Consider the following 72,089-nt stretch of genomic DNA (forward strand, 5'->3'; position numbering starts at 1 on the left):
TGCGATGTTGTAAGCATAGGTGCGCACAGAATAATTTATTTGGGGGTCCCTTAAGAGAAGTTTCAGTTACCTACCTGGACATGGCTAGCCTATAGTCGTAACTTCATGTTATTTTCACAGAAACTATTAAGTATATGAACATGAAATTTTAACAATATAGAATGAGCATTTTTTTATCACTTTAGCACAGGTTTTACTATCACCGTGTCGACATTTTAAGTAATGAAAGTAAACAATTGAAAATGATAAATACAAGGCTATATCTCTACGGGTACTATCAGCTGAATCACTCTCACGAAGTACATCTGTAAGTTCAGTTTTACCATGTTTTCTAATGCACATTAGCCTACTTCATAAAATATATTGCTGTACCTGGTCACTCGATAGTTAATGCCATGTGTTACATGTCATTTTAAACCGTAGAATTCAACTGTAAGCAAAAATCTGAAAATTGATACACTTGTCATTGAATGAGAAGTGAGAGAGCATTCATGAAAATCTTCGAACATGAAAGTCTTATTGGAAATATTGGAAGGTTGCATTAACAGACAAGTCGGTCCTCGGGAAAAGAATATTTACGGTCCGATATGTGAAGGGGCTCTGCGATTTATCAAGACAAAAATAATTTATTTACTGCGTGATTACTGATTACTATAGTAAAGGAATATCACATTGTTTTGTGGAGAGAGAGAGACTCAGAGAGAGAGAGAGAGAGAGAGAGAGAGAGAGAGCTGGTCTCAAATGAAACGAAATTCCTTATTTTTTACCACTGATATTATTTTCATAATTTTAGTGGTAGTTCAACATATTTTCTTTATTTTTTAGAAGACGTTTGGGGTAGCCAGGTATCTTTAGCACCTCCGTGTGCACACCTGCCTGTAAGAAGTATCTATAGCATTTACAAACTGGCCAAGACATAGAATTACCAACAGATACGGACTGAAATTCAAGACGCTTCATTCTAAAATGTCCCCATCGTGTTTCGAGTGTCGTGCAGTACCAATAATCGTGAATCGCGAGATACACTTACGACATGTTGATCAAATCGACGAACTGAGAAATGCAAACATAGTGTGTTCGCCACCTTGTTTTGTTTCACACGCAGACTGCAAACCCCTTACTAAAAATAATGAATGGTAAAATCTCTTGCAATAAAATGAAAAATATCGTTTAAACATTAATTAATTCGCAGATTAAAACTAATACATAATAACTGAAATGAATCCGATCTGTATAAGGGTGTCACTACTTGACGTGTGCATTCCGAGCGCCCAATACAGCTCAGCGTTTGACGTAAGTATGAACAATGTCTTATTAGCAAAATTTAAAAAAAGCAAGAACCCGGGTATAAATCAAATTATTAGTTCATTCTGCATAATATTTACATAAGCTAAAGAAGGACATTTTGGCAAAATATCACCGAAATGTAATATATAAATAAATAAAATTGTATGTATTATGTTATGAAGCACAAAGTTCTAAAATTGTGTCCCTATTCTATGTTAGTTAGCCACTAGAAAAATCACATGATTACGTAACTGATAGGGAAAATGTATCTGTAAGAAGATTTTTTGCCTCCCTGATGGCATAGTGGTAAAGTCGTCGCCTTGTGATCAAGCGGTCTCGGGTTCAATAACCGGTGGAGGCAGATAGTGATTCGGACACCACTTTAAACTGTAGGTCCAGTCCCGATTAGCCTATCTGTGCATAAAGTGGACTTAAAACAACAACTCATTTAAGAAGATTCCTAATACGGTTGCTAACTCATCAAGTCATTACTAATTCTGCAGCTACTTTTCAAACCTACAGAGCTGTTTTAGCAAAATCTATTTTTGTGATTGCTTCTTATTAGTAGAATGAATATAAAATTATTATTATTTGGATACGATATCGAAATTAGAAATTACAGGTATATAAAATCGTGGTGATGAAAGGGACGTATCAAATTACCTCTGTCTTAGTATTTCAATATAGACCTAACTAAACAACTTTGTGTGTTGCAGGAGGAAGCAATGCGAAGAAGAGGTTTTTATTTGTTTAACAGATCACCTTAATCATACCCAGGCCGGAAGCCCGGAGTTGACAACATCAAGCAACTCCACTCCACACCTTCTACACTCAGTTTCAGTTACAACTTTTTGGACAAGTTATGGCAGACAGTTAATAATATTTCTATATTTTTGCCACATTTCAAGTATCTTTTTATCTATTTCTTTTCATTATGTGGCACATTTTCAAAGCAATTTGATGCATCATCCCTGTGAAGGTCAGAAGCTGCAGCCCTCAGGCCCATAATCTTGTTCTAATATTGATCATATTCTGCACAATTTTGCTCCTCTCATAAAGCCTCCTAAGCCTACTGGCTGCTTAAGCATACAAGTAGGCATTAGATCACATTTTTTGTTTCAAAAGATTTGGAAATTCCTTTCGCTTTCCAAATGATAAAATTAAGGAAGTTGAAAGAAAAGCTTAAATTAATCCCATTCAACTTATTATTTACTCTGACTTTTGTAAACCTATTCACGAAATCAGTGTTTCGGCAAAGCTTTTTATTGAATGATAATATGTGAACTTGTCTGTAATATAGATAATATTCACAAGTAAAATATATACATGAAGTGAGTGACATATAATTTTTTTTTCTTCATAAATTTCGCACATAAACGTTTTGTTTTTCCTCGCAGCAAACAAAAGAAATATATTGTCGCAACACAGTCTGTAAGTTAATGATATGAATACACGTTTATTATTTTCAAGCCTCTAGCGAGGGATAGGAAAGGGGGACTAGGGAGCCATGTACAGAAGGCGCATCTTGAATTTTTTCCCCTCAAAGTAGGAGCAATAGGGCGTTTTAAATGATGTTCTACAGACATAACTGAAATCAGTGGCGCAACGATAGGGGGCAGGGTCATTGCCCCCAACCTTGGACAAAAATCCATTCTGGGGGGAAAGGGGGGTCAAACATTGAAGTAGAAGAAAAGCAAGACTGGCAGACTCTAAGAGTAACAGGACAATAGGAGGGAGAAAAAGGGCAACTACGACACTTTATTTCAAATTTTATACAAATAAAAATACATTTCGTATTTTTCTTGCTCGCAATACTTAATTTTCTTACAGTCTCATCAAGTTCAGAGCCGTATTTAGCTAGAGGGGCGGCGGGAGTCAGCCCTAGGAGCCGAACGATCCAAATGAAAGAAAAAACAAATGTAAAAGAGAATCTATATTATTTTCAGTTTTCACAATTTTGGTTCTAAAAATTTTCTTGCTCACTTCGCTCGCCATAATAATTATATTCGTTATGCATTCTCTGTCGTTCAAAAATTCAGTTTGTGTACTTGTTTTTCATTATTAGCTAATGAAAATGAAAGTGTTGAAAAAATATTTCAAATAGTTTGATCCAAAACTATTGCTTGGGCGCCGATTTCTAACCCCCCTTATTGCGTGAATAATAATGTTTGGTACTACTACTATTATTAATAATAAAAATAGTAATACTAATTACAATCGTGTTGTTATTATTATTGATTCGTTCATCCTAGTGGTTGCCCCCCAAATAAAAATTCGTGGTTGCGCCTCTGACTGAAATATTCTTAAATATGCTAAAACTTTTGTTAAAATCAGAAATGCAAAATACGAATCTTTAAATATAACCCATGTTATTTTTAAATTAGCTTTCATTTCTTTCCTTACTCCAAAATTTGTAGGATGTAAGCACTCGCGCTCATATTGGGAAAGGGGGGAGGGGCAGTGAAGCACTTGACCTACCTGAGATGTCTGGGAACACCTAATATCATTTGAATAGTGAAATTGTTGCGTGAAAACATGGGCAAGGTGTGTCTTGAAAGATATCAGACTTAGTGGTCTCTGATATTTGAGTTTTTGTTTTTAAGTCCACTTTATGCACAGATAGGCTAATCGGGACTTTAACGACAGTTTTAAGTGGGATCCGAAGTTTTGGTTGCCTCCGCCGACTACCGAACTCGGAACCCCTTCATTACAAGGCCACGCCAATATACTACGCCATCGGGTAGACCCTAGTCTCTGATATACACATCGTGAAAAAATACAAAAAGACACTGAACTGTCCTAAAATAAATGTTAAAGTTTATGGAAAGTAAGCAATTCGAATCCAGTTTCTAATATTTAAATAGAGGACTCAAGTCTGAACTTAGCAACAACGCCACGGTATTTTCAATTCAATTTAAATTTTATTATTTGTAAAACAACGACAACAATAATGATAATAATAATAAAATGTCACGGTAATTTTTTATGATATGAAATATTACCCTGCCCCCAAGTGCTCGAAGTGAAAATCCTTGCCCAGTTTGGGAAAAGATATGGGGATGCTTGTAGTTGTATGGATCAATTTTGAGAAAATGCGGTAGGTGAAGGAATGCCTATGCAAATTATCCTTGTCGTGGATGCTTTGTTAGAATTTTCTTAACTGGGGGATATCATTACTGTGGCATAAGAAGAAAATATCGAAGGACGTATGCGACTAAATTGCAATTTCCTCTACAGTTGTCATAAAACGAGAGCTCTCCTCCCTAACATCTTACATTTAGCCAACAGTACTCGTGGCGACGCTTCAGATGATTCTTTTTTCAGGTGACTGTTGCTAGTTACGGGGATCAACGTTTTGCGATTATAAACTTCCCTCTGCTACAGTTTTTCCATTTTCTGCGCCGCGTTTTTGTCAGGGATGGTCGGTTGACTAGTTAGCGACTGTACGAGACACTAAGCAAATTCAGGGCCTCCCCGGTGGTAACGTTGTCGTCTCGTAATCAAGTCCCGGGTTCGATATCCGGTGAAGGCACATGGCACAGTGGTTCGGATCCCACATAAAACTGTAGCTCCAGTCCCGATTAGCCTTTCTGTTCATAAAGTGGACTTAAAACAAATCAATCAATCAAACTAAGCAAATTCATCTACCAGTGACTTTCGGTATAGTGTAATGTGCAATGATAAATAGGAGAACTATAAAACTGCCGGAGAATGGGCCAGAGTGTACGAATGATCTCAACAGCTTGTCGAAGAACGCTAGTTGCTCACGAATAAACAGCGTGGACACATTTGTCCGACTGGGACATGCAAGGTGCTCTTTACTTAAATTTTTGGGGAAAGGGTCATGATTTATGCCAAGTTTTCCTGCACATTGATGAAGGGTGCCGTATAATGACATTTGTATAAATAAGACGTTGATGTTGTCTGCAAATGTTATCCTTCACCATAATTTCCCGACATGGTCAATTTAACAGCAATAACTCTCCGAAAGGGTTTTGCTTCATGTTCTTACACTCCGGGCTTAGCTCTTAGTGAATATCAGATTTATTTGAGCCACTTAAAGATAATATGAGAGAGAAGAAATTTTAGACAGATTAAGCACTGACAAAAAAAATCAAGATATCCTGCGGTGGCTATGACAGCAGTCTTTTTTCTTCAACGCCAAATAACTCACAGAACTGACACATTGATAGCAGCTATGCCTGTATGCTCAGGGAGATTCCTTTAAAAAACTCACGTAGTTTTGTCCTTGTAGGACTTGTAGTCTTGGTCGGTTAACCCTGAATGACCCTTGCAAATGTGGTGTTTGAGAAAATATCAAACTAATTCCATCTGTATTCTTACGTCGCTTTTCTGCCAATTTAGCTAATCGCGACGACAAGGATAAAATTGTGAAATAGATGGAAAGACAAAAACACATTATGCCTTGACAAAGATTCGAATTCATTCAGGAATTCTGGCGCTACACTTACTTCTCTGCCACAGAAGACGACCAAACTATTTACATTTTTCAAATTATTTAGAGAATATTTTCGTTCACTGAAAATTAATGGAAAGACCAAAAATCATCAAATGAAATAGGTCTACAAGTTAGATAAAACTAAATTAATGCTTACTGGAAGAAAGCAATGTTTCCTTTATTTTCCTAATGCCTCAGACCTCCCCGATGGCGCAGTGGTAGCGTCGTCGCCTTGTATTCAAGGGGTGCTGGGTTCGATACCCGGTGGAGGCACATAGTAGTTCGGATTCTACTTTAAACTTTAGGTCCAGTCCCGATTAGTCTTACTGTTCATAAAGTGGACTTAAAAAACTGTTTTTTTGACTTTATGGGTGTGAGTGATCGGAGTTTATGGGTCCGGGACGGGATCGATACGGTTTATAAAACTATTCCGATCTTCAGGACAGAAAATTTCACGTATTTCCCCAATAGTTTAGAAAATTTTATGGATGGGTCATGTTCAGAATTTCCGAACACTCCTGAAATTATTGAGTTCCACGCACATTTTGTCCCCAAAGAAATTATTTTCGGTATTTTGATGCCATTTCTAGAAGATTTCCCTTCCGATAATTAAGTATATCCAGAATTCTTATTTCGCGATCATTTTAAATTCCTGACCTATCGGAAATCCCGAAAGTAAGGAAATCATTTCCCGAAGTTTCCCGGGACAAGACTTCTGGATCCCGCAAACTGAAGTCTGCTTTCCGTTGCGACTGGTAGTATGTCAGAGGTCCCAGGTTCGAATCCTCGTCATTGTGTTTGTTCAATCACCATGTTCCTGACGTGAAATAACCAGAATACGTAAACTTTAATAAACAAATATCGTATCCGATGCAGAGGCGGGCTGATTAACATCTGTGCATAAATTGGACTTGAATCTAGGGATGTTCAATATCGGAATTTTGATATCGAGATATATCGTCAAGAAAATATCGTCGCAGACGATACGATATTATTTCCGTATCGTGATATGGGTGATATATCGTCTCCCTCTCTACAATATATTTCGCAAAAATAACGTGACGATATAACGTCTAGTTAATATCGCCTGGACGATAGTTCCTCAATATCGCGATATATCGTCTGGACGAAATATCGTCGATCAGTACTTGAATCAGTTGAAATGTCGGTTCTGTCAACCGAAGGCTTCGTGTTTTGATGACGTTACTTTAGGCTCAATATGTGTTCCTTGCACCCCTAGCACGCGTGGTTTTATCACAGAGAGCAATGTAATAAAACGACTCTTTTGAACGTTCGTACCGCCGAAAGGACCCACCGAAGAGAAAAATGACACTTGCATTAAAATAAAAAAATCATTATGACCTGCCTGCTTTACCCACTGGATCATTCACTGTGCCTGCACTTCCTTCTTCTTCCTCCATGAAATGTGGCGCCGTTCTTTCCCTTCAACATGTTTACAGTTAATGGGATATCATGAGTAAGCAGTTGCAGTGGAAGGAATCTTCCAAAGCGAGAAAAAAACATATTTGTTTCCCCGCCATAAAGAATTCACAGTTGCCTTCTACTTAGATATAACACTGACATAGTGTTGATTGATTGGTTGATTGAGTTGGTGTTTTAAGTCCACTTTATGCATAGTAAAGCAAATTTGGACTGGACCTACAGTTTAAAGTAGGATCCGAACCACTATGTGCCTCCACCGGGTATCGAACCCAGCACCCCAGCACGCTACCACTGCGCCATCGGGGAGGCCTGAGGCATAAGGAAAAGAAACGAAGCATTGCTTTCTTCCAGTAAGCATTAATTTAGTTTTATCTAACTTGTAGCTTCCTTGACTGAAATACTGATTTTACCCATGTGTTATGTCGCCCCTCCTTCCTTCGAAAATTTTTAAGCCCCCCCCCTGCACTTTTTGAGGACATCATACACTTCCTCAACATAAGATAACAACATTGTGAGGACGCTAATCACTTGTGCACCAGAAGTAATAAGCCTTGTGAGGACATCATACACTTCTTCAACAGAATATAGTAACCTTGTGGGGACACTACTCACTTGTCCACCAGAAGTAATAAGCCTTGTGGGGACAACACACACTTCTTCAACAGAATATGGTAACATTGTGGGGACACTACTCACTTTGCATCAGAAGTAATAAGCCTTGTGAGGACATCATACACTTTTTCATCAGAAGATAGTAACCTTGTGGGGACACTACTCACTTTGCATCAGAAGTAATAAGCCTTGTGAGGACATCATACACTTCATCAACAGAATATAGTAGCCTTGTGGGGACACTACTCACTTTGCATCAGAAGTAATAAACCTTGTGGGGACATCATACACTTCTTCAACAGAAGATAGTAACCTTGTGGGGACACTACTCACTTTGCATCGTAAGTAATAAACTTTGTGGGGACATCATACTCTTCTTCAACAAAAGATAGTAACCTTGTGGGGACACTACTCACTTTGCATCAAAAGTAATAAACCTTGTGAGGACATCATACATTTCTTCAACAGAAGATAGTAACCTTGTGGGGAAGCTACTCGCTTTTTATCGGAAGTAATAAGCCTTGTGAGGACATCATACACTTCTTCAACAGAGGATAACAACCTTGTGGGGACACTACCCACTTTGCATCAGAAGTAATAAACCTTGTGAGAACATCAAACACTTCTTCAACAGAAGATATCATCCTTGTGGGGACACTACTCGCTTTGGATCGGCAGTAATATACCTTGTGAGCACATAATACACTTCAACAACAAAAAGCGAAAAGTTTCTTAAACGTATATCGAATTTCTATCGCGAATTGAAGCCATGACTTCGTTATTTCAAAGCATCCCAGCACATAAAGTAAATTGATTGAATTTGTGAGATGTAAATAATGCATAAAATAATAATATATTATCATAAATTAGAAATGTACATAAATCAATAATAATAATAACAGTTACTGTTAGTATTTTCATGGCGTGTAAATTACATTTTAGCTTCCTTGAAAAATATATTGACTTTGCCCATGGTACACCCCTACCGCTTCCGCTTGGAAAATTTCTACCCTTGAGCGCACTATATATTTCTTCAATGGAAGATAACAACGTTGTAGGGACACTACTCGATTTTCCATCAGAAGTTATATCCCTTGTAAAAGCACTTTTTAAATTATTAACTAATTTAATTTAGTAACACTGTTGAGCCTTGTTTCATGCCTTGGTCAGCATTGTAATGTTTAATTGAATTTAGATACAAATTAACATTTAACTTAAAGCAAAGCATGATTCGAAATGTATATAAATTAAACACAAATAGTTTGTGAGAACAATGAAAGATACTTTGCATATATCACATTTTGCATCGTTTCTTTCTGGCTCTTTGGGTTAATCGTGACGATTAGATAAAATTGGTGAAGGGACACTGGAAGAAAATAATCGAACTCGGAACTTTATTGAATCAATTTCAAGTCCTATAACCCTCTGCAAAATTTCCACATCATATCACATGGTGGTGGTATTATTATTATTATTATTATTATTATCATCATCATCATTATTATTTGTAATACGCGTGCTATGTAGCTTTTTACTTTTTGTCTTCATGTTAAAACACAGAAGTTTGCATTTCTACCCAAAATAGCACAACACTCGTTAGTATAATTAATTTGCTAACTTTATTTGTCAGTCATTTAATTACATCCACCCTCAGATGTCTCCTATTTCATGTAACAACTGTTTCTCTTTTCCAGTGATTTATTCTCTGCAGGACAAGTATTTACGATTTTGTTTATGAAAAATATCATCAACGACAAAAACTGCAAAAATCGACAGAGACTAAAAGTATTTCCTCTCTTTTATTGTCAAGTACCAACAGGGTAGCATTTTCAAACTTATTTACACATCGGTCCCCACAGCGTCTGTACAGAATCAATCGTGTGTATGGAGTGTATGTGCAAATTTTCATGAAAGTAATGGACCTTGTGGGGACCCGAGGCCACCTGATTTCACAGGCCTTGTGGGGACTGGTGTCCCCACAAGGATAGGAAACGTTTTTCTTGTATAATTTGCTCACAATGTAGGTTACCTTTAATTTTCAGGAGTTTATAGTTTTACTGTGTTATTTGTCACATAATTTCAACAAACACATCAGACTACGACTGTGATTTCCCCCGGTCCCCACAGTGTATGTGCACTAACAGAGTCCCCACAAGGTAGCATATGCACGTATGTGTGTGTGTGTGTGTGTGAGAGAGAGAGAGAGAGAGAGAGAGAGAGGTGAGGGAAGGGGGAGGCGGGAGTGTGTACACAGGATATTGCCATAGACTGCCCATACTTTTTCATATGACTTAGAGAATTTTTACTCGACTCGGTCCCTCTTGAACTTTGAATGTAAAGTGTTTGTACATAGACTTGTAAAATTTAGGTTTTCAGCAGGAATATCTGTCGTAAAAAGTACGACACGCGCCTGCTGATGAAAAGCGTGGTGCGCTATAAATATGTAATAAGTTACGTACGGTTTTTTCTTTTTTTCAGCATTCTAACTTGTATTTCAATATGTTTCATTTATATTAACCTCAGATATGATATCAATTAATGTAGACCCAAAAACATTTACGTTTATATTATAAAAATCCTTGCTCATAATGAATGATACTAAATGACGTAAAAAATGCGTCACGCGCCCGCTGGTGACACGATTATGAACGCGCCCGCTGGAAGGTTAAGCCTTATGTATTTTCAAAATCAAATATGGCAAGGACATACTGAAAACAAATTAGCAATACAAATTATGGGGTGGGGTTAAATTTAAAACTGGTTAACATTTTTCCATCTCATTTCCGAAAAAATGGATGAAAGCCCTAAGCATCTCCATCACGTATCATTCTAAAGAATGATGGGATCAGAAGCAGTCACTTCGCAATTAGTTGCTGGGTGATGTAAGCTATTCATCATTCATCCTCTGATGAGAGCACTCGTCATTGCCATGATGAGTTAACGCTTGGCAATACGAAAGGTACAAATAAGATTTAGGAATTAATCAACTAGAAAAGACAATGGTCACTTGTTGGGTTTTCTGAACCTTTGAACCTGAATCATGGCTGGGTGTTAGGATAGTTACCTGTCTATCTGATGTATGAAGATAATTACCATGAATAGAAATATACTAAGTCCTGTGTTGGCTTCTCTATCGGTTGACCAGAGCCTCGTCTCACTTCTGCTCCACTGCTCTCCTAACCTCTACTCCCTTCTCAATTCCAATCCAAAGTCAGTCCCCCTCTCAGCTTGTCTCACCTCTATATCCCTAGGTCATGGAGCTCTACCTCCATGCCGAATCGTGTTTTTAATTGCCACTATGCAAACCGCTAACTCCAATAAGCAGAAGAAACTACCTGTTTCCTGAATAGCTCAAGAGGTTTGCATAGCACAATACTGTGCATTGTTTACATGCCTCAGAGACTGAGACAACTGAGAAAAACAAGTGAATGCCCTGGTCAACGTGAAGCATTCAGAGAGGCTTTTATAAAATAAACATATAATCTTAGGTATTGATACGCTATTTTTAAGACAGAGACAGTTAGTTAACACTAGAAGCGCCAAGCCGGTCATTTTGCCCGTTTTTCAAATTTCAATTTCTGCTTTGTACAGAAAAAATTTTCTTCGGGCGTTGAAATTTTGTGACTTTTCCTAAAATTTGCAGTACATTATTACTGTTATGCGTTATTTACAAAAAAACAATACTAATGGAAATATTTGTGTTTCTACCTAGAAGCGCCGTTGCCGGTCATTTTGACCGCTAATGTATTTCAATGGAAAACACTTCTCTGTTGGAACGTTGCACTTACAGATTCCACCCCTATTCTTCCTTTCTCTTTTGGACTTTCCCATATATGTTGGCGTATTGTCGAAGTTGATAAGAAGGAGAAAGTGAAGACTCAGTTTCGTTTGAACACTGCAGTTTGTAAGCATGTTTTCTAGACAATGTGTCCTCAGTTCAGAGGAATATTTGAAAGTATTACAGGAGATTAGTGAAAATGAATCCGATGTTGAGGACCCAGATCTTACTGCAGACGATTCCATGCTTCGACACATACAGAAGTGTAAGGAAGAAGAAGCAGCTCGAAACCAGTAACTCAACTAGCGTTTGTCATTACAAGAACTTGACGCTTTCCTGGCTATTTTGTATGCTAGAGGAGTGTACGGGTGCAGTTCTATAGACTACGATTTTTTATGGAAAACTACTTTGGGGGCCACCTTTCTTTCAACAAACAATGTCAAGAAACAGATTCAGGGAAATAATGAAATATCTTAGATTCGATTCAAAATCATCCAGATCTGAACGATTACAAACTAATAAATTTGCACTGTGCTCTGAAATTTGTGACAAATTTATAGCTAATTGTAGGAGTTGCTACACTCCAGGGGTAAATCTGACAGTTGACGAACAATTGTTTCCTTCGAAAGCGAGGTGTAAATTTACACAGTACATGCCAAACAAACCAGACAAATTTGATATAAAATTTTGGATGCCAGTGGACATAAATTCCAAATACATGTGCAATGCCTTTCCATACCTTGGGAAAGATGAATCAAGGAAGGATAATGTTACTGTACCTGAAAATGTTGTATTGAGAATTACTTCACCTTATGTAAATGCGGGTAGAAATGTAACTTCTAACAATTATTTCACATCGCTAAAACTCGCTGAGAAGCTAAAGGAGAAGAAGACCAGTCTAATTGGCACTATGAAGAAAAATAGAAAGGAGATTCCTTATGAAAGTGTCAACATTAGAACACAAGTGTATGAAACATGTTTGCTAAAAGGGGGGACGTTACATTGTGTGCATACCAAGCTAAACCAAACAAAAATATTCTACTCCTAAGCTCCGTGTATTCAGATGTAGAAGTAGATTTTCAAAGCCAGAAGAAACTCCTAGAAACAATCAAGTATTGCAACAAAACTAAATGCGGTGTTGATGTTGTTGATCAAATGGCATGCAAATATGCAGTTCGTGCTTCATCACGTAGATGGCCGGTACATGTGTTTTACAATATCTTATATCTGGCAGCAATAAATGCATGGGTAGTTTACAAGGCAGTCACGGGGAGTAACGTTACGAGACATAACTTTTTGATAGAATTAGCTGAGGAACTGAGAAGGACATTTGAATGCAAAGCCCAATAGAATATTGTCAACATCAATATCACATGCACGGAATGTAAGTAGCTCTGTTTCCAGAAAGAGGTACCAATGCCAGGTGGTATTGTGCAATGAAAACAAAACAAGTGACATTTGTTCAACGTGCAACAAATATGTTTGTGGAAAATGTGTTTCTGGTGTAGAAAAAGTACTGAAATGGAAAAAATGGAATATGTGAAATTTCATGACGGAAACTTATTTCCTTGAAGAAAATGAATATTTATTGTTGTAATTAGTGCATGGAAAACAAAAATTGCTGGCTTTCATGATATTTTTGTATTCTTTTACAAAATATTTTGTTATATTAGTAATAAGATGATTATTGGCAATATCCATTTTGAGAAATGATCAAATTTTAAATACCGGTCATTTTGACCGGAGGTGGCGCTTCTAGGTAGTAAAAAATCCTGGCGCTTCTAGTGTTAATAATATGCAAATTTTCTTAGCAATGATTTGTAAATTTTAAGAAAGTAATAATATCCCCTTCATTTTATTTTATTACGTTCATATATTTAAAATATAAGAAAAATTGCCCCAGTTAAAGTGCGTGTAAGGAAGCATCGTCATAATGAATCCGAAAACCAAAAGGCAGATGCTAGAGAAAAGGACAGACTAAGGAAAAGGGAGTCACGCGGCAGAATGTCTCAAGTTCTAGGCAAAGAAGAATCCAGAAAGTCAGTTGCAAGAGTGAGAAAGGAGCGCATGTTAAAGAAGAATCATGCTCTTTCGGATGCTCCATCAAGTAAAAAAAACAAGCAAAGTATAATAATCGCCTCAGTCAATAAGGAAAGCATTAGCCGAAGTGAAAATAACATTACCAGAGAGTCCTAGCAAACAGAAAGCAGTTCTAGAAAAATTAGTTCAACCACATGGAGTTCCTATAAATCAGAAGTCATGCCTTAAGTGACAAATAGTATTGTCATAAACTTTCATGAACATGATGATATATCCCACCAGGCACCAGGTAGGAAAGGCGCTGTTGTTACTTGAACTGGTCTGCACAAGGAAAACCAATAGAAGATGTATTTGTACTTGATTTTACATGAAGTGTGCGAATTGTTCAAATTGGAACATCCCAATATCAAGATTGGTTTCTCTGCTTTTGCTGCACTCAGACCACAACATGTTCTTCTTTCATCCAACATTCCAGCCAACCTTTGTGGATGCATTTACCATGCTAACATTCACCTCCTGATTTCTAGCATCAGCAAGCTTATTACAGATTTTCCATGGAAAAGCAAACTATTTGTGAAATCAATTGTTTAAGTAACAGGGCATGTATGTTTAGCACGTGTCCAACATGTAATAATATTAAAAAGTTTGAACATCTTCTTGAAGCACTACCACACTCTTTAGATGAAGATTTGCAGTGATATGAATGGATTAATGATGAATCCGGAAGAGTTGTCAAAGTAGTGCATGAAGATTTGACTGAAGATGCTTTGCAAACTTTAAAGAATAAGCTGCAACATTTCTTCTTCATTGTTTTGTGAAAGGGAAACAAAGTAGCTATTTTAAAAAGGCTAAAAGTGTTTTGGTTTCATATAATGTGTGTGTTCACCAGGTTGACTTCAGTGAAAATTTTAGTGTTGTTCATCAAGATGAGGTACAAAATGCACATTGGGGAGGTCATCAAATAACAATTTAAGCTGCAGTCGCATACACAGCATCAGGTGTTATTTCATATGCAATTATTTCAGACCACTTGTAACATGATAAATATGTAGTTCATGCATTCAGTCAAAAACTGTTTGAAGATCTAAAATCAAAATTCCCTCAGCTTAAAGTAGTCGAATTTTTTTCAGATGGTGCAAGTCAGCACTTCAAACAGCACTACAAATTAGCCAACATAACCTTCAGCAAGGAGGACTGTGTTCTTGTTTTATATTGACATTTTTTTCTGTACATCGCATGGAAAGGGAGCATTTGATGGTGTGGGTGGAATGTTAAATAATCGTGTGTGGCAGAAAGTGAATTCTAGGCAATCTCATATTAATGATTGTTTATCTTTCATTCAATGTGCTGCTCAGTCAATTACCAGAAAATTTAATATCATGTATCTTTCCACAGAGAGGTAACAAATAATCGTGAAAAGTTGGAACAAAGGTGGACAGGAACAGGAATAAAAGCCATTCCTAACACATATCAAGTTTATTGTGTCCGCACTGTTGGTCAGGATGTGTTAGAAATAGTTTTGTTGTCCGAAGATAGTGGCACAATGTTTCATTTCACATTACCTGAAGATCAAGATCCAAAGAAAGAACAAATAAATTTAGTGGGGAGGATCGATCAACCCAATGACATTATCACATCTGTTTCCTTTGGACAGTGGATTGTGGTTCAGTTTGAATGTGAGCGTGGCATTCGCATAAGTTTATTGTACAAGTTGTCAGTGAACAACATGAAATGAGTGTGATTGTGATGTTCCTTAATAGGGTAGGAAAACAGTTTGTTTGGCCAGAAAAAGATCATGTTAGTGAAATTGATATTTCACAGGTGGAATCTGTATCAATAAAGCCAGATACCAACCTTTGAGAAAAATTAACTTTCAAAGACATTACACCAGAACTATTTGACTGAGTTTTGTCATATGTTTCATTTTCACTTTAATTATTCCTAAAGTGTTGGTATGAAACCACTTTACTTACTCATGTTTTGTTTATTTTTTCCTATTTTTGTGATATAAACTGAAACGTTACATCCGAAACAATTTAATGGTACTGTAATATCAAATTTAGAGCAATTGAGTACTTTTACCATTAACTTCATAACAGTTCAATCTTTAATCATTGTTTGTATGTGAGAAGTTTCTATATTCAATTGCTGATCTCACAGAAATATTACAACTACAACATGAATGTGTACTTCCTATTATTTTCTGAGTTACGGCCGAAACAGTATGTTTTTTATCTGTGTGGAAAGAATATTTACAACTTGAATTTCATAAATATGACAGTGTAAACTGTATGTCAATATTAAATATTTGTGAGAAAATCAAAGCTTTTATTTGATTAGTTTAGAAAATAGACCACCTCAAACTTTCAAATTGTTACGTCCTTAACTATGGAATTGCCCATGTTCAAATATTTTGTTTCGTTTTCAGTTGATAGGAACTTTCTTATTAGTTAATTGACAGAATTTGTACAAATGTTAGTGCTAGTTCTGTAATAAAGTTATTCCTATTAGAAGATTCATAAGTCACTCACTTGAAATGATTAATTTGTAAATCGTCTCCCCATTACAACTCATCACCTTTGAAAAAAAGTTGAACACGACTGTTTCCCAAAAATACTTTCTTTGAACATTGCAAACTACTTTCGCTACAGAGCAATTCAAAAGACAGAAACTCCACTTAATAAAATAATTCGTCGATTTTTCTCCCAACCATTTTCATTTAATAAATGCCTTATCAATCATTACGATTAACTTCTAGTTCTACCTTTAGCTGAATAAAGGTACGGCGTAAATAACTACAAAATTTTCTTTACACTAAATACATTTTGTAGTGTACTGCATTATAATCTTTGTTTTACAAGGAAAATAATCGAAAACGATTTTTTAAATTGCTAGTTATTTTATTGTAATGTTAATACATTGAATTGGTGACAGGAAGTAATACAAGTAAAACGATAAAATCTGTAGTGCACATGATTATTCATATTTCATCTCCATCTCACTTTGGTGTCGAAGTCTGAAAGTAAACAATAAAATAATAAGTATATCAATAACTTGACTTAGAATTACTATATTGTGCTCCATGTAGTATATCCTAATATCAGATTAATTTTCTTGTAACATTAAGTCAATATATCTTAATAGCAACACAGAATCTCAATTCTATACAGTCTGCTAAAGGACTTATGAAAGGAGAGAGCTGATCCCAACTAACAAATATTTTGGCAATTAACTGTGCAATCTAAAGATAAAATATAAATTCGTGAACACCATTTTTTTCGTGCATCAATAGCGATAAGATATAGTGTTGTTGAGATATCATTAATTTACACTATAAAAATTTTACAACTAATATACCTAACTTAAATATCGGTAACTGAAAATATAAACTTATAAAACATTCATGTCTATCTGTCTGTGCGTCCATGTTAGTTATTGGTATTTCAGAAACTCTAACAACGCAAAATCCAAATTTGGCTCACTTATCAAATAAAAACTCTGTAATATAAACTAATTAAGTCGACCAGTGTGTGACGATGAAAAGAGAAGGCTTTCTCTCTTACTCTGGCAGCGGTTGGGTTCACATCTCGTATACCTTGAACTGGTAGAATCGGTCTGCTGAAGTCATAATGTGTGTACTGGTAGTACAATTATAATATATTTAAATTTAATCAGAGATTCATATTACTTGATTTAGTTAATTAGTTATGCTATGTTTAATGCTACCATTACAGAGATGGTACTTTCAGAGTTGACCGATATCCACTAATCATGTTCATTTGTATTCAATTAGATTTAGAACTTCCCTATTCAAAATTGCTGTTTAATATATTTTCCACTGAAGAATAATACAAAACGTTGAACCTACCTTAATACGTAATGGGAAACAATATCTGATTCCGGTACATTTGTTTGGCCTATATGATATTTGCTTATATTTGTAATTTGAATGAATAATGTCAATCGGACATATATGTATACTATACTAAATTTCTTACTGGGAAAATTTCTATCGTTAAAGTTACTACTGTTGTATACAACACATTTCTAGTAGTTGTTTCCTCAATAAACTATTAAATACACTATTTACTTTTCGTACTTCCCACAAAGGCCTCTGATTCTGCTAAATATTTTAATAAGTAAAGGTAGTCAAATTGTCAGCAAGTAGTATATATAATTATAGAGGACTAGTGGTATAATCCAAATCTAAATTATATGAGAAAATACTTGGGTGGTATCAGACAAGAGCATGGTTGGTTCAATGTGGAAAGTACGTAACATTTTGCAAAGTAAATTTTAAAGAAAGAAATTATGAACTTAAATGAATCCAATTCCCTATTGCAAACATTAGATCGAATTGGTTATTTAGATCTGCCTAGTGCATTAGGAATACAGTCGGTTTCTTCCACGATGTACTATGAAGGTCAGGAACAGGTGGCGATGAGTTCGTCACGGCCAGGTGTGTCTCGGCCGGAAGTGAAAGCGTCGTCGCCTTGTAATCAAGGGGTCCCGGGTTCGATACCCGGTGAAAGCACATAGTGGTTCGGATCCCACCTTAAACTGTAGGCCAAGTCCCGATTAGCCTTTTGAAGAAACACACACTGAAGCATTTGTATTTTTTATATTTACTGCCACTTTTCTTCCGCTTGAAACTAAGCACGGCGATGTTGATAACGGTAAAGGAAAACCCACAGAACTCCTTTAGTGCCATCGACATGAGTGTAAGGAAACGTTCAGAGCAATGGGAAAAGCGACACGGGATGTTCACATAGATATGACTAGTGACACAGACATTTCCGGACACCATGTTGGAGCTCATTACTGTGTACCTTAGCAATTGTGTATAGACTCGTATTTTTATGGTACGACCCTCTCTTTAAATTTCGAAAGAAATTACTTTATAATCCTAGGTAATTCGTGTATTTGTGCTAGTTAAAATAATTTAAAAACATTTTTATAAAATTTCAAATCAGAAGTATACTTGTTTTATTTCAAAATGAGTCATAAAGATGTTACTTACTCAAACTACCTATATTAGAGAAAATTAAGACAAATATTATAATTCTGCTATTTGTATGTGAGTAATATATTATTTTAATTTTTTGTAACCACTTTTAATATACAGCAATATGATCCTTCAACAGAAATATATCTTCACAGAATATGCAGAACATCAACGCGAACAGTTTCTCTTCATAGTTTTAACACGTCCATCCCTTTTGCGCACTAACACATCAAATAATGCAATTTTTATTTTTTATTAATCAAACCACAATATTCATAAAACGCTGTAGAGCTTAAGCGAATGGCTGAGGTACCTTACCTCTATACTTCTTATGTGTCTTTAGCTCACAAGTCAATGAGGAGAGGATAGATTTAACTATTTTTCATACATCCAAACAAAATTATCTCATTTTTAGGCATTTGGCAACCAGACTATTGTATATTTCTTGTCTGCTCATGTTTTTAAAATTCTATATATGTCTGATAGGTGTTCCTCATATAGCCCATTCCCAAAATTGAGGATTGTCATATTCTAGACCTGGAAACAAATGTTAGCATCTGGTTTGGCGATGACACCATAAAGGTAGAACTGCTAAACGAAGAAAGGGAACATAAGTTACATATCCAGTCGGTATCTTTTACAAATATATAGCTGTGACACAGGAAACTAATATTGTAGCTCTACCTCTCTTTTAACTCGCCGTTATATTTTACTCGTCCTCATTACGGTTGTGATTTTTTGATAGAAATAAGCAATATGACAATATTGGGAAGGAGGTGGAGAGGTAATATTACGGTGCAGCAAAAGATTAAACGAATGTCATTTCGAAACGGTTGTCGGCGATTAGGGGGGCCAGTTGCCCCTACCACACTATACTGTTTTTGTCGCCCCTAGATTTCGCATCTTACCCCTCCACCCCCCCCCCCCGGTTTTGGAACCCAATCGCCGGCACTGGACGTAACTAAATCAAATTTTAAAAATTAACACCCTTTGGGTTTGATGTCTACATATAATTTGTATCTGCAAAATGTTCCATGAGTACTACTTTGTACAATGGCGGATTCCTCCCTAGGTTGGTCATAGATTTTTCAACATACTTCAGGTATTATTTATAACTTAACCAAATCATATTTGAATCCAATTTTATTTCAACAAATTTCAATATAAGAGTTCTCGTTTTGTTCTGTCAGGTATAGATTCAACGCCTCACTGGCAAATCCGGAGTTGGCAGGCGGTGTCGATAAATTTGTGCCCAAATTAGTGTCAATTGGTTCGCCATGCGCTAATAAATGTTTACTGAATGAGACGTAAATTAATTGAAGGGATTGTTTCAGGAACTGTATACATGGATGGATATACATACTACGCAATTGACCACTTATGAAATTAAAAAGTTTAATACATACTATCTTGGTTTCCACCAAACTGAAATATAAAATTTGAAGTGTAGGTAAATCTCACACCAAAGGACTGCATAAATGTACGTTTCACCTTTTTCTTCATTGAAATTAAAATGGTATATGAAATGCTCTTGTGTGAAATGATTTGAGGGAGAACACGAGTACTATCAATGGTTGAAAATGTTAACCATGATGTATTGATGCAAGGAATGCTAGTAATACACACAGGTTCGCAGAACTATTTCGAAAAAGTATACGATTTCCGGTACCCTGGCAAACAAACTTCATGGCATGTAAAGCTTGACGCCAACTGGGATGCCGGAAACGAGGCAACTTTACTCAGCAGACCCCCTTCCGGCGTCTCAGTGGGCGACAACTCTTAAGATAACCTTGCACGGAAATTTCGGCTTCCGTTCCGCGCTTTTCCCTATAGTGGACGTTACACAATTTTTCAACAGAAGCAGACAGCAGAAGTTCTGTTGCCAGTGGGCGTCAACTTAACTCAATGTTCTATTTATTAAAAAGTTACAAAATGAAAATTACAATAAGAGAACTGTCTCAGGCTTTGAAAACAAGTGTCTCTTCCACCTTCACTTTCGGCCATCCTCTTTCCAGTGTCTTAAATGGACCTGGTAAGCAAAGATAATTACAGGTGGCCGCCAGACAGTGGCGTAACAAGGGGTGGGCGAAGTGGACGACTGCCCGGGGCCTCAGGCTTGTAGTGGCCTTGCGCCCCTTGGGATTGGCATGAAAAATGTAATAAATACAAGTGAGAAAAAGAGATGAAAATGGCTATTTTTTATGGACAATAAAATTAAAACATTTTGTTTTATCTGGCTTTAAATTTTATTTTAACATTATAATTTGAATGAATACATCATATCAGGGGTTGATAAACTGGCAGGCTAAGGAAACCCGAAAAGAGTAAAAGTAAAAATTATTGTCGTATTTCTTATGTGAAACATTTTAGCAAGAATTGGTGATAACTTGCTTGGACATTTTAATGAATTTATTCATTTCTTTAATAAAAAGCACTTTGTCTTGTCTTTTCTTCTCTCTCTTGATCTTGTTTTTTGATCTCCCGATTTTAATATGTTAAACATAAATTGTTAAACAACATCATGAATAGTGTCATGTTATCTAATAACACTTTCGGTAAGAGCATGCGACCAATATTTTTGTTTTATTTTAAGTCCGCTCTCGGAGGTTACACAATTCCTTATGCTAGGAATGTTTTATTTTTTACTTACTCTTATTTGGGATTACCGCTTTGAGCAGTTTTCTCCATATCTGTGCACTGTACATAAACTTACATATTTCTCTCTTTTTACCTTGCGTACATTATTATTAAAAACACTAGTAATACAAAAATGTCTTACTAAATTGTTACGCCACATTTTCTAAAAAATGATAACAATATATATCCAACTGTAAGGATAGGTTCTGTAACGCTATTCCTCGCTCGCTAAGGAATAGGAGTCAGATTGTGTGCAATTAGTTATTCGTTTGTTTCCTTTTTCGGAGAAGTAATACGTCACCAGATCATGTGACTATGGAAAGGGAAGGCTCTCTCTCTCTCTCTCTCTCTCTTACTCTGGCAGCTGTTGGATTCACATCTCGTAGTTCTACCTTGAACTAGTAGAATCGGTCTGTTGAAGTCATCCTCTGAGTACTGGTAGTATAATTATAATATATTTAAGTTTAATCTAAGATTCATATTACTTCATTTAGTTAATTAGTATGATTTGTGCACTGTTTAGTTATGCTATGTTAATTCTACCATTACGCAGATGGTCCTTTCAGAGTATACCGATATCCACTAATCATGTTCATTTGTATTAAATTAGATTTATAACTTCCCCATTCAAAATTGCTGATTAATAGATTTTCCACGGAAGAACAATACCGAACGTTGAACCAATCTCAATTAGTAATGGAAAACACAATCTGATTCCGATACATTTATTTTGCCTTGTATGAAATGTGGTTGGATATATTTGTAATTTGAATGAACAATGTCAATCGGACATATATGCATATTATACTAAATTTGTTTCTGGACAATTTCTATTGTTAAAGTTACTACTGTTGTATAAGACAAATTTCTAGTAGGTGTTTCCTCAATAAATTGTTAAATATGCTATTTACTTTTCGTACTTCCCACAAAGGCCTCTGATTCTACTAAATATTTTAATAAGTAAAGGTAGTAAATTGTCAGCACGTAGTATATATAATTGTAGAGGACTAGTTGTATAACCAAACCTAAATTATATGAGAAAATACTTGGGTGGTGACAGTTCACAAATGCAAGATTTCAAATACTGTGGAGGAGGAATTGCAAATTTTATAAGTATGAAAAACTCAATATGCTGACCAAGGCAGAAATTTATTTTATTATAAAACATAAACTAAAAGAAACGTTTCAACCTTCTAGCAAGGTCTTCTTCAGACTCTGCACCAAGTACAAATGTAACAAGGTACAAAACAAGGACGATATATATACACAAAAATACTCCCCTCCAAACTATTAGAAAGTTATTCTGGAACATTCTCGCAGGTGGCTTTCACCTGTCAACTGTACTTTCACCTGAAATTGAATGCGGTTGGAAACTTTATCTCACTCTCTTTTTCCATCATTCTTCTTCCTTCTTTTCTCCTCTTTCTCTCTTGTCCTCTTCAGTCTTTCTAAGGAAAAAGAGAGTGAAATAAAGAGACCAACCACATTCACTTTCAGGTGAAAGTACAGTTGACAAGGGAAAGCCCTGCTCGAATGCTTCAGAACAACTTTCTAATAGTCTGTAGGGGAGTTTTTTTTGTGTGTGTATATATTGTCCTGTTTTGTACTTTTGTTATATTTGTACTTGGTGCAGAGTCTGAAGAAGACCTTGCTAGAAGGTTGAAATGTTACGTTTAGTTTACGTCTTAAAATAAAATAAATTTCTGCCTTGTTCATCGTATTGAGTTTTTCATTTCATGGAAACAAGGCTTAATGGTGTTATAGTTTATAAGTTTTTTTTGGAATGTCACTCTTTCCTGTATGTATCTATTAGTCAATCAAATTTGATATGGTGTATATCTTGTAAATGACTTATATCTTTGTAAATTACTTTTAGTAGTTGAATGAGATTTAACAATACTATCACACTCCTTGTACCTTAATCTTTTGCAAACAAGGGCCTGATTCTATTGAAATTAGCTATAACTAACTAAATCTCTAGCCTTCTTAAACCCGAAGATTCATGGCGGCAGCAACACAGGCCTTCCATCTTTCCCTATCTTGAGCAAGATCTATATACTCTTTTCCATCCCTACCGATTTCCCTTAGGTCCATCTCAACGTTGTTACTCCATCTTCGTCTTGGCCTTCCTACAGGTCTCTTACCATCAGGTTTCCCAACAAGAATCCTGTAAACTCCTCTTTCCTCTCCAATTCGTGCCACATGGTCTGCCCACCTAAGTCTTCTTGATTTAATCATTCCAATAATATCTGGACATGAATACAAATTATGTACTTCTAAATTATGTAACCTTCTCCACTCACCTGACTCCTCATCCCTTTTAGGTCCAAAGATTTTCCTAAGGATCTTATTTTCAAATACTCTCAATTTATGTTCTCCTTTCAATGTAAGGGACAATGTTTCACACCCATATAATACTACAGTCAAAATTACTGTTTTGTATATTTTAACTTTTAGTTTCTTAGATATTAAACGAGAAGACAAAAGTTTATGAAGAGAGAAGTAACATGCATTTCCTGAATTAAGCCTACTTTTTATTTCCTCTTTAATATAATTTTCATTTGTTAATATTACTCCTAAGTATTTGAATATGGAAACTGGTTCAAACGAGTTGTTATCAATAATTAGATTTTGATTATTACAAACGAGTTGTTATCAATAATTAGATTTTGATTATTACAAACGAGTTGTTATCAATAATTAGATTTTGATTATTACCTAACACTTGGTTTCGGCCTGTAAGCATATATTTAGTTTTCTCTTCGTTAACTTCCAAACCTATCTCTTTAGCAGTTTTGAAAAATATTTTAGCATTATTCTTAATTGTATTCACATCATCCCCCAGTAAGTCTACATCATCTGCATATGCTAACATCTGAGTCATACCATTTAATTTTAGTCCTCTTTTAGTTTTTTTACCTTCCTAACAGCATATTCTAAGGCAAAATTAAAGAGCAATGGAGATAATGCATCTCATGTTCCCATCATGAATTGTAAATTTGTCAGACATATTAACACCCACACGAATTTTACTTTCTGTTTCACTGGTGCATATTTTTATCATACTAACAAGTTTCTTAGGTATTCCAAACTCTACTAATATATTATATAATTTATCTCTTTTGACCGAATCATGTGCTTTTTTGAAATCAATGAATAGCTGATGGACATTTTGATTATATTCCCACTTTGGTTCAAGTGTCTGTCTGATGTGAAAAATTTGATCTGTAGTTGATCTGTTACGTTTAAATCCACATTGATAATCACCTATAATTTCATTAGCATATGGTGTTAGTCTTGTTAAAATAATGTTAGACAATATTTTGTATGTTGTTGAGAGTAGAGAAATTCCAGGGTAATTATTGCAGTTCATTTTATCACCTTTTTTAAACACAGGAACAGTGATGCATTCTTTCCACTGTTGAGGGATTTCTTTTTATTCCATATTAAGCAAATTAATTTATGAATTTGACATATTAATGAATTTCCACCATATTTAATAAACTCAGCTGGTATTAAATCAATGCCAGGTGCTTTGTTAATCTTTAGCCCTTTAATAGCATCTTTAACTTCAGTCAAGTTAGGTTCTGGAACTAAAGGTTCTGCTGTGTGTACTTCATTTACTTCTGATTTATCTCCTACATGGACATTTAAAAGGTCATTAAAGTATTTCTTCCATCTATTCAGAATATCGCTTGGGTCAGCTAAAAAATCACCGTCTTTATCTTTTATCAAGTTTACTTTAGGTTCCCACCCCTTTCTAAACTCATTTACATTTTTTTATAAATCTCCGATATTTTTATTTTTGCTGTTTGTTTCAATTTCGTTAATTTTGCTTTTCAAGTAGTCTCTTTTTTTACTTCTAAATGTGCGGTTAACTTCTCGCTTTATTCTATTAGAATTGTTTAGATTTGTATCATCAGAGTTATTTAACCACCTAAGTCTAGCCTGATTTCTTATTTCTATTAGATTATGACATTCATTATTAAACCATGGCTTACTTTTTCTCGATTTATGGTATCCTATACTTTCTTTAGCTGCTGATTCTATTGCATTACGTATGTGCTCCCAATTCTTATTTACGTCGGTTTCATTTATATTTTCATCATCATTTAAATCCTGCAAAACATCAAATCTATTTGACAGTTTAATTTGGTAATCTTTCTTATTTATTTCATCAGTAAACTTTCCTGTATCAAATTTTAGAACTTTTAGATTTTGATGCTTATTATTTATCACTGAGAGTCTTTCTCTTAATTTAGCAATTACTGAATAATGGTCACTGGCACAGTCAGCACCTCTATGTGTACGAACGTCAATTATACTAGTATGTCTTCTCTTATCAATGACAATATGATCTATCTGATTATGAGTTTTACCATCTGGAGAAGACCAGGTATATTTATGGATATCTTTATGTTTAAAAGTGGTACTTTTCACAATTAAATTCTTTGAGGTTGAAAAAGTAATCAATCTTATACCATTATCATTACTTAATTCATGAAGACTTTCTTTACCAATCGTGGGTTTAAATGTCTCTTCTTTGCCAATCTGTGCATTACAGTCACCTAATATAATTTTCGCATCATACTTAGAAAATTTATCAAAGACCTGTTCTAACACTGTATAAAATTCATCTTTAGTATTATCATCTTTATCTTCCGTTGCTGCATGTATGTTTATTAAAATAATTTTACACCACCTACCCTGTAAAACTGCATATGATATCCTATCATTAATAAATTCTATTGTTTCAAGAGCCGAGTTAATTCTATTATTTATGAAAAAGCCTGTTCCAAAATTATGATTTTCAGTACCACCATAGAAAAAAGTATAATTTTTAGTTTTACAATTCCCTTCTCCTGGCCACCTAACTTCCTGGACAGCTACCACATCTAATTTATACTTAACTTGTTGAGTTGAGTTGGTGTTTTAAGTCCACTTTATGCACAGTAAGGCTAATCGGGACTGGACCTACAGTTTAAAGTGGGATCCGAACCACTTGTGCCTCCACCGAGTATCGAACCCGGGACCCCTTGATTACAAGGCGACGACGCTACCACTGCGCCATCGGGGAGGCCCTAATTTATACTTAACTATCTCATTAACTGTACACTGAAACGCCCCAGGCCGGTAAAGGCTCAGAACATTCCAGGTGCCTAATTTAATATCCTTATTCCTAATGTAGATCTTATCCTTAGTCCAGGGACCTTCCAAAGTAGCCCCCACCCGGAGATCCGAACGGGGGACTATTTTACCTTGGGAACATCCATGGCCTTATAAAGTTGTTTCTTGACATTTCTCTTTACAGTGCAGAGTTGTCAGATCTACGCCTAACTCCCAATACGAATGGAGGAACTACTACACCAGACAAACACAAACACATTAGACAGCACAATTACTACACAAGACGAACACAAACAAATTAGACAGCACAACTACTACACAAGACACATACAAACACATCACAACTATAACACAATATAAACACAAACACAACGCAACTACTACACAATATAAACACAAACAAACTACACACCACAACTACTACACAAGACAAACACAAACAAATTAGACAGCACAACTACTACACAAGACACATACATACATACCACCGATACTACACAAGAATTGAAATTAGCTATACTCTGATAAAAACTGCCGACATTTTGAAATTCACTTTTGCACCTTTCCTTCCAGTTCCCCTACAACTTTTTTTTGCCCTCGATAAAAGTTATGTGCACAATGTTTTCAGCTCCAGGACAGGTTGAATTTTTCTAGCTTGCTGCCATATAATTTCCTAAATTTTGATAATGTGCTATAACACAGGTTAAATGAATTATCTTACCTCGTTCCTTAAATTTTGTGAAGTTTTTACACAGTTTATACTGTGTAAATAGCATTTAAATAATAAGAGTTTCATGTTTATTTGCTAAGAAGGGGCCTTGTTATTGTCTGCGGTATCCAGGGACCATCCACGACAATGATATCTGTCTGTAAAGACATTTAATAAGTTGATGTTAATACTGTTCTAGTTTCATGTGCGAAATGAGAATCTTTCAAATTCATTGTTTCTTACAATACTTACATCCTGAAGTACTCATTCATATCTGAAAGTACCACATTTGAAATTACAATATTTGTTAATGTTGGATATAAAATATAACATTCACAGTTAAAAATATCACTATAGCATGACAAGTAATGTAACGTAAGATCGGGAATGAATTAATTTACTATCAGGATTTGCATATCTGTTTATAAAATGTGAAGACAATACTCTAAAGAGAATTGAAGTATCTCTCATCCCTGATAAATACAAGGATCAGATCATTTGTGGTATTTATGTTACAGTAAAATAAAGATTAGATCTATAGAGGGTCATTCCACGCAAATGGTCCAGAACTGGTTGCTTGAACATTTAGAAAACAACAACATGTTTTTGTTGTTATAACCCCTATCCAAAACAAGCATTACTTCTCTAAAGCTTGACATTTGTTTTCACATTTTCGTCCACTTTTTGCTTTCATGTTTTCAGATATTTTTGTCCTTTTTCAGGCAGTTACGATAATTAGGATAACTCAACTAAGAAAAATGAGAGGAAGCTGGGGTAAAACACATTCTTTTCTTTACATTTCTAGCTACGTTTTATGTTCTGTATTCTTTATCATCTCTAATTGAATATGCTGAAATGTTGAGCCAAAACTGATATTCTATTTGAAATAAACATCAAAGTTTATAAACATTTTAGCAGTAACAAATGGAATATCACAGTTACAGAATTGTAGATCTGTAAAGTTTTTGTGAGGGTAAATATACACCCAATGTTTTATCAGAAAATATTTCGGATCTGTTACTGGTCTCCTCTTTTAGTTATAAAGTCTCGTTTCTTTGAGCCCTAATATTTCTGGTGGGGACGTAATAGTAATTTGATACATACACCATAAAGGTTACTTAGTGAGGGGGTCTGTAAAAAAATGAGTTTGATATTCCATGGAACAAAGTTACTAGTTGGGGGAGTTGGTCAAAAGCAGTCATATTTACGTTAGGAATTACAAATACATATTTGTTTTAATAAACCAGGAAGCGATTAGAATTATAGGATTTCATTATTTGTATCATCCGTGTGACCTAGTAAGGTGTAAGGTAGAGATTTTTTTATTTGTAATTATACTCTGTCCCGGAAAAAAATTTGGAGCAAGACCGCGCATAGGAGTAGAGAAGGGGAGCAAGCGCGTGGGTGGAGCGAAGCAGTACACGCTGCTGTTAACAGCTGGTAGTTGCAGTCTTTTTCCTCCCTTTATGCACTCACTGCACCTCTGTGCTACTTGCACAGAGACTTGCTTTCGTTTTCATGCTGCAGAAATTCCCGGAACAGGATAAACAATTAACCATATTTGATAGAAGACGTCAAACTCACATAAGCGGCACGCATATTGCATTGGAAAACAGCAGTGTCGAAAAATGAAATTAGCTTTTAGCATGATCGTGTTTTAAAAATACAATAGGTATGGATTGCATTGATTTGGTGTTTTAAGTTCACTTTATGCACATTAAGGCTAATCCGGACTGGTCCTAAAATTTAAAGTGGGATCCGAACCACTATGTGCCTCCAACAATATGTATGGTAGGTGAACCTAAAGTTCAAATCACCAACCCTGAGACCTTCTATAAACAAAACCACGTGCATGCAGAAAGCATTGCAAACCTATAAAAGTAAAATAATCCACACGAAAATTCAGCGTTGTTACAGGATTCATTGCATAAGGTAAAACAACAATCAATTTGTAGTATGGGATACGCTGCCGCAAATGACGTCTCACTTTAAACCCAATCCTCTTTCTTTTGTACTTATTGCTTCACCTTTATGGTTAACTCTTTGCACCAGTAATCATTTCCCATAAATTTGGCTTCTTTCTTGCACGCGAATTGAATATATTTTACTTGCATTTTTTTTAGACAAAATGATATAACATGGTAATGCATATTTTTCTAAGGTTTGATATAGATAGCAGTGTATTTGAAATTTGTTTGTAGATTTTATGTAAATTGTATCTTATGTAAACAAAATATATAATGGGCATAAACACCATATGCAATGCTGTACGAAAGTCCAATAAATATATTGATCAAAACAAGACAAAGAAAGTTCATAAATTTATTGCTTTGACAAGCATCCTAATAACAATTTTTGTTCCGCCAAATATAGTGCACTTCGTAAAATAACTTGGTGACATGGCAAGGCAAGATAAGTATGAACATTTTGTAGGAATATGCATTGTAACTTTCAATGATCTTAGAGATTTGTGTACATAATGATATTTTAAAACATTGGTTATTCTCTAAAAATAATCATGTGAACAGCAAGGAAGTAGTGCCACTTAGTAATATTGCCTGACTTGTCCTTAGACAAATAACATGGCGAGTTCTATGCGTGCGGGAAGGTCTTAATGTTCTCCGAGCTTGTTATTATAGCACCAAAGTGTCGAGAAACAGATCCTACTCAATATTTATGTGACGTTTTGTCAGTGGTATCCTGAGAAACCAGTAAAAAGAAGTGGTTAAGTTGGTATCCCAGTGCAGTGGTGCGTCTGTGTCTGCAGTTTTAAGGGTTGTGAAAGAGAGAATGACCGGGAAAGTAAAAATGTATGCGGTTGCATATTCGCCTGATGTTTTGAGAGCGGGTTCTCACATTCAGAGGCTCTTATATAAAAAGAATAGGTGAGTGTAACTGCAGATGATTGCGGTCATGAATCAGCTTACGCGGAGTGATACATCGAATCGGTGAGACGGTTTGTTTACAGAAGGTCTCAGGGTTGGTGATTTACACTTTCTCCATATTTTGGGGGTTTGCCGTAGAACCTGCAAGACCATTATATTATATATAATGGAGTCGTTGAAAGCTAGTTGCTTCTGTTTCTTTGGTGTCACTGTAAACAGGGGAAGGCCGAAGAGCAGAACAAAAACGTTACTTTTTTATTCTCCGCTCAGGTAACGCATCCTATCGGTATATTTTGTAAATATTTATACCGGAATAGTACTTTAATATTGTAATTCTATTAGTCTCTTTTAACGTGTAGTCGTATTTTAATCCTTCTTTGTCACATTGTGTGTTAAAAAAAATTCAAGTGTCAAATATAGCCATATTGTGAAACAAGCAGAAGAGCATTGAGTTGAGAGCACAATATTTCTCAGATTATTGATTGATCAATTAATGTTTAAGGGATGATGTAGCATATACGATACCCTAGTTGCCTTTCCCTTCCACAGTATGGTACACCAAAAAGGATACATCACTTTCATTATTTTTTTTATTTCGTCGCCTTGTAATGAAGAGGTCCGCGCTAGATACCCAGTGGAGGCACATAGGGGTTCCGATCCTACTTTAAACTGTAGGTCCAGTCCCGATTTGCCTTACTGTACATAAAATGGACTTAAAACACCAAATCAATGAATCAATAAATCTTTGTATTTCTAATATTTTAGGATACAATTCTTAATTACAATTCACAAAACTGCAACTGTTACATGTTTCGAACTCTCTGCAGATAGTTGTTACCTTTCTGTCACATCCAGGAGACTGGATGTATACCAGTGTATTGAACTTTCGTGATGAAATTTCGAGTGTTTTGTTATTGGAAGCCCACTGTTCGCAATAATATATTGTGACACACTCCTCATTAAGCAAGTTTTATCTTCATACTTTTTTTGTATTCTATTTACACTAACCAGTTAGCTACTATTTTTTTTAGATCCTTAATTAAGGTATCTCAGTAATTGCTCGGTTGTTTATTGGAAAGAAAACTTTAAGTTGTTAAAAAATGCTCCAAATTGAAATTCACCACATTGGTACTCCTTATTGTACAACTTATCAATTAATCATGAAATCATAATCTTATGATGTGTTTCTACATCTACAAGAGTAAATATATTACCTCATATTCTAAGAAATTTCAGGTACTAAATAATTACAAGGGAAGAGGTACAATTATTTGTATATTTTGTCAGAGTAAACCTTTTTATTTCAAAACAGGATCTTCAAGATATTGCTTACCTTCTATAGCTGTTTTTAAAGAAACAATAATTTTGCTATTTTACATAGATGCCTATATTCATTATAATTTTACATAATAAGTCGTTAATTTACAATAACATCGCCAATAAACTTCACAGAATATACAGAACATCAAAGAAGATAACTTTGCTTCTTAAAGGTTTAATATGTGTTGTATATTTATCCGCACCGAAAAGAAAAAATATGATTTATTTTTGTTCAATAAAATATTCTATCACATTCATGTATAGCAAAAACATTTTTTATATTATTCATTATTGCAATTGTTGTTTATTTGTGTTCATTTTTAATTGTTTTAATTTGTATTTATTCAATGAACCTCTAATACGAGTACTTCTAAAACTTGCACTTCTATTGGTCAATTTGTCTTGAGTGCGGTGCCTAGTTGCCGCTATATTTTCGCTGTAGTTTGCTTACGTTTCGTGTCCGTTCAGAATCCACATCAACAACACCCGTATGCTGCCGCGTCGTTACCAAGCACATTTGCATAGATCAAACATGGTCGTGCATCATCAATTTCAGTTAAGTGAAGTGCTTCCAGAGCAATGGTAGTGCAGTCATGGCACTGCCGGCTTGTAACGATTCCATTGAAAGTCAATGTATTATTTACAAGCCGGCAGTGTCCGTGACTGTACAATCTGTTCCAACAGGAACATAACAACATTCGTAACATTTTCGTAGAATGATTTCTTGCGTGTGCTTGTGACAATTACACTCCGAAGTTGTGTAATCAATTTTCTTTGTTCGGGGGTGCAGGACAGTGTATACATTTTTTACATTCCAAGAAAATGGTGGCGAATTTAGCCCTATGGTTATACAGTTCATACTAGACATACCATAGCGATCAACTATAACAATCATTGCACATATTCGGTACGAATATCGTTCAATATATTTATTTTGAGAGTTGCCGTTTACTGAAGGAAATGGGTAAAGAAAGAAGGAAAGGGTCAGGACGAGAAAACGAACGAAAAATAAAGGCACGATAAGAGAGCTGAAAACTATGAAATATGGAAACTTAAAGCAACTTTGAGTAAAACTTATGCAATCTCAAAAGAGTGAAAAGTTGGGGATATTCCCTAGAAGTCTTACAGTAGAGAGGCATCCTGCAATGGAAGAAATTGATCTTTGCTCTCGGTCGCACTATAACCTAGAGTGACCGAACAACAGCCTGCTGATTAAAAATGGTTTGTAATATATATATATATATATATATATATATATATATATATATATATATATATATATATATATATATATATATATATATATGTGTGTGTGTGTGTGTGTGTGTGTGTGTGTGTGTGTCGAGCAATTGGAAAACGTTTGAATGTCCTGCACAGTTTTCACACAGAAATCCCAGCCCCCTATGGTGCAGATTACACTAAGGTCTGACTGCATCAGGATAAGGCTTCAAGCCATATGTATGCTACAGCCCGTCAATTCTTGGAGGATATGGAGAGAGAAACAATAATGCATTCCATATCTTACAGCGACATCCCTGTTAAATCACCTGATTCATCGCCAATGGATTTCTGTGCATTTCAGTTATTGAAAAATGCTCTTGGATGCAGACGACCGCGAACCGTGGACGGTCTCTAGAAAGCCTGGCAGAAGGAGTTGAAGATACTGGATGTCACTGTACTTCGCATCAGCTTGCTGCAGTGGAAACTGCGATGCAAAGCGACAGCTCGCTCTTCTGGCCATCACATCAAACACCACCACTGTTGGAGGCGTGATTTTTCATCAGTTATACCGTAGATGGTTCAATTTGTCAAGTAACCTTATGTATGAAGGGTTCAAAGACTGTGGTGATTTTTTGTAAGGCTTATGCCGTCACTTCTCAGGTGGCTTACTTTATTTCAAGATATTTGCAATTGGTTATTGAAGGATTACATTGATATGGAATAATAAATAACTTAAGAAAGTGTGAATTGGTAAAGAAATAAATTTTGTTGAATGCGATATATTGTGTCATTAATGGGCGTAAGAGTAGTTCTAATTGGAAGGAAAGTAATTCTAAAATTTCCTCTGTCTTCGAGTAGAAATGATCTTGAAATTTTCGGGGTAGTACTATCTGGAGAAAATTATGTTATAGCATGGCCCAAAATTATAATTCTTTAAGCCACGTAATAAAAGAGGATAGTAAGTGGCAATGCCCGGCATTCGAGATAATTAGAAATTAGTTACCACATTGATATTGTCTATTGTCTTGATCAGATATTAATTTAGCTTTGGGCTTCAGTGTTATGCCTAAATTCAACGACTGGACCTCCTAATATGCAAAAAGTCAGAGGAGTTCATTTAAAATTTTATAACAGCTTTATTATTCACTATAGAGTTAGAGTCAAACTCAAGGTTTTAGGAAGGCCTTCCTGAGGGAGTAGTGGTAGCGTCGTCTCTTTGAAAACAAGGGGTTCTCGGTTCGATACACGTAGAGGCACGTAGTGTTTTGGTTCTTTCTTTAATCTGTAGATCGAGTCTACATTAACCTATATGCGTATAAGATTTACTTGAAACAAACTCGAATTTTCCAAACATTGAAAGAACATTATGATTATTCACTGAAAAAGTACCTCATTTTTCCTGTACATCAGACTTTAACCTGCCTCGAAAGAAGAGTAATTTGTAGGATGTATGGCACCAATCATTATCATTTTCTCTCCTGCATTTCCTCATTCCCTCTCCGCTCTCTTTTCCTTTGTTTCCCTTTCACACACACGCGTGCAACCCCCCTCCACACAGACACACATGGACGTATATACCGACTTTATGATAATAAATTAATAGTAATTTAATCTAGGAATAATGAAAAGAAGCATGATAACTGACTGCATCCTTTCGGAAGGTCTACTCCATTTACTTTATCTTGTTTCGGAGCTGCAACAAAAAAATATTTTGTTAAAATTGATGAAATTATAATCTAACATTGTCTCCCTTGCATATACTTTAAATTGTGTTAGTAGTACAGTGGCACGGGTTCACCAACCGAAAATGGCGCTCGGTGGCGCTCGCAGTGTTGCTAACTCCTCACTTGAAAAAATCACCAAGGTTTTAGCTTGGTCTAACCTAACTTAAAGCAAGAAGCTGGCAATCTTGCTTGAGGCTGTTTTTGCAGTGTTGCCAACTTTTTACTCGAAAAAATCACCAAGGTTTTTTTTTGGTCTAACCTAACCTAAAGCAAGGAGCTGGCAATCTTGCTTGAGGCTTTTTTTGCAGTGTTGCCAATTTTTTACTCGAAAAAATCACCAAAATAGTGGGGGTGCCCAGGTTCTGCGCCAGAAAATGGCGCTCGGTGAGGCTCGCAGCGTTGCCAACCCGGGCGAGGCGTAGCCTTTTACGGTGTATGTTAACCTCACCAGCGTTGCCAACTCGGGCGAGACGTAGCCTTTTACGGTGTATGTTAACCTCACAAGCAGCGTTGCCAACTCGTCGTAGCTTTTCACGGTGTATAATTTTTTTGCTTTTTTTGTGTGAGTGTACGTGTTCGGGCGAGGCGTAGCCTTTCACGGTGTATGTTAACCTCACCAGCGTTGCCAACTCGTCGTAGCCTTTTATGGTGTATGTTAACCTCACCAGTGTTGCCAACTCACTCCACGAAAATTTCACCAACTGATATTTTGAAGCTTTTCACGGTGTATGTTAACCTCACCAGCGTTGCCAACTCACTCCACGAAAATTTCACCAACTGATATTTTGAAGCTTTTCACGGTGTATGTTAACCTCACCAGTGTTGCCAACTCGTCGTAGCCTTTTATGGTGTATGTTAACCTCACCAGTGTTGCCAACTCACTCCACGAAAATTTCACCAACTGATCTTTTGAAGCTTTTTATGGTGTATGTTAACCTTACAAGCAGCGTTGCCAACTCGTCGTAGCTTTTCACGGTGTATATTAACCTCACCAGTGTTTCCAACTCGTCGTAGCCTTTCACGGTGTATGTTAACCTCACAAGCAGTGTTGCCAACTCCTCACTCGAAAAAATCACCAAGGTTTTTTATTTGGTCTAACCTAACCTAAAGCAAGGAGCTGGCAATACTGCTTGAGGTCTTACAGTGCATAAAGCAATTTGCCAACCTACTGGTATTTTTGCCATAGCTTTTTACAAAAAAGAGAAAAAGGAGAAAAAGAGAGAGAGGGAAGAGTTAAACAACCAACAGTGTTGCCAACTCCTCACTTGAAAAAAATCACCAAGGTTTTTGTTTTTGGGTCTAACCTAACCTAAAGCAAGGAGCTGGCAATTTTGCTTGAGGTTTTACAGTGCATAAAGCAATTTGCCAACCTACTGATATTTTTGCCATAGCTTTTTTACAAAAAAAAAGAGAGAGAGAGGGAAGAGTTAAACAAGCGACAATGCTGCCAACACCTACCTACAGCTTTTTTTACTTGGCAAGGGCTATTTTGCTTGAGGCTTAACTAATTTATATACTGACGTAACATACATACACTGGGCAATAGAGCCGGCAACAAATATATACTGCCGTAAAAAGAGAGATGGATGGATGGATGGATGGCAACATAGTATGTGTGTGCGTGTATAATATATAGCATTATTAACTAGAGTGTGTTGGCAACCCACCTGCAACTAAAAAAGATAGAGATGCTAAAATTGCTGTAAGATGAAGAGAGAGACTAAGCTGGCAACAGTGGTGGGCGAATACGCATTATTTCCAAGTTCTGGGCGCCAATGTATATCGCGACTTTTGCAAACCTCTTCGCGGGAACGATGTGCTGCACATGCATACGTGCGCGCTGGCGCCTCTTATTATTTTTCGTATTGTGAGGCAAACAAACAAATAAATAATTGTTGTTTTTTAGGATGCCAGGCCCCTACAACCTCGCCAGGGTGCGTGGTGCCCAACCCAAAAAGGTTCTAACGGCTGCGGTTGTAGATAGCCGCACCTCTGTAGAGTTTCACGTGTTTTTTTTTTTTGTATGGTAGTGGTAGTGCTGGCAATAGTGGGTGGGTTAATTGTTGTTGTAATGGGCAATAAAATCTGAAGAAAATTTGTGTCTAACAAAAATAAACTAAATAGAATTACACATGCATACAATATTTATTGTGTTTTTTTTCTATCTACAATTATATTTTTCTTATATATTTTTTTTAATTTTTTTATAGAGTTGATTAAAGCATATATTTGAGGAAGGCAACACCACCCATATATAAATAAACATACCCCGAAAAAATGCGCTCCATGAAAAGTTGCCCTGTGTGCGAAAAAACCATATCAAGCGAACATTTTGCAAGACATTGTCGCACCTGCGCGCCAGGCAAGCATTTGGCTGCCACCAAATTATGTTCTGGATGCAATAAACACATCACAATTGCGTATGCCAAAAAACATAAGCTTACTTGTTTAAGCAAAAGTACATCTGGGGCTCAACCGTCGACCAGCTCAACCAAGAGGAAGGCAGAAGCAGCCTCCATCAATGCACCACCCGCCAAACGCGTCAAGCCTGCGATAAAAGCAGACCAGTCTGCTTTCCAGCGTTCGTTAGAGGACTTTCCTTTTATTTCGGAGGGCTCATGCGACGTGCGTAGCTTTTTGGAGAACGTGCAAGCGCAAATTATTTCCGTCCTCGGCGATGCGCTTGCAACGCACTCCACTAAATTCTACGCATCGCTATGTTGCTGGTACAAGAAGCCTTCTGATGAAATTTACAGCTTCTGCCACAACACCAAGGCGAAGACGTTGCATCTGGCGGATGTCGAAAACCTAGAGGTAATCTACAACAAGTTTGTCGAGGAGCTGCTGGCAAAGCAAGAAGAACATGAAGCTAAGGGTTCGGGGGGTTCGCTGTGTGGCAAGCCTCACGAACTGCGCGTCAAACTTTCCAAGTTTGTGCCTCTCTCTGCCTCCAGCTACGTCTGTTTACCATCTGCTATTGAGGATAAAAAGGCTGTCCTGAACATTCAGAACAGTGACGCCAAGTGCTTCATATGGTGTGTGCTTGCAGCGTTACACCCTGTTCACTGGAAAAAACAACCACACCGAGTTAACCACTACATGCAGTACGAGTTGGAGCTGGAAGATGCGATGGCTGGGATTGACTACCCGGTGGAGGTCTCGGACATTCGCAAGTTCGAGGCTTGTACACGCAACCCTCGGTTGGCTATCAACGTTTATGGCCTCACCGGCAAAGATGTGGTGTACCCCATTCGGGTGAGCAACGTAGACGACGATAGTGCGCAGGAAATTCATCTTCTGCTTATCAAGGACGAGACCCACCACCATTACACCCTCATTCGCTCGCTCTCTCGGCTTGTTTCAAGCCAGCTGAGCAAAGACAAAACCCACATAGAAGTTTGTCCCAGGTGCTTGTCTAAATTTCGTAATCAAAAACGGCAGGATTACCAGCGCATCAGAGGTCGCAACATCGCTGCCGAGAAGCTCGCTAACCACAAGCTCTACTGCAAAGCCAACGAACCTGGGTTGGCAGACTTGCCCAAACCTGGCGACGTGGAGCGTTTCCGCAAGCACGGTGCCATGGTAGAGCACCCCGCTATCATCATCGCGGATTTCGAGGCCTTTCTCAAACCCCTGTCTACTTGCGATCCCGACCCCGAAGTTTCTTCCACCACCCCTTACCAACTCCACGAGGCATCTAGTTTCGCATACGTTGTGGTGCGACGAGATCAACACATCGCGCCCGAGCCCTACGTGTACCGTGGTCCCGACGCAGCCAAACACTTCCTCGAGAGGATGGTTGTGGAAGCCAACGAGATAGGGAAGGTGCTGTTGACCCCCAAGTCTATGCTCCCACTGTCCCCCGATGATCAACGTAGACACGACGAGGCCATCACTTGCCCTGTCTGCGTCGAGGAGTACACCGCCAACAACCGTAAAGTCCATCACCACGATCACTTTAGCGGTAGGTACGTTGGTCCTTGGTGCAACAGATGTAACCTTAAGGCCCAGGACCCACGCTTCATCCCTGTGTTTTTTCACAATGGCTCGGGATACGACTTTCACCACCTGATCAAGCATCTTGGGTACGACAACGAGCGAATCAACGTCCTGGCGCAGAACGAGGAGCGTTACATCAGTGTGAGCAAGCGAGTGTCGATCCCAGAATCCGACTCTACCGTCGAACTTCGCTTCCTCGACTCCCTGAGGTTCCTCCCAGCCAGCCTCGATGCTCTTGCGGGGAAGCTTAGCGACGAGAAAATGCTCATCACCTCTGCGAATTTTCCGAACTTGGACGCCAGTCTCTTCAGGCGTAAGGGGGTCTACCCCTATGAATACGTCACCGACTCTACCAAGTTTGCGGAGACGTCGCTTCCTCCTCGAGCAAACTTCTATAGCAAACTGCGAGGCTCGGGCATCTCTGAGGATGACTATAACCATGCTCAGTCCATGTGGCGCGAGCTGGATTGCCAAAATCTCGGAGACTACCACGACGCCTACCTCAGACTTGATGTGACGCTCCTCGCCGACGTGTTCCAGACGTTCCGGGCGACCGCAATGAACATCTACCACCTGGACCCCGCCTACTTCTATAGTCTCCCCGGACTGGCGTGGTCAGCCATGTTTCTGGTGACGAAAATCAAGCTGGAGCTTTTTTCGGACGTAGACATGATGCTGTTTGTGGAACGCGCCGTGCGGGGTGGAATGGTCCAGGTGTCGCAACGGCACGCGTGCGCCAACAACCATCACATGGCTACTGGCTACGACTCTACCCAACCGTCGAGCTACATCATGCACACAGACGTGAATAACTTGTACGGGCACTCCATGATGCAGCCACTCCCCTTTAGAGGGTTCGAGTGGGCTGATCCCTCCAACTTCGACGTTGAAGGTTTCGACGATTCGGAACATGGGTTCTTCGCCGAGGTGGACCTTGAGTTCTCCGAGAAGCTGCAGGATTTGTTCTGCGATCTTCCCCCTGCACCCGAGTTCAAGTGTCCACCCAATTCCAACCAGAAGAAGCTCGTCATGGATTTCGAACCCAAGAAGAATTACGTCCTACACTACCAGAATCTCCGGTGGTTGATGCAGCAAGGGGTCACAGTCCACGCAGTTCACCACATCCTCAAGTTCGAGCATTCTTCATGGTTGCGTCCATATATCGAGCTCAACACCGAACACCGCACCGCAGCTACGTCCGAGCTTGATAAGGATTTCTTCAAGCTCATGAATAATGCAGTGTTTGGCAAAACCATGGAGAATGTGCGGAATCGCGTGGACATAAAATTGGTGACGAGGAAAGAGCGATGTCGTCAGCTTGTCGCGAGTCCATTGTTCAAGTCTCGAACAATCTATAACGAGCAGCTGGCTCTGATTCACATGAGGCAAGGTGTGGTGAAACTCACCAAGCCTATCTACGTCGGAGCCGCGGTTCTGGATCTGAGCAAGCTCCACATGTTCGAGACATACTACGACATATTACGTCCACACTACGGCCACAACATCTCGCTTCTCTACACGGACACGGACAGCTTAGTGTACCACGTTCACACAACCGACGCATACGGGGATATAGCCACAGTTCCAGCTCTTGAAGAGCTCTTCGACACCTCGGGCTATCCCCAGCCGAACCAGTACGACATCCTGGCCCGCAACAAGAAGGTGCCTGGCAAACTCAAAGATGAGAAGGACGGAGATGTGATTCTCGAGTTTGCAGGTCTTCGCGCCAAGGCCTATACCATCAAAGCCGAGGGTAGCGTTACCAAGAAGGCCAAGGGTGTCGGCAGACAGGTGGTTCGGCAGCATCTCACATTCGAGGACTTCGTGGATTGCCTCAAGACCAGGTCGTCGGTTCTAAGAGCAGAACAGCGCATCCAGAGCGTCGACCATGTGTTGACCACCAACAAAGTGAGGAAGATTGCCCTGGATCCCAACGACGACAAGAGGTGCGTTCTCCAATGTGGAATCCACACACTGCCGTGGGGGCACTATCGCTTAGCAGAAAGCAAAACCTGCAACATATGCCCATCTTCAACAGAAGATTCATAAAAAACAAAAAAACAAAAAAAAAGAAAACAAAAAAAAACAACACTGACTGTTATTACAAAAAAAAACTTTGACCGTATTTTAAATAACCAGCATACCTATGAATCTTTTTGGTTTCCGAAAACAAACCAACATGGAGACTGTACACCGCGCGACGACAGATCATGAATTTCTACCTTCCATGTTAACTAAACTCAACGGTCTACTGATTGTTCACCTTAACAGCATTTGGACGAAATTGGATGACGATGTGGGCAAGATGTTTTACGTCTTCAACAACAATTTACATTTTTACAAAATTCCGATCGATGGAAAACTTCAAATCACCGTGAATCCTGAAAACGTAGGCGAAATCAAAATATCTACCGGCAAGAACATTTTTCGAATCAAGCACGACAAGATGCTTTTTAACATTACGTACGATGTTTCTGCAGGAGATTGTTTATATGTGGAACTCCTAGGAGATTACGACAAACTCATTCCTCTCTTCGTAGAATTACGAATCGTCTATTCTATTATAAATAACCGTTAACCAAAATGCCTAACGATATTTTCGGCAACACTAAGCGTGTAGACCACGCAGAAGAGATTCTCATGTTGGACGTCCGAATTAAAAAGTTGAGGAGCGATTTAATCGCTTTGCAGGAGACCTTAAACAAAAGTTTAGAGTCGGAGATCGCTACGCTCCAAACGCAATGTCTCGACCCCATTCTGAAAATCGATTCCGAACTGAAAACGCTCATAAAAAATTATGTCGACGTACCTTCTTACGACAACGTTCAAAATATACAGTTGAGCGTGGATAAGCTTCAAAATGATTTGGCCAAATTGCAGCAATTTCAATCGAAAAATGAAGATTTGGAAAAATTGAAACTCGAAATCGAAGAACGAGCTTCGGCAATCGAAAAGAATTTCTCTGAACTTCAAACCGTCGTGAAGGATATTGATGTAGAACGCTTGCATGTTGTTGTTTCCAAATTACAAGAAGAATTCGCCGGCACGTTGGAAGAAATTAAATCCAAGTTACAGACTTTGGAAGATACCATGACGAACCTACCATCGTCAGACGAACTGCAGGTCATCGGTAAAAGCGTCGCGAACATAAAAATTCAATTGGAGGCTTATCAAGATTTCGAACACATTCAAACCACCATCGCTACGCTTCAGGCGTCTCTGGAGTTGATCAACGAAGAAATTAAAAATATTCACGCTGAAGCGAATGCGTTGACGAGCATACAAGACACGTTGAGCACGGTTCAGCAGAAGATCGAATATTTAGAAAATTTGAACGTCGAAACGAACCTTGCTCATTTTCATCACGTGCTGGACAACATACAGGGTGACTTGGAATCGTTACGGACGAGCGTACCTTCGAGCGAAGATTTGGAAAAATTGAAAACGGCGGTGACGGCACTATCCGATTCGAGCGACATCAAAAGTTCGTTGAGCGATCTCGAGAGTAGGGTTGCCAATCTCCCCACCTCCAAAGAATTGCACGCTTTGAAAAGGAGCATATCACGTATGCTGAAACGACTGGAAACGGAAACGGCGAACGTGGAACAGATTCGAGACGAACTTGCTTTGCTGGTGTCGACGTTGCCCACTTCGCAGAGCGTCGCCGATCTTCACACGCAGTTTACCGAGATGCGAAGCATCGTGAACGATCTTACCGAGAAAAGTTCGAAATTGAATCAAGTCGAGAACCTTCAGAGTATCGTCGTCAACATCAGAGATCAAGTTGGAGTATTGGAATCCACGCAGGAATCGACGCTGGCCTCTTTCGGTGCCAAGTTACAAGAACTCAACGAAAACTACAAGCAGTTGAACGTGGAAGTGAAAATCAAACCGTCATTTTCTACAGTAACGGATAGCATCGTCGAACATTTGTTGCCCGTACAAAATACACTGGGACAGCTTCACAGCAACCTTGTTAGCGTCGATACAAAATTCGCTAAACTACATTCTCTGCAAGCCATCGAAATCAACAGCGTACCCAATCAACAGAGAATCTCCACGTTCGTCGAAGGTAACAAACTGTACATGTTACATCCTTATCATCCGTACTACAAGTTTCTCCTCGATGGTACAATTCAGATAAACGAATTTTCGTACTGGTCTCACGGCAGAAAAGCTAGCGTTCCCACCATGACCTTGATATCGAATCGTGGTGTTCAGAAAGCAGGAAACATTCCTCTGGCACGTTGGAACGAAACGCGCAACATATATGAAATACACGAAGACGAAGATCTCACCGTTTTCGACGTGAGTGCCGGCGATAAGCTGATCATTCAAAACACGAGCGAAGTGCCACCCTCTTTGAATCCCATCACGCTGGTGCTTCTCTTCAAACGTAATCTCTAAAAAATGTCTAGGCAAGCCATCGTCGAAGAATTGCATAAACCTGCACGCCGCAACTACAAACGTTTAGCTGTGGTAACCAAGGGAATCGATGACCTCTGGCAAAGTGACCTCGTGGAGATGAGTAGCGGCAATCTAAAAAATGTGCATAAATTGAACAAGGGCAACAAGTACCTCCTCACCGTCATAGACACGTTTTCGAAATTCGCATGGGCTCTACCTTTGAAAGCCAAAACAGGAACGTGCGTCACGGAAGCATTCAAGACAATTTTTCGCGAAAGCGACAGACGACCTCGGTTTTTGCAAACGGACAAGGGGAAGGAATTTTACAATGCTGTATTCCAAAAGTTTATTCGGAAACACGACATTCGACATTATTCAACCTTCAGTCACATCAAAGCCAGCATTGTGGAAAGATTTAATCGAACCTTGAAAACACACATGTGGAAACGATTCACGCTTCGAGGAAATTACAAATGGGTCGACATACTGCCGGAACTCGTCGACACCTACAATAATACAGTACACAGAACGATAGGCATGAAGCCAGCTGACGTTACGAAATCTGACGAGCAGCGTTTAATTTCTACAGTTTACTGTCCAAAGTACACTCCCACGACTACCAAGAAATCAAAATTCAAAATTGGAGACCAGGTGAGGATCAGCAAATTCAAACGCACCTTCGAGAAGGGGTTCACAAAAAATTGGAGCACGGAACTTTTTACGGTGGTTCGAGTTTTACCCGGAAACCGACACACGTATATAATAAAAGATAGTAGCGGTGAGATTTTGAAAGGAAGATTTTACGAAGAGGAACTCTCTAAAACAAAACATCCCGACACGTACCTCATCGAGAAAGTATTGCGTAGAAAAGGCAACAAACTGTTTGTCAAATGGCTGGGACTTCCAGAAAAAAGTTGGATCAACGCGAACGAAGTGATCTTGTAAGTACATGGAACGTGGTGAAACGTCTACCGGATTCGGAAAGTCAAACGAGAAAAAAGAACGGTGAGTTGCTTCCCGACAGCATCCGCTGTCTGATCGTAGGTCCTTCGGGGTGTGGGAAAACAACACTGCTCGTGGACAATTTTCTCCTCGCACCGAATTGGTTAGATTGGAAGAACAGGCACCTCTACGTATTTTCGAAAAGTCTCGAACAAGCGAAATACAAGCAACTGATGAAACTGTACGATGGTCTGGACATTGCAACGTTCGCTTCGGAAATAAAACCCCTCGACGATTGTCGTGAAAATTCAGTTGTTGTGTTCGACGATGTTATCCTGGAAAATCAAAATGAAATTCGCAATTTTTTCACGCAAGGTCGTCACAAAGGAATAGATTGCTTCTTCCTAGCTCAAACGTTTTCCAAAATTCCAAAACAGTTAGTACGCGACAACGCTAATTTCATATGTTTGTTTCGTCAAGATCACACCAACCTCAAGCACGCGTACGATGACTACGTAGGCGGAGACATGAACTACAATCAATTTTCGGAACGCTGCTGCTCCCACTGTTGGAACAGTGACGATTTCGGATTCGCGACGATCGACATGACGAGAAAACCCAACGACGGAAAATACAGAAACAAAATCAACGACTTTCTAAACGTTGCAACGTTGTGAGAAACGACGTGTATAAATAACACTATGACGAAACGAAAAATCGAAGACGAAAATCTCAAGCTTCGCGATTACCTCGCGAAACGCTTTAAAGGTTGGAAATCCGAGAATCGCGGATTCTACGAAGAGAAGAAACGTCAAGATCAACCTGTGATCGACGCCATCAGCGATCTAGGTAAAGAAATTAAAGGCGTCACGGAACAAAATAAAAATTTGATCAACGAACTCGTACCACTTGCAGCTAAAAGTTACACCGTACCCACGCCCATTTCGAGCATTCCTTCGACGCCGTTCGAACTGAAGGACGTACCGGCACGACGTCGAGCCATAGGTAGCACGTCGTCATCTTTGGATAAGATCGAGTTGGGACCTTTGGCACGAGACTACCTGAGCACGGGGAAATTCGACAAGGATGAAGTGTTCGGATTGTATCCGAGCATGGAGAGCAACGAAGGCGGCGGTGTGGTTTGGAAGATTGGAAAATCGAAGGTGACCTTCGAAGGCAACGACATTAAAGTTAATTTAGGCGAGAAGGATAGTTGGAACAGGTATCCGGGTACGGTGGGACTGTGGGAACTCGTTGCCAAAAAGCAGCCGAAAGATTACACTGACGAAGATTACCAGAGTTACAAGGAAATTTTGATCATGACGGATGCCTTATACCAGAACAACGACGCCTCGCAGAATAGGGTGAAATCGAGCAGCGGCGAGAAGTACAGAAATCTCATCAAACCGATTTGGAACCAGGTGAAAACAGGCAGCGGCGTCAAACTCTACAACACCCTGCCCAAAGAGTTTGTGTGGGTGGACGACGTGCGCAAGCTCATAGACCGATTGTTGGTTATTGCAGGAGAGGAGAATGCAGGCAATCGTAATTTCTACAACGAGAAGGTAGGAATTGTGGACATGATCAGCACAAAACTTTCCAACTTCATCGTGAACAACGACAAGGGCATAGGTTACCTCATTAAAATTATCAACACGCTGCCTCCGAGATTCTGGAACGTGGCCGAAGGAAAGGGACTCGTGAACGACATCATCAACAAGTTACCTTTCGAGATGCATTTACCCGGCTACCAGTTCTGCGGACCGGGTACCAAACTCGAGAAAAGATTGGAGAGAGGAGACAAGGGTGTGAATCCGTTGGACGTCGCATGCAAAGATCACGACATTGCCTACAACACCACTCGCACCGATCTGAATGCACGTCACGAAGCAGACAGAAAGTTAGAGCACGCAGCTTTCGAAAGATTCGTTAGTAGAGACGCTTCGCTGGGAGAAAGAGTTGCAGCACTGGGCACCACCATCGCCATGAACACGAAACAAAAATTTGGATGGGGTGTATAAATAAATAACATACAGTAAAAAAGAAATAATAACAACATGTCTTGCATAACCGATTTGCCGCACGAACTGCTATGTAAAATATTCAAACACGCTTGCGAGGATGTAGGGGAAACTTTTACACGTAGCAAGAACAACTCCGAAATTTCGTATCCCTTGTGAAATGCTTATCAAGGGCCATCTTCGGGAGATCAGTGGAATGAGGAGCGGTGATCTTGACACTCTTCTTTCGGTTGCGGGGGAAAAATTAAACGATAGGTTAGACGAACTGCACGAGGCGAGGCAGGGGAGAAGACGATATACTGATGATTGGTGTAAGTCCAAACAGGAAACTGAAGAAATCATCACGCACATCATTGCGTTTTCCGAAGCACGAACTTTCTTCCTCTAACGCACACACACAAAAAAAATCTTCGATACAAACCGTGAAAAAAAATATATATATAAATAACACACATCGTGAAAAAAATCTTCGGTATATATAAATAACACACATCGTGAAAAAAAAACTAAATTTCTCTAACACACACACTGAAAATTTCTCTTCGATATGACAACTGAAAAAATGAGTGACCTCCAAGCATTAAAACAAATGCTAAATTTGTCAGTAGAGTATGTAAAAATTCGGGAATTGGAAGTGGACAAACCTTACACGATAACTTCCGGTTCAATTGTTTCTACCCAGTATGGTCCCAAGGCGCGTCTGTTGCTCAACGCACAATACAGTCTATTTTTACCAGATCGATACGCTGACATGTTATCCAACGAGAAGCTAGCTATTTTAATCGAGAACAAAACTCGAATCGTGTACAAGGGTACAAAAGAACTTCTTGGTAAAAAAACAAAGCACGTAATAGAATTTGTGTAACGACTCTGCGCAAAGTATATCCTTGAAAAAAATTACACGGACCAAAAAAATCTCAGAATATTTATATATAAATAACATACCAAAAAAATTACACAAAGCAAAAAAATCTCAAAACATATATATAAATAACATATCGTGAAGATAACATATAGAGCATCAACATGAAGCCTAAGGGTGTCGTGTACCAGATACCATACTCCAATCTGAAAAATTTAGGTGCCCTCGATGGGTTACTCACCAAGAAACAACGTGAGAAGAAACATTCTTGCTTGACGAAAGGACACGGAATGAAATTACTGCTCAGCACACCTCAATTGAAACGCTTGCAGCGTTCGCGAAAACAGCAAAAAATCGGAGGTTTCATATTCAGCATCCCAGCCATCCTGGCAGCATTGGGGGCTGTTGGAAGTTTGGCCGGCGGAAGCGCCGCCATCGCGAAAACCGTCATCGACTCGAAGAAGAACAAGGCGGAACTGGAAGAACAAAAACGTCACAATCTGGCTATGGAGAAGAAGGGGAAAGGTATAACCAAAAAGCAAAAAAGCAACCTCGATGCTTTGAAAAAATATAAAAAAAAGAAGAAGCCCTGTCCAACTTCGATATTGAATCTCTAATCGAACTGTTGGGAATAAGAAACTTCAGGGGTGTTTTCATGTCCGATTCTCTACCCTCTGCTGTGAAGAAAAAGGAGTATGGCGTGGTCAACCTGGACAGTTACAAAAATCCTGGTACACATTGGATATGCTACCTCAAAATTAACGATAACAATGCATTTGTTTTCGATTCGTTCGGTGGCACACCACCTGCCAGGTTGGTGAAGTATCTCAGTGTTGCCAACCTCTACTACAATGACAAACGCATCCAGGGTTTCACCGATGTTAACTGCGGCCACCTTTGCCTTTCTGTTCTCGCATACATGTCTAAAATAAATAACCCGTCGGTGGAACATTTTCAGAAAGCATTGTGGAACCTGAAACACAATGGGCGTGTTCCATCTCACGAGCGAATCTTCGATCCTGAAACTCACGCTGCACGACGACATCGTCTATCCTAAATCCGTAGCTCTGCGTGCATTCTACAGCATGTACCTCATACCTAACGTCACGCAGCACAATAATAAAATTAGTGTCGGAAGCGAACACATCGTCGTCACGCCAGGTCAATACAATCTTTCCACTTTGCAAGCTCAGTTACCCAAAGGCACGTACCTTTCTCAAAATTCGGTCACGCACAGAGTGGAAATCGTGTCGGCGACGGAGACCGTGAACCTGGGCACCATGGGAGAACTTTTAGGTTTCGAGAACGACACCAAACTCGAAGCTGGCATCAAGCACACGGCAGTCAATATTCCTAAATTTCTGGCCATAGAGACTCTGAACGTTCACTGTAACGTGGCGGAAGGAATGATCACTAAATCTTCGGACGGGGGGTTGCTGGGAAGTCACAAGCAGACGGGAATCATCGCCACATTCAAACCCAATTCCGAATTCATGGAACCGATCATCTACACGCCCTCTTCGCCGATCTATTTTCCAGTATGTCGCAACCGCATAGACGACATAGAGTTGGTAGTGACGAACGAGAAAGAAGAGGTGGTGGATTTCGCAGGTGCCACTACGACGGCCATCGTGGAGATCAACGTATAGTAAATAACACGCATAGTGAAAATGGAACAAATCGAAAGTTACGAATTGCAATCTTTCCCTCCGAACCGTCGCACGTTCGCCAATCTCAACGAAGCGAACAGGGAGATCGAATACGACGTGGACGTAGGCGACGGGTTCGTTCATCCTCACAGAGCGGACCTCTACCTTCAATTCGACGTGGTGAAGAAAGAAAGCGGAGAAGCGTTTCCGCCCAATGCAAATTTGATACTCGTGGACAACTTCGTGCCTCACCTGTTCTCGCAGGTGGAGGTGAGGAAACACAACACCGTCATAGACAGAATAGACTATCCAGGCATCACATCGACGGCAGTGGGAACATTGAAATTATCCAAAACGGATGCAGCATACTACCAGGCGGGAGGATTCGAAGCGGGGACCAAAATATCGACTAGAAATCACACGGTGCTCTTTCCCATGCGTCTGCTGCCGGGATTCTTCTCGGACTACAAGGAGATCATGTGGAAGGGTGGATTGCGCGTCACGTTTCGAAGAGCGGCCAACGACAACAACGCACTGATGCGATACACCAACTTGAACGCCGACGGCACGCCGATAGCCAACACATTACCCGAAGCGGCCAAGTGCGTCATCCGGAGCATGGAATTGAGAATGCCGATCGTGGAATACGAAACAAACTACGCCCTCAAGTACAAAACGGAGATCTTGAAGAGTCCGCAGGTACTGATTCACTTTCACGGTTACCAGTGCGTGCAGAAGATGGCATCGGGGAGTCACATGGAATTCGACGTGACGACACAGTTCAACAACATACAGTTCGACATGCCAGATTTCGTCGTAGTGCTCTTTCAGACTGGTCGCGATAACAACCAGGAAAAAAATTCCAGCAAATTCGACGACTGCAAGATCAAAAACATTTATCTCAAGAATGGACGCAACGAAGTCTTCCCGCGCGAGAATTACAACCTCGACATGACCAAAGACGATTATCTCAAACTTTACGAAGCTTACACCTCTTTCAAACGCGTGACCGAGGGAAGCATGGACATGTACTACACGCCCAGCGAATTCAAAACCCGCAGGCCGATGTTCGTCATCAACACGACGAAGAGAAAGCAGGTGGTGGTCAACGATCGAACCAACATCAAGATCGTCTGCGAGTTCAACAGTCCGTTGCCCGAGGACACCGTATGCAGTGTGATCCTGGTCGCCGAGAAGTCCTTCGTCCACGACGTGAAGAACGAGAGGGTCACAGAGCAGTTTTAACAGGTTTTTAACATCTTTTTCTTGCACAATAAGAAATTTTTGTGCTAGCACAATCAGTTTCAATGGCACAATACGAAAATTTCACTAGTTCAAGATCAATTACAATATCAATTTCATCAGTTACAATATTTTTTTGCATTATAGCACAAAATAATCAGAAAATTTGCACAAAAATTTTGTTGTTGGTGTTTTTACATGAGAAAATTAACAATAAAATTTTTTTATCGTTTCAGATGCTGTCGAACATCAAAAAAAAACACATACACATACACACACACTAGAAAAAATAAGCATGCAACTTTATTTGTAACACACACATACATTCTCCATCTTCATCAAAAAATATTATAATAAACATAATTATTTTTATCTATATCTCACAATAAAACTCTATATCCAAAAATATTACAACATCAAATAACACTAGAGTCGTTAGTACACGTTGCATGCATTACGGAGGTCCTCTGTAGGGTTTCATGGAAGTTTGGGGGAAAAAAAAAAACACGTGAAACTCTACAGAGGTGTGGTTATCTAGAGCCGCAGCCATTAGAACCTTTTTGGGTTGGGCACCACGCACCCTGGCGGGGTTAGGGGCCAGGCATCCTAAAAACAACAATTATTATTTGTTTGTTTGCGTCACAATACTGAAATAAAAAAGAAGTACGTACGTGTGTGTGTGGCGCATCGTTGCCGCGAGAGAGGTTTGCAAAAATCACGATATACATTGGCGCTCGGGACTTGGAAATAATGCATATTCGCTCACCACTGTTGCCAGCTTAGTCTCACTCTTTATCTTACAGCAACATTGGCATCTCTATTTTTTAGTTATAGGTGGGTTGCCAACGCACTCTAGTTAATAATGCTACATATTATACACACACACACGCACACACATACTGTGCTACCATCCATCCATCCCTCTCTCTTTTACAGCAGTATATATTTGTTGCCGGCTCTATTGCCCAGTGTATGTATGTTACGTCAGTATATAAATTAGTTAAGCCTCAAGCAAAATAGCCCTTGCCAAGTAAAAAAAGCTGTAGGTAGGTGTTGGCAGCATTGTCGCTTGTTTAACTCTTCCCTCTCTCTCTCTTTTTTTTTTGTAAAAAAGCTATGGCAAAAATATCAGTAGGTTGGCAAATTGCTTTATGCACTGTAAAACCTCAAGCAAAATTGCCAGCTCCTTGCTTTAGGTTAGGTTAGACCCAAAAACAAAAACCTTGGTGATTTTTTTCAAGTGAGGAGTTGGCAACACTGTCGGTTGTTTAACTCTTCCCTCTCTCTCTTTTTCTCCTTTTTCTCTTTTTTGTAAAAAGCTATGGCAAAAATACCAGTAGGTTGGCAAATTGCTTTATGCACTGTAAGACCTCAAGCAGTATTGCCAGCTCCTTGCTTTAGGTTAGGTTAGACCAAATAAAAAACCTTGGTGATTTTTTCGAGTGAGGAGTTGGCAACACTGCTTGTGAGGTTAACATACACCGTGAAAGGCTACGACGAGTTGGAAACACTGGTGAGGTTAATATACACCGTGAAAAGCTACGACGAGTTGGCAACGCTGCTTGTAAGGTTAACATACACCATAAAAAGCTTCAAAAGATCAGTTGGTGAAATTTTCGTGGAGTGAGTTGGCAACACTGGTGAGGTTAACATACACCATAAAAGGCTACGACGAGTTGGCAACACTGGTGAGGTTAACATACACCGTGAAAAGCTTCAAAATATCAGTTGGTGAAATTTTCGTGGAGTGAGTTGGCAACGCTGGTGAGGTTAACATACACCGTGAAAAGCTTCAAAATATCAGTTGGTGAAATTTTCGTGGAGTGAGTTGGCAACACTGGTGAGGTTAACATACACCATAAAAGGCTACGACGAGTTGGCAACGCTGGTGAGGTTAACATACACCGTGAAAGGCTACGCCTCGCCCGAACACGTACACTCACACAAAAAAAGCAAAAAAATTATACACCGTGAAAAGCTACGACGAGTTGGCAACGCTGCTTGTGAGGTTAACATACACCGTAAAAGGCTACGTCTCGCCCGAGTTGGCAACGCTGGTGAGGTTAACATACACCGTAAAAGGCTACGCCTCGCCCGGGTTGGCAACGCTGCGAGCCTCACCGAGCGCCATTTTCTGGCGCAGAACCTGGGCACCCCCACTATTTTGGTGATTTTTTCGAGTAAAAAATTGGCAACACTGCAAAAAAAAGCCTCAAGCAAGATTGCCAGCTCCTTGCTTTAGGTTAGGTTAGACCAAAAAAAAACCTTGGTTATTTTTTCGAGTAAAAAGTTGGCAACACTGCAAAAACAGCCTCAAGCAAGATTGCCAGCTTCTTGCTTTAAGTTAGGTTAGACCAAGCTAAAACCTTGGTGATTTTTTCAAGTGAGGAGTTAGCAACACTGCGAGCGCCACCGAGCGCCATTTTCGGTTGGTGAACCCGTGCCACTGTACTACTTGTGTTAAAACAATATAAAATAGAGTGCATTAAGTTTAAAATTGTACCCACCGGAAAAGCATCATGACAGTAATGTGCATACATATGTAGCAAAATAAATACTTTGGGTACAATAAGTGTTGGAAATGATATCAGTGTATCGGGTAATCATTACATGCAAATAAATGCAATCTGTATTCGTCAATGTGCGGAGTGCGGTACAATTACCACTGCGTTGATGTTATCTGTCACAAAATATCATTATTAGTTGTGAAATGTCAACGGATAATCACTACTCCAGAACGAACATCATGATCAAATAACAAACCATTTACCGCCTTACTGTCTTGTAGCGCATACTGATCATGAACAGACGATGATATTTGGAATCTATGGTGATCTTAGTTTTCTCCTTCCCATCAGAGAAAGCAAAAGAGCAGTATCGCTAGCAGAAAGGAAAGCACAAGTGATAACGTTTTCGGAAAATATCGCTTCACATTATTTGTAACAATATCCAGGTGACGACCTGCTGTTTGGGCAGAGGTGAGGCTCAAACTACTTGCACTGTCTAAAATTTAAAAAGTGAACATGGTTGGGTTTCGAACTGTGTCGCAAGTAAAATTGGAGGATTCTGTAGGGTGCTGCATAATTTGTCGTCGCCTCAAATACATAATCGTCAATTACAAATACGAGCTTCGGGGGATGACTCAAGAACAGGAGCCATCGTAGATATTGTGAGCCTCTGAAGAACATAACAAGTTCATTTCCACATAACTCCGCCTTTCATGGTAGCACTTCAAACTCTCTTTGTTATTACAATATTCCAACGTCATCCAGCAAGAACCATCAGTGGATTTAGTATTGTGAAATCACATTGTTCAAGTCCTAATATACTACGTAAGAAGTGAGCTTACTGGGATCATATTCGTCAGCCGTTTACTTGTTTGCTTTGACATAACGCAAAGGACATTGAACAACATTAACTGCAATAGCTATCTCTATGAAAAGTAAATGGTCGATGTTAGTGAGAACATCCAATTCAGGTCGACTGATCTTCAGTATTGCTTGCTGTGACTACAGAAGCCAAAAGCATCACATCCAGTTTTAGGTGGTGATTGTGGTAGTCACCCATGGTCTTAAAGTTGAAGCTTTTTTGGAACATTTTGAGATTGTTGGTTATTCTCCTCAGAGCAATCCCTATCTGTAAGCCGGATGTGAATGATTCTCATGGACAAGGCGGTGATGCTGAAGTTGGCTAAATCGTTTATATACTATTGGGATATAAGCCCTTTCGTCTTAACAATAATGCGTTTTCGTTGTCTAAACATTGCCAATGTTGGTCGGGCGAAGATCACAATCTGCAAGTTGGTCTGTGATTTTGTCTAAGCTTTGCGATTGAAAATTGTAAGGATCCAATGATCGGATTTTATTTGACGACTTCCTTGGATGTACATCAAATTCCTCAACGAAATGTATTTTTCCTGGTTGCGTGCAAGATGATCAACGAGATTTTCATCTCATCCACGTTCATAGATGATGAAAGACGCATCATAACATTGAACACAGGATCTATTCAGAGTTTGGAATCTGGAAAGGCAGTTATTGCGCCGAGAGCTCCACTACTGTGTTTAGGCATTATCCGAGAAACACATTTCTCGTGTTTCTCGGTCTCTCTTTTAGTTTTGTTGCTCTTATGGTGTAGGTGGTGTAATTGGAATGTCCACATACAGTGTGAGTTGATAGTCTCTAAGAGTTGTATGAGCGTCTCTAGAAATTTATTGGAAGGATCCTTGGCACGGAACAGACAAATGCGTCTGCTTTGTTTTTGTAGGTCCCTACTACTTGCACTGTAAATCTGCAGGTTGTGATACGAAATTTGTGATGAATTTCAAATCCTTCGTTTGGGTTCACAAGAAGATATAGGCGCCAACGAACTTTCGAAATATAATTACCGGGTGAAGAAATGTGTCCGTCAAGTTGCTCAATTTCATGTCTTCGGGAACTGATAGGCTGTTGTTCCTGGATGCTTAGAACATAGAATTAGATGGTTCAAAGTTTTATTAGAATTGTCTGATTGACCTTCTGCTCACTATAAAACAAGTTAGAAATGTTGAATTTATTGCATCGTGAAAATAACTTCGGGCCACAATATTAGCAGACATATGCTACCCTGACTGGCATTTATTTGTAACATTGCATCGAAAAGGCCGCAGTGAGGGATTAGGAGGTACTCTTAAGACTGCCGCAGACCGTGCAAGTATACAGAGACCTTACATTTACAAATCAAAAGACCAAGAATTATTCAAATAGTCAAAACACATAAAATAATGTTAATTTCTAAGAGCATTTTCGACTTAATTTTGTATTGAATATGAAGTACTGAAATCTGTAAATTTCGTGTTGATAAGCTTGTAAGAAAAAAATTCAGACAATTTTGACAAAACGAAAGACAAATTTGTAATTTTAAAATTACTCTTGTTTGTAATATATTTTTTTTCTGTAATATGACCCTGCTTGGAAAAGCAATGTTGCAATTGGTCAAGAAAGAAAGAATTACTAATAAAATATATTGTTATTTACCACATTAATTTATGAATTCAAATATAATGAGAAATAGTTCTTCACACAAATGTAAAGGCAAACTGCAAATGGTTGCAGATCTGATTTCTTTCGACATGTTTACGTCTCGTCCTTCAAAAGCGCGGCTAAATATATGGAAAGACAAAGCAGAAATTAGAAATAACAGCTTATAAACAAGTCAATAACCACGTGTAACATAATCTTGTTCCTGTGTACTAAGTTTGTACATCCTCTAGAGCTACACAATTGACAAGTCTCTGTATAAGTTCACTGGGGTTCAGTTCATTGCTGGTTCAAGACAAGTTTCAATCTCATTTTTCTTCCTTATATGGAGAAACACCACGATATAAAAATATTTTAAAAATTAGAAAAATCGATTGGGGGTGTTTAGAGCTGTTCATAATTGAAATTTGAACAGAGTTTTCAAATTGAACTAAGTTTCAACAGTTGGTCATCTCCTACTATTTGAGTGTCCTTCATCTTTACAACGAGATCAAGAACGATTATGTATATTTATTTGTTCCCGAGATATACGTAATTTAAAATGGCATGTTTGTAAAAATATTATGTATATATAATCATATTCCAGCAAAATCGCTTCACAGGTGTCGGTTTCGGAACAAAGCAAAGCTGTGTACCAAATATCTTCAAAATCGGTGACTACGAGGGTCACCTTCTGCCTGATTTGACATGAAGTGTGGCAACTATTTGCTGTTTCGCCTTTCTTTGGCACAGAAGAAACGTTCTACTCATAACATAAACAACAATTTCTCGCAATATTTTTAATTTTGCAGAGGCTCTATAGTCGAAGATTCTTGCCAGAGTTCCTTCGTAGACTCCGCTAGATTGACGAAGAGGGAAAGCTGGAGAGGAACATATACGTGTGTGGTGTGTGTAGAAATTTAAGTATGTGTACATCTTCTGAGAACTATACAAAAATTCATAAGAAAAATCATCATTTGGAATTTCCCTCTTTTTTCCAGCTAAAACAACATGATATTTAGGCACAGTCCATACTTTATATTTTGTTACCCTCGCTTCCCTTAATGACCATTAGCTGAAGGTTAAAGTCCATCGCAAATTTCCTAACAGCGCATAATTCGTCTTGTAGTTTAGATTTCCAAAACGGCCTCCGTTTAACAAAATAACACTTTTGAACTAAATTTACGTGCTGTGTGTCTGATTAAAGATAATCGAGAAGAAACGTTTACATTTATGTTCAGAAATTCCATACCTAGGAATATACTATTGTAGTTTTCATAGTAACGACACATTTTGTTAATGAGGTGAAATCCGAGCAAAGTCTTTATCCTTTTGTTGATGTCTACCCAATTCTTCTTCGGTGAAGTAAAACATTCTCCGACCGAAAAATGAAAAATATTATTGGGAAAATGTTTGACCTAGCTTGTGGAAGTTTTTTTATATAATTTTACAGGATGACAATGAAAGTGGTGTGGAGGCGAAGAAATGTCTCAGACAAAAAAGCAAGGCGGGAGCTTTATGGAAAATTTACGAACCACTTTCCCTTTCCATCGACCACTGAATTTATCACACCGAAGTAGGTAAATTGGTAATATCCAAATGATCCAGGAGAGCATGTGTCTAAGAACTGGATTTTTTTTGGCGATATCAATAGGATACCTGTTGGAGGATTCAGAGACAATTTGTTAAAGAAAGGAATAATCTCATTACAACAGCCATGTCTTATCCAAGATTCGAATCTGGAACTCATGGCTTCGTAGCGTGTTATTCTAACCACTCTCTCACTCAGTCGTGTTTGTATTGAGCTTATGAAACAAAATATAACTTACGCTGAGCGTTGAAAAACGTCCTTGGAAGTCCTATCTCCATTGATTTTTCTAAAGCTGAAAGAATAATAATATTATTTTTTAAATTATGGCTATTCTATTCAATTGAACCAAGGAATCCCGCATGGCAGTCAGACGCCTTACCGACTTGACCACCGCGGCTATTGGGTCACCTAAGGTTGGAATTTTTCCGGCATTGTCCCCGAATAGAGCGGCTCTGCAGCTCAGCCGGCCTCAAATAAATGGTTAGCTGGGGATAAAGGCGGCCGGTGAGTGGCGCTGATCACATCACCTTCAAAATGGCCAAGATCGACGAATGTGTGGTAACCTACCTCCACATTCCCATCTATATATTTCACGGCATTCTGCAAAGCGCACAGGGAACATTGCCTTTACCTATTACGTTCAACATCTACAATGAAACTTTACACTATCGTGGTGTCACCTTCATCATGTTTATGGAGTATCCTATCATGTAAAGATTGTTTATTAGGTGCCTAGCTTAGTTACGTAATGCACATAAAAGAAAATACAAGGGCTGGCTGCTTTATTAGTAGTGGCAACTATGTTATAGCGAAGTCGTGCACCGGAGCCAGGCAATGTCGTTTATATCAAAGGTTAGTTACATGCGTACCCTCCCTTAGAGCAAATGAACTCACTCTCCCCACTCCATGTCCGTGCGCAGTAACAACAAGAACAGAGCAGTTGTGAGTGAGCGGTCGCGATGTTTACGAAGCAGGAGCAGCGAAGCTGGTTAAAACTTGAATGTGCTAGAGGTCGCACAGCACGACAGTGTCACAAACAGTGCAAGACAACCTGCGAGCAGCTCTCACAAGATGCTGGGCCAACGCCGAAAATTTGGAGGCACCCACGGGAATCGGACCAGGGACCGGTCGCACCAAAGGTGAGAGCGCTAACCACTTGGCTAAGCGGGAGCCTCCAATATGCTCCTAGTGACTGCAGAAAATGGGTCCTCTGAAATGTTTAAAAAATTACTACAACTTTGTTTAATGGACAAGGCATTTTATGGTACAGAACAATTTGAGATTCATCACAAAAATGATTTGTCATTCTAGTGTTTATTATTTCATTCTTAAGCTCCAAACTTGTCCTGTGTTCAATGCATAAAACTGTAACAAACATATTGCATTTTTCAGTTATTTTATCATATTCATTTGGCCCTACTCATATACCTAATCAACTTATTGTTTGTTTATTTAGTCTCAAATTTAGTGAGTAGGTGTGTATCTATGTGTGTGTGTGGTGTGTGTGTGGTTGTGTATTAAGGTATGTATATACATATATGTATTAGAGAAGTCCACAAATACACGAGTTTCTATTCTTCATATGGATATTTAACTCTTTCCCTGGTGGCAAGATTACGAACTAGCTGCCTCCATCCTGGCGGGAAATTTAAGCAAAATTATCCTAAAAGACATATTTATTCTTTTTGTTTGGCATCACCAACAAAGATCAAATATTTTAATATACTAACTGTAAATATCAGTAGAGGATTAATGAAGGCACATATTTATAATGAAATTGGTTATTTTTAGCAATTTTAGTAGTTAGTAATTTTGCTGTCGCTATCCTGGCGGGAAATTTGAGCAAAATTAACCTAAAATACATATTTATTATTCATGTTTGGTAAAAGCAACAAAGATGAAATCTACTGTTATACAAAGTATAAATATCCGTGGAGGATAGTTGAAACATATATTTATAATGTAATAGTTTTAGCATTTTAGCAATTTTAGCTAGGCGGCAGGATAGTTCAGAAGAAGCATATGTGTTTACGGGCGAAAACACGCCCACGCAAGGGAAAGGTTGGAATCTCTTCAGCGTGAAAACACGCCCACGCAAGGGAAAGGTTGGATTATCTTCGGCGTAAAAACACGCCCACGCCAGAGAAAGGTTGGATTCTCTTCAGCGTGAAAACATGTCCACGCCAGGGAAAGGTTGGATTCTCTTCAGCGTGAAAACACGCCCACGCAAGAGAAAGGTTGGATTCTCTTCAGCGTGAAAACACGCCCACGCCAGAGAAAGGTTGGATTCTCTTCAGCGTGAAAACATGTCCACGCCAGGGAAAGATTGTATTCTCTTCAGCGTGAAAACACGCCCACGCAAGAGAAAGGTTGGATTCTCTTCAGCGTGAAAACACGCCCACGCAAGAGAAAGGTTGGATTCTCTTCAGCGTGAAAACATGCCCACGCCAGGGAAAGGTTGGATTCTCTTCAGCGTGAAAACACGCCCACGCAAGAGAAAGGTTGGATTATCTTCAGCGTGAAAACCCAGGCCAGGGAAAGATTGTATTCTCTTCAGCGTGAAAACACGCCCACGCAAGAGAAAGGTTGGATTATCTTCAGCGTGAAAACCCACGCCAGGGAAAGATTGTATTCTCTTCAGCGTGAAAACACGCCCACGCAAGAGAAAGGTTGGATTATCTTCAGCGTGAAAACCCACGCCAGGGAAAGGTTGGATTCTCTTCAGCGTGAAAACACGCCCACGCAAGAGAAAGGTTGGATTATCTTCAGCGTGAAAATCCACGCCAGGGAAAGATTGTATTCTCTTCAGCGTGAAAACACGCCCACGCAAGAGAAAGGTTGGATTATCTTCAGCGTGAAAACCCACGCCAGGGAAAGATTGTATTCTCTTCAGCGTGAAAACACGCCCACGCAAGAGAAAGGTTGGATTATCTTCAGCGTGAAAACCCACGCCAGGGAAAGATTGTATTCTCTTCAGCGTGAAAACACGCCCACGCAAGAGAAAGGTTGGATTCTCTTCAGCGTGAAAACCCACGCCAGGGAAAGGTTGGATTCTCTTCAGCGTGAAAACACGCCCACGCAAGAGAAAGGTTGGATTCTCTTCAGCGTGAAAACCCACGCCAGGGAAAGGTTGGATTCTCTTCAGCGTGAAAACACGCCCACGCAAGAGAAAGGTTGGATTATCTTCAGCGTGAAAATCCACGCCAGGGAAAGATTGTATTCTCTTCAGCGTGAAAACACGCCCACGCAAGAGAAAGGTTGGATTATCTTCAGCGTGAAAACCCACGCCAGGGAAAGATTGTATTCTCTTCAGCGTGAAAACACGCCCACGCAAGAGAAAGGTTGGATTATCTTCAGCGTGAAAACCCACGCCAGGGAAAGATTGTATTCTCTTCAGCGTGAAAACACGCCCACGCAAGAGAAAGGTTGGATTCTCTTCAGCGTGAAAACACGCCCACGCGAGGGAAAGGTTGGATTCTCTTCGGCGTAAAAACACGCCCACGCCAGGGAAAGGTTGGATTCTCTTCAGCGTGAAAACACGCCCACGTCAGGGAAATGTTGGATTGTCTTCAGCGTGAGAACACGCTCACGTCAGGGAAAGGTTGGATTCTCTTCAGAGTGAAATACTGCCAAGCAAGAAAAAAGTTGGATTCTCTTCAACGTGAGAACACGCCCACATCAGGGAAAGTGTTAAAAACATTCCAAATTTATCTTGAAACAAACAATATTTGGAGGTTAGCCAGCCCCAATTTACACTTTTATATAATTAAGTTGTACATCTCATTTAATAGCTGCTTTTTAATTAACAAATATTTGTTAACTCAGAAATATGTATCAGAATCTTTCAGATAATTTGTAAAAGATTACTTCTGTACAAATTACATATTTCATTGTAAGCCGCAGTTGTTGGAACGTATCAACTTACCTAAGAACAACGCATAATATGCAGAAAAGTAACATTTTTGTTACGATACACGAATGGCGTCACAAGGGGGATATGCATGTTACGACATACGAATCAACTTGTAAGAATGTTTGTTTCAAGCATCAACTTCACGTTACAATTACTTGAGAACTACTTGACGTATTACAATGTAACAAAAGCTATTCTTAATTAACTTTTCCATACTTTCAAATGAGCTAAAGATAAAATGGGGTTTCCATAAAAAGAACAAAATTTATGTTGAAAATCGTACTTCCTTCCTTAGTTGAACGTTTTTGGTCCACCAATATCATGTGCCCCTCTCATACTTATATATCTGCGAAAGCAGTTTTTCAATATTTATTGTTGTTCACGAGATATTTCCGGTGGTAATTTTATCTGAGATTAAGGAATAGGTAAATTTTAAGTAAATGAATTATTGACGAATTCTATTTAATTAAAATGCTTCATGTAGAATGTATTTATTCTATTCTCTTCTGTTGTAGAAACTTATAATACACACGTATAGGTGTGTGTATTGCTTTCTATTTACATAAGAGGTGATCAACATACTTTTACTTACCTGTTATGTCTAAGAAAGGAACAAAACATTGTATTATTTGCTATTCTTCTTCCGTTTCATCAATAATTTTAAGTCAATGTAAAATAATTTCTACCTCAGACAATACGTCGGAACTTGTTTCTTCAATCACAAATGTATTCTTTCGATTGGAATGAAATCACTACCCAAATAATATTTAATTCCTAGATTTTGTATGTTCTTTTGATTACGATACTCTATACTCCATCTAATTCGTTTCTCTCTCAAGATGTAGTTAATGGTGTGTACTGAGCACAGAACTCGCCGCCTATAGTATAAAATGTATTTAATAAATAAAATGTATTTATATAATTTAAAATTATGGGTATTATTTGTTTTACGTTTACATGGAAATATAATTCTAATCTAATACATGTTTTTCTTTTCGGATAATGATAAATATAATTTTTAGCAAATAATTATTTTGATAAATTACGTTCAGTATAAGGGATAGATCATAATTCACACGCACATCTAGTTTAAAATAGTACCACGTTTATAGAAGAGAATTTATTAAAAATAACTGGCGACGTATTCAATTTTTTATTTCAACAGGGCCAAGATTTTTTCATGTGGAAAGCGTCTGACTATATGTTAGCATTGCAATTTACTTGAAAAGACTCAAAATTAATGACAGATCTTAACAAAATAAGCCTTATTGAGAGTAAACGAGTAACAACTAAAATGTTTCCAAGTTTCTAAATTTAAGAATATTTTATGAAAAGGATTCATGCTCAATATCCCTAATTAAATACACAACTTGAAACACAAAACTTTATAGAATAAATGACTTGATTATATGTCGTAAATATGACATAATGAAAACAAAAAAATGGTATTAAAATTGTTAAACTTATAAACGAAGTACAATAATTATAAGTAAATCGTAAATCACAAATTCAAAATAAATTGTAATAAAAGTTTTGGAATTTAGTTTCTCATTAATTTCTCTTGGCGTCGTTGTGGCCTTGTGGTTCCACTAAAATTCACATATTTATTAGTGCATAACTTTGCCCCAACTTCCTCTTGATGAGTTTGCTTCCACATTTGTTTAGGCAAAATTCTTTCTTTCATTTGCTCCAACGCATCTTCGATACATGTATTTTATCAATTAAACCCTTATAGATAACGATGGAAAAATTCACAATAAAATATGTTACCAGAATATCAAAACTACGACTGAAAGTTTACTTACTGCACTTAGGTAGCGTATCTAGAGGAAACATAGAACATGAGAATTTAATATAAGGTTTTACAGTGTGTTTTACAAACCGCACAACCATAATAAGTTCGTCTAAAATTAAAGTTGTTTGACATATTCACATTAGGCTTCTGCATTATTAAACTTTGTCAATTGACGTATTTTTTTATTATTTTTTGCCAGTTTATACAAACGTAACATAAAATAAAATATTTGTTAATTATGACTTATGAATACACTCCTACCTTTCCTCTTGGAAAATTGTTGTACACTGCGTTCATTTTAACATTGAATATCTAAGAAACATAATGCAGTTGTTGTCAATCGCAAAGATGATATTTAAACGCAAGGAGCCAATTTATATACATTATAGCAAGCAAATCTCCACTGCAGATAGATAAATATTTGACTCCTTTTACTCATATTAGCCATTGCTTTGCTTTCTAGACAACTTAATCTAACTGATTCGTACCTAGAAATTGCATATTACGCAGATATAATAGAGTTTCCTACCCCTCAAACCCAAGAGAGAAAATTCCCCAACAGGACTTGTACACCACTGAATACAATAATATATTTTCACACACAAGATGACTGTCCACAATGTCCATCATAGAATTTATATCCTCCATTTAGTAGAAATGGCCACTGTTTTGAATCTTAATGCATTATTTTTTATATCATTTTCCGAAATGTGTTATACTATCGTGATATACATGAAGTTGCACACATTCCTACGTATTATGAATTAATTTGTTATAGCCTCCTACCCCTCTCTGACTCATTCCATTCCAGTTGATGTAGCTTTTTATTTCCGGGAAGGTAGGGAAGAAATTTCCTGGTAATTCAATAATTTCTCTCTTGTGTCCCTTCCTAACCCATTAGTGCCAGAATTTTTATTCAGATATTTGTTTTATACTTGAACATAAGGCTATTGAGGGTGAGATATTATGCTTAACTTCAGTTTCAATATGATATTTTTACTTGTGAAAGATTTGATTTCGTGTTTTAAGTGCACTTTATGCACAGTAAGGCTTATCGGGACTGGACCTACAGTTTAAAGTGGGATCCGAACCACTTATGCCTCCAAGGGGGCCACAAATGTGGGCACTGGTCACTAATGGGTGGGGTGTTTACTTGCACACAAATGTGGGCACTGGACACTAGAGTGTGTGGTATTTTTTCAATTACTAGTGGGATATTTGGGTAATGTTAAGAACACTATAATATATGAGATTTTATGTTAAATCTCTTGATACTTATAATGATAGAGCAATTATAATAAGTCACTCTTCTACAAGAGCTTCAAAGTAATTTGTAATGCAAATTTCTAGATTTAGGAAAGTATCTCTTGATATTTCAAAAGTTTATTTTTGATTGTGAAACCCTTCAAAACATTTGATGTGACATCCCATGTTGCACTTTCTGCACTTTTTCCAAGTATTCTACTTGCACTCTCTACATCGTATTTGTGTTTTGTTGGTTTCTAAGATGTGAAGAGCACCATCTAGTCGAATATTATCGTCAACTCGTTTCTTCCCAGTTGTGGATACTCGTGACTGCCTTGGAAGCTCTTGTGTGTATCTAGCCAAATAATTCTGAACTACAAAGCGGGTGAAGATCTAGATCCTGCTGCTGCCCAATGGGTGTTAATCTTCGTAGTTAGCGAAAATTTTGAATTTTTCTACTGATATGAACTATGCAATATACAAAGTTAACATAAGAATGAACAAACATTGGGACGGTTCAGGTAAAGCTAATTGCAGATGACATAACGATGTACTTAACAAGATATGCTGAAGCTACAAATCAGTATTTTACTTACTGCAAAATGCCGTGCACCCGCTATAGGTTGCAACGTCTGAAAGAAAAGAAAATATATGTTTTGTTAATTTCTATCCACGATACAGCAGATATGGCGTCTTATTGTCAGTTGGGAGACCTAGTTTGGATTGAGACACCTATGAATTTCCATGTAGTGAACTTGAACATTTTTGTATCTCATTTACCGTTCAGAAGATATTATAATTTTTGACAGGGTTCACTGTCCCGCTGTTATATATTCACGAATTATTGCTTCATTTTGCAACAAAATGATTGCGAATCTGTGCATAAAGTGGACTTAAAACAGCAACTCAAAAACAGCAACACTCCCATGTGAATTTACGTAGGTTATGTTCATATGAGCGAACTTTACGTCACATAAGTATACATTTTGAATACACAAGCAAACGACTTAACCTTATGGAATTTTAATAACCTTGCACAAATCTACCTCTGTTTACATTGATGCTTGGGTCTGTTTGGGGCCTTTACACAGAGTCCCTCCCTCTCCCGTTAATTCACATTTCATATCTCACTAATTTTAATATCCGAAATTAGTATATTAAAGAAACTAATCAACATTAACAAGTACATCTTAAAAGAACAAATATGTTACAACTTACCTACGTCGAAATGCACAAACATTACTATTAAAGAAAATGAAGAAATAATATTGTTAGATATCGTTGATGTTATTTCTGCATATTTTTGCAACTACAATGAATTCCTTATCCAGAGCGGTGCATCGGGTATCATACCACTTTACTCAGAACGAAGTGCGAAAAAAGTGGAAATGGGAATTCAGTGCTACACAAGCTCTCTCTATGTACAGAAAGATCAATGTTCACATAAACATTAGAAGAGTACTTTCGCAAATCTCCATAATAGTGACATGCAACACCCATAAAAAGTATTTAAGAAGACAGAAACATTCAGTTAAACAGGAAAGATGTATTTTAATGTAAAACGATACAGAAGAAAGTTAAGAAAGTGGAGATAATTTCACATAGAAAGACATTCACTTCTTCTAAAAGAAGGCGATCTTCAAATCTTCAAATCTGAAGCAAGAAATGAAGTGCTTTACAGAATCCCGCTAGATTGTAGTTGATGAATTGATTTATTTTTTCAAAGATTTCATAACAGGAGGAAATATGTAAAAATTCTTTGCAGAAGGGCGAACGGGCAGATAATTTTCTGTTGTGTGCCAAGGGTTAGACGACGTACGAGGGATGTCACTTAGGGAAGTAGCAGTAAAACAATGTTCAACTGGTTTTTACAGGTTGTAGGTAGCACCCCTTGACTCGGTGAAGAGGTAAGGAAGGAGGACGAGCACTCGCCTAACCGGGCAGCGACCCCTCTGACGTCTCAGACTCTGGTGACGACCACGGCACGAGCAAGCAACCAAGACTATTAGAAGGAAGGCTGGGGCCATACCTGATCACGTGGTCCTTGACGTCAGGCGTGACGTCACGGGCGGACAGATCGCTCCGCGCCACGGTTTCGCAGCGGAATCAATGCAGAAATTATGAACAAAACAGAGCCGTCATTATGCCCAGAAGCTAGCTGGGACTGAATATACAGGTTCACTTAGTATCCGAGATAATGTATGTCTTCAGAATTGGATTATACAGCTATTAACATATGTATTGAATCGGTAGTTTTTAGGTCGTCACATTTCTCTCTGAAACCTAAAGTTTCATGTAAAATTGAAGTTAATATGCCTGGTGATGCGTTTTGTTAAATAAAGAAAGGCAGAAAGCCAAAATTATGGATAAGTTGAATATGTAAAAGAAAACAAACCTCATCTATTGCTCTCTTTTAGGAGTGAGAGAGGAGCTGTTTCCACTTAACTTCTTCAAATTTGGTAACTTTGCTTTGACTATTGATATTTATTTCATCATTAATTTTCCTTATTCAGATTACAGTTGTGAGTTTTATGAATCTTTGAACTACACAGGGAGGAATGTGAGAAAGTTCCGTGTGTATTATGTCACAAACACTTTAAACAACTTTCGACTGAACGAAAACTTGAGACATAGAACTGAAGAAAGTCGAGGCTCACTTTATATATATATATATATATATATATATATATATATATATATATATATATATATATATATATATATATAATCAGTGGGATGTCGAACAGGGGTGCCCACAGGTCGGTATGTGAAAGCTGGTTGCGTCCACTTAACTTTGGGGGGGGGGGGCGATTGTGATGAAAATTTGACTGAATAAATAATAGAACAATGGAGGACGGAAGTTGAACTACGTTGTCATTTAAGCATCACTCGTATATAAATAGCAAGTTGTGTATTTCCAAGGGAATTATAACAGTTACTATGTATTATTAGTGTTGTTAACGAGACTAGACACGAGAAGAGATGGAATTTTCACACGACGAGACATACCAGTGTCGCCTCTCGGCAACACGGTATATCTATTTGAGGTGCACAATATCCAGCTATTACACATTAAACCTTAAATTTTTATCATGAATTCTGATGTGGAATTACCCTTGGTTGGGGAAGTTTCCAACTCTGTAGTAAGGAAATTGAGCACTAGGATGGGAGATAGCCAAGTCTTGAGTATTAATTACTGTTGCGCTTAGACTGTTGTGGGAATTTTGGTGTGGCGATTGAGAATTAAATTATTTGGAGGAGGTCGAGATTTAACTCTTCAATACCAACAGTGAACCTAAATTGACTTAGGAATTTTGGTGGGGCAGGATATTAAATTGGGGGTATATGCTTGCAGTTTTTATCTTACTATACCTGTGAGAGTCTTTATTATAAATTACAATATTATTATAAATTACAATATTATTATTTTTTATTCTAATAATTGTAACCCAATTGAAGTGTATGGTAACTTGATGTTGTGTAATGAGACTACTGGTATCGCAATCCACTAACAAGTCTCGTTAGATGCGATGTGTTCAGTTATATATTGTCACCCGCTGTTTTTATTTTTTCATCGAAGATTACGACACGTCGCAACACCTCACTGAAGGCATTGTGAACTGCAGCACCCCACAACCCACCAGGGTGCGAAATCATTGAAAACTGGTTTGAGTTGTTGTTTTAAGTCCACTTTATGCACATTAAGGCTAATGGGGACTGGACCTACAGTTTAAAGTGGGATCCGAACCACTTGTGCCTCCACCGGGTATCGAACCCGGGACCCCTTGATTACAAGGCAATGACGCTACCACTGCGCCATAGGGGAGGCCCCATTGAAAACTGGTGAGGGGGAGAAACTTCTTAACCTAAAACCCCCCTCCCCACAAACATATGTGTGAATTATACGATGTACATATTTTTCAATGTTATTAAAAGTAAAAATAAATTACTCAATTAAAATAATTATTATGATTATTAATTAGAAATTAATTTGTTACTTTCATACATATCAGATAGTGTAAAGCAGCTAAATAATTCCATTACTAACCGGTTAAAGATGTTAATAAATTATGAAATAGTTGAAGTGATTTTATTATGTGTAAGTTTTTGTTTAGTTTGTGCACTATGTTAATATAAATCAATTAGATTTCATAGTTATTATTGTTTTGCATTCTTGTTTTACTTTTATTGTGCGTATTGATGTAGATTTGTTAGTGATCTCTTGAGAGAGAAAGCATTCAACACTCACAGCCACACTAATTTGTGTGTGTTTTCGATATTATTCTTAGTAAAGTATATTAAATGTAAAGTATATTTGAAATTAAAAGTAATTGCTTATATTTTCTTTGTTATAACAAAAACTGTCCCCCCAGGGAAATTTTTGGTGGGGGGGATTTTTGAGGCCAAGATTATTGGTGGGGGAAATCCCCCTCGTCCACTCCATGATTTCGCACCTTGAACCCAACAATCCAGAAATACAAGAAAAAAGGAGCGAAAATAACAAAACAGATCAGCCCTTCCACGTTTCTTTTCGTATGGGGTAAAGACTCAGCTGGGGGTTTGTCCGCCCATGACGTCACACCCGCGGCAGTCGCGAAAAGAGGCGTGTCTGACCCCAGCCTTTCCTTCTAGTAGTCTTGGCAAGCAACCACCCTGAATAGCAGGCGCCGGTTGTGTCGGGTGCGGGGATTTAGCGCTGGTGGAATTTGCGCCGCGTAGAATTTGCGCCGTGATGGATTTTGCGTTAAGTGTTGCCAACCCCACTTACATCCCTTTACCTGTTCTTCTCATTTTTTTCTACGACTATAATAGGTTAAGCCAATAGAAAAACACCTGTCACTTTTCCATACGAATAGAATAGAACTACACCTTTCACTTTCCCTGCGAATAGAACTACATCTTTCCTTTTCTCTGCGAATATATATATATAGACCAGACTTGCAAGTACTTCAATACTTGAGTGAGAAATGGAGTTCGAAATTCGCTTCAAGAGGAGAAACAAGGGATCAGTGCTATGGGTAAGTCTCTTTAAAAATTGTAATAATAGTCTTTTTCTTGTTTTGTTGTAGTTAATAGAACTAATTAATTAATTAATAGAAACCGTACACCATATAACAATTTTTTATGTGATTTCAGGCCTGCCTGAACGAGAAAAGGGGTTGTCCGGCGACAATATCAACAAATGGAGAAACAATTATTTCGCAGAAGGACCATACATGTGTACCAAATATAGCAGCAGCTGAAGTGAGGAAGGCACTAACTCTTTTTAGGAAGAGTGTACGGGAAGATGTAGGTGTACCTGTTCTAGAAGTGTTCTCGTAAGAGATGAAAGCTGTACAGGATAACAGTTACGAAATGGTTACCGAACTTACCCTGTATTCGTCGGTAAAGTCGGGCTTGAACAAGCTACTAAAAGCCTCTCTGGGTGTCAGGCAAGAACGTGAGAAGGCAGAGGACATTTTCATCCCGGAGGAACAATTGAGGTTTTTGGACGGGAAAAAGTTTTCTGCAGGTTGATTTCACTGATGGCTCCAGAATTTTCATGTTTGCTACGGAGGGAGTAAGGATTTTTTTGGAAAATACCAATTGTGCCTTTGCCGAAGGAACTTTCGACAGTTGTCCAAAACAGTTCACTCACTTGTACACTATTCACGTAGATGCAGGGAGTACTGACGATGTGATTTGTGTTATACCAGCAGTGTACGCTCTTCTTCCAGATAAGAAACGTTGCACTTATCTACGACTTTTTAATTTAGCAAAGATGGTGTCTGGGGTTAAATCCCAATACCATAATGATGGACTTCAAATCTGCAACAATTTCAGAAGCAGCAAGGATGCTTGGCCTGAACTGGATATAAATAGATATAATTTCCACTTCAACCAAGCTCTGTGGAGGGCAGTTCAGAGAGTGGGTCTAAGCGGAGAGTACACCGAGAAAGAAGATATTAGACGACATGTTAAGATGTGCGCTGCATTGGCACATCTCCCAGTTAGTGATGTCGAAGCTGGGTTCCTTGCAATCATGGATAATTCGCCGCAAAGCAACCAGATTACACAGTTCAACGATTATTTAGTTGATACATGGCTTGGCAAACAAAAAAATTCCTGCGTGGAATTGCCACAACCAACGGCACAGAACTAACAACAGTGTTGAGGGATGGCATCGAAAGTTAATTTCTTCCATTCTACCTTCTTTCTTTTCCTCGGTAAGTTGAAAGAAGATGCATGCCATCACACGACTTTACTGAAGGACATTGAGTTAGGTGGAGTTCGTGGAAAGCGATAAAAGTGTGCCGTCTGTTTGGATCAAAGGATGAGGAACATTCTACAGGATTATGAGAAATCAGGGGACTTCAGGAGATGTCTTCGAAGCTTGGGGTATGTTCAAAGAGTTTGATAATGTTTGTCATGTGTTTCATAATGTACTTTCTGTATGATGTAGAATGTAAAGTACTTTCTGTAACTGTAGAACGACCAATGATCAATGTTATGTAACGAAATTATGTTAACAATTATGATTTCTAATGTATGTAACTTGGAAATGTAAACAACAAGTATGGTTCCGCATTGGTATCTGTAAATTTATTATCTTCGACGATTTGGGGTATTTGATGTCAGGTTGGCAACAATGCGTCTTCGGCGCAACTTGTCAGTTGATCACGGTGTTTCCGCAGTTTTTCTTGTCGGCGGAAGTTACACCGGCGTAAGTTCCACAGAGCCGTTGTGTCAGCACCTTAACGGCGGCCACGAGAACCTTTGCACCCTCTTGATGTTTCCAAAGATCCGGGGTACTTATCCGATTCGCCGCGTGCCGTGTTTCTGATGAGCTTGCAACCTACAGTGCCACTACTTCCCTCTGTCGATCAAGAAGAGTAATCCTGTAGTTGCAAGCTGGATTCTGTCTAGCCTGAGGAATGTTGTTATTGTCGCTGGGTCAGTGTGCTTGAGTTAAACTTTGGATTTTACTTTTAGCTTTCAATGCTCGTTCGCCTTCCAATGACAATGTGTGTGTGTGTATGTATATATATATATATATATACCAGAGAATATCTACAGTGTCCCAAGTGGGCGACTTTCTTTTGATCACCTGCACGTACGACAAATTTGATTATTATCTCCTTATTTACTTCAAGTTTATGATTTTTGGAAATTAATCTTTGTAAGTCAAGCTGATGAAGAAATATACAAAGTTCAAAAGAAATGCATATTTTATTTCTTAGTGTTATACACTGGAGTTAAATCTTTGAATAAAATTCATTTTAAAATATATACGGATCTATGCAGAGCATCAACACTGGTATTAAACGTCTTTGTAGGACCAGCGAAAAAAGTATAGGTATCTTTAAAATGGGAAATCCCTCCCTTTTTTGCCGATGTTGTTTATCATATTTTTCTTATTTAATACAGCTTTATCAATATATTCATTCTTATGACGGATGCTTATCCCTTAAATGTATTCTTCAAAGTTCATTTTAGGTATACTTTAATGTCAGATCGGTTTATATGGACTAGGCCCAAAGTTTATAGTGGGATCAACCAAAACCAATGCTTTATGCCCCACTCGAAATTGATCTGACATACCCCTGCTTTACAAACCGAGAGCCGTGGTCACTCCTCTTTCGACAGACCCCTTACAGATGCTCTTCTAACGCTGTTTGGGTCTGAATGGTTGAACAGACTCTCAAGCTTTTAAATCTTTCACTACATGATAAAGATAGGATGTGTCCGAAAGGTATGAAGTACAGATTTGAAGTTTGGGTTTGACGAAAGTGACGTCTCCGAGTGCGGTTCGAAAGCGCCAAGTACACAAGCTATCGAGACCACAGCTCGGAGCACAGATCTTTGGAGACTTGATCACGTAATTTCTGCACTCGTTGTTCATTTGTTTGAAATCACGGAGGTACAAAGCCAGAACCACAGATTAGATATACGTTATAGGCCAGCAAGTTGTTGGTTGTAGTTCTTATAACTTGTGGAAATGTATGTGTAAGAATATTTGATAATGCTATGTGATTTATAGGGTGAAAAACAAGTTTTTAAAACGAGGGGAAAACAAGGTGTTCTCATTTTTATTTACTGATCGTATTTGCCACTGCAGTCGAAGTGCAATTCGAGTGACTTTCACTTCCAGTCCACGACTTCAAGACCGCACTGCAAGACCATACTCGGAGGATGCTCGCTTCAAGTATGGTCTTACACCTTCTGGACACGGTGATAGTTAAAACTTGTGTAGGTAAAAAAGGTAAAGTGCTCGCCTGTGCTTAGCACCACGCCATGAAGGCGTATACGGTGTGTGGGGGTAACGCCCCACACTTTCTTGATCCGGTCGTGAGTGGGGGTGATGTGATCATCATCATTACCCTGACCGTCTTTACCCCCCAGGGTTTCCCCCAGGTACCCATATCATTCGACGCTGGGTGGGCGCCGGAGCCGCTTCCAACGTTAGAAAATTTCCTGGAATTAAACTTGTGTAGTCTTTAATGTACTAGGAGACGAATATTAACAAAATCATTGTATCTTGACTCATAATGATCATATTTTAGGTAAATAACAGAATTATATTATATGGAGAGAGATAAGCAAAGCGGTAGGAGCTATCGACTGGATGCTTGTCAATGATAGCCGAGACCGGAAAATATCGTAAATTCAGGTATACTTAAATATAAAGTTATCCAGTTCACACGCAGTTACGAACTTCTAATTGCGTTTATTACAGAACTAGTTTCTTATGTAAAATTTCCATCTTTTATATCAGTCTCTTTACTTTTGACATTGAAATTTATAAATCTAATTCACCATAACTTAGCCAACAAGAAGAAATACTTAGAATACTCAGAATTTTGTTTAAAACTTCAGGATCGTCAGTTGGGCACGTACAAAACTAATTTATTATGTAAAATATGCAGAAAAATAACCCGAATATGGCTTATGTATATATGACAAGGACAAGCAGGATTTCGCTTGGAACGGGCATTACCTCTTCTTTGCGACAGTTAGGGAAGTTTTCTCATTTGCATATGGTCTCAATGATTAAATTAGGCACTGTATACTTGAATTGAGTAAGAAGTACAAATAAAAAAAAAACCTATAGAACTTTCTTCTTACAAGAATACATTTGTATAATTATTTTAAAATACTGCTATAATCATATACCTGCTTTGATATGTTGCTCGTGTGAC

At 38.4% G+C, this 72,089-nt stretch overlaps 2 long non-coding RNA genes across 2 annotated transcripts in view; both read right to left on the bottom strand.

Annotated features, from left to right (window-relative positions):
- Nucleotides 1–16,498: 16,498 nt before the first annotated feature.
- On the bottom strand, nucleotides 16,499–17,959 carry LOC145982451 (uncharacterized). The gene is made up of 2 exons (XR_014441055.1): nucleotides 17,488–17,959; nucleotides 16,499–16,635 (listed from the first exon to the last, which is right to left on the bottom strand). It is a non-coding gene; the product is annotated as an uncharacterized LOC145982451 (long non-coding RNA).
- A 43,716-nt stretch (nucleotides 17,960–61,675) lies between these two features.
- The window catches only part of LOC145982448 (uncharacterized), an 11,429-nt gene continuing 1,015 nt past the window's right edge, over nucleotides 61,676–72,089 (bottom strand). Inside the window, exons 2-4 of the long non-coding RNA XR_014441052.1 lie at nucleotides 64,129–64,152; nucleotides 63,507–63,542; nucleotides 61,676–61,693 (exon numbers count right to left, since the gene is read on the bottom strand). This is a non-coding gene — a long non-coding RNA (uncharacterized LOC145982448). The remainder of the gene's footprint in view (nucleotides 61,694–63,506; nucleotides 63,543–64,128; nucleotides 64,153–72,089) is intronic.

This window comes from Lepisma saccharinum, unplaced genomic scaffold (assembly GCF_977018435.1).
Source record: "Lepisma saccharinum unplaced genomic scaffold, izLepSacc3.1 HAP1_SCAFFOLD_173, whole genome shotgun sequence".
Taxonomy (NCBI): domain Eukaryota; kingdom Metazoa; phylum Arthropoda; class Insecta; order Zygentoma; family Lepismatidae; genus Lepisma; species Lepisma saccharinum.